The 72089-nt window shown below is 34.8% G+C and overlaps 1 protein-coding gene and 2 long non-coding RNA genes across 3 annotated transcripts in view; all 3 read right to left on the reverse strand.

Annotated features, from left to right (window-relative positions):
• Positions 1–7509: 7509 nt before the first annotated feature.
• Positions 7510–21384, reverse strand: LOC102800489 (uncharacterized). Its single transcript, XR_438070.3, has 3 exons — positions 21285–21384; positions 8036–8215; positions 7510–7658 (listed from the first exon to the last, which is right to left on the reverse strand). It is a non-coding gene; the product is annotated as an uncharacterized LOC102800489 (long non-coding RNA).
• Positions 21385–33122: 11738 nt separating this feature from the next.
• LOC144352373 (uncharacterized) lies at positions 33123–35351 on the reverse strand. The gene is made up of 3 exons (XR_013420594.2): positions 35302–35351; positions 33702–33879; positions 33123–33237 (listed from the first exon to the last, which is right to left on the reverse strand). It is a non-coding gene; the product is annotated as an uncharacterized LOC144352373 (long non-coding RNA).
• A 33747-nt stretch (positions 35352–69098) lies between these two features.
• LOC102801615 (uncharacterized) overlaps positions 69099–72089 on the reverse strand; it is a 4371-nt gene continuing 1380 nt past the window's right edge. The window contains exon 2 of the mRNA XM_006811684.3: positions 69099–70251. Within this exon, the coding sequence (XP_006811747.2) occupies positions 69521–70251 (731 nt within the window). The 3' untranslated portion in view covers positions 69099–69520. The remainder of the gene's footprint in view (positions 70252–72089) is intronic.

Raw genomic sequence — 72089 nt, forward strand, 5'->3', positions numbered from 1 at the left:
GTATCCAAATTAATCTTAGAAGATGTTCATAGGGCTGTTGGACATCTAGGTAGGGGTACAATGCTGACCATTTACTTTACAGGAAAGGCAAAGGTGGATTCAACCAAGAGGAAACCTTACTATTGTAGACATAGTACTCGTAATTGATAGTTCTGCAACAAAAGGATCTTGGCCCATGGGAAAGGTCATCGAGATTATGATAGACAGCAAAGGAGTCGTTCTTTTCGTTAAAGTAAAAACAAAAGTGAACATTTTAACACACCCAGTGGACAAGCTGTGCCTGATACTCGAGGCCGATTCGAATAGCAGAGCACAGTGACCTCTTATTATCATCTTTAGTTAATCAGATATTTGTAAATTTTTGTCCTTCACATGTATAAGTTATTTGTAATAGTTTGAAAGAAGTTTTCTCTCTATTGGAGGGCCGGAATGGTACGGCCAAAACCACATATTATAGCTATTTGTGGTTATAGTGCCACCTATTGACAAGTTTTGATTTGGTATTTTGGCCCTTAGACGAAACATGGTGGCTGCTGCAGAGTTTTAGGGACGCGAAGGTCAAATATGTGTTTGTTTTGGTAATTGTGTTAGTTACCACACATATAATAGTAGAGAGCGGTAGATAAATAGTGCCTGGTCTGCTTGAGTCGTCTATAATCACGGTAGGAACCTATTTACTTGCATATTACTAGTTTTATGCTATCTACTGACCGTCGGTGTAAATCAGACACATGCGTTTTGTGTTACTGACAACATCGATTTATTGGTACCTCGTGTGTTGCAGTCTATTCAATAGTAACACTGAAAATTGTCATTACATACGAATATTGTACACTATTTTTTTTAGAATAGTTTTTATAATGAATGTTATACTTTTGAAAATCAGACTATTCCTGCCTGTTACGGGCATCAAGTTATCATCGTATGGCACTCCATGTGCATTTTAATTTTCTGATATCGTACTATCTTACCGCGTATATTAATACATTTATTTCGTAATTTATCGATGTACTGTACGATTTATTTAGTTACTCTTAGTCAGCATATTAGAGGTTATATAGGGTTTTATTTTTTGTATATGTACTGTAAGTAGGGTTAGGGCTTTTCATAGCTCTATTAGACTATACCTATATTGTTTGTATTTTCTTTATTTTAGTTAATCATTCTCCATATATATTGATGTAACAGACTTAAGTTGAGTGGGCAAATAGTTACTTTTGGACTAATAAAAATCAGAAGTTAGAGGTTCATCTGTAGCCATTACAAATATAGCATTCAATTTCTTAATAAAATTCCTTGTTAGTACAAAATTATGTCAGATCTCTAGAAATTCTGTTTCCAAATGAAAATGCACAAGCCATTTAGTAAATGAACAATACATGTATTAGTCCAACCGATCCAGCAATTTTGATTTACCTTTTACGTTTCTCATGTTCAGCTTGTTTTTCAGGAAACTTCTGACCATCAAATACAACTAATGGTTTTATGTCAATGTTGACCAGATTCAACACCCATTTCATAAAATATCAGACCTAAAATCAATCATAAAAAAAACATTTGTTTTATTATGAAAATTATAGACAGATGTTGTAATAAAAATGTTTATATTCTGTATCAAAATAATTTCAAAATGAGATTGGTGGGATTTTTTTTGTCAGTAGTGTGTGGCAAACAAAACATCTACAATACAGTAATTCAACTCTCCAGTGTGCTAATTCGGTGAAAGGTTGTATAATAACAAGTACTGTAATTTATCTTATGTACCTCTCAGTTGGTATACCCTCTGCAAATTCCTGTGCACAACCACAGCAACCTTTGTGTAAAACCATTGATACATCAAGGGCCAACGTTTTGCCACTAAAATCTTGTAATCTAATGGGTCGTCTTGCATCACTCAGTTCATTGTATAAACTCATAAATCATAAAAAAACATTGTTAACAGTGTGAGGTTGAATCGGTTCAGAAAAAGTACACGTAAAAGACTTCGCGAAAGAGACTAAGATGGGCATGAGACCAAGACACGCGTTTGTTTAAACCGAAAGTTTACTCTGATTCGACCCAAGGCCAACTGATACAAGTTGCATATAATCAGCGTTTGAGGACGTTTACATTGCTAACATTGCTGTGTGGGATATTTTTGTGATTCACTCACTTCCCGCCCGTAGTTGCGGGAATGCTAGCAGACGCCATATATCGGCTTGCTCATAAAATAGCGTATTCACAGTAACGATCGGTTGTATTTCTCCCATATTTTAACTTGACTGTGATATTCAAGGTCATGGGTCGTTACTGTGAATCGGCTTCGTGCTGGTCACATGACAATACGCATAAAAGCCTCTAAAGATACCTCTGCATGAGAGATGTTACCTGGGTGAAATTCCCACTAAAATCTACAATGCGTGCGAGGTGAAAGAAGTTGCTCGGAGGCAAGAAAAGTTTGAAATCGTGGTACGTCTTCTGCAAAGTGATGGAAATGTAGTGGGGTTCCCCAAATATTTGTCGTGGAACAATTATGGACTTGTACTGAATTCGAAAAAAGTCAGGAGCAGTCGGGAAGCAAGCACAAGTCGATACAGCAGTCGCCAGCTGCACCCCGCCCGGTGCAAGCCCGGAGGCAGAGCCTGGCGAGCTTGGGAACAGCCGAACGCGATATCCGCCTTCGCTGGATCACGACGAGCACCTACAAAATGTACTACATGTGGTTTCCATATTGCCGACAGCGTTGGTAGAGAAGTCACCGTCAACTTACAAGCAAAGACAATTCACAACAATACTGTTGGCTGTAAGTTCATTTCATTATTTGTTTTTGCGCAAATGATAGCTGCTGCTTTTCAATATAGAATGCAGGCCTTATTACTAATATTGTAAATATGGGGATTTTTTGCCTCATCTTTGTATATGACTGTCATCGTGCATCAGTCATAACTCATGTCTCTTACTTAGTTTTAGACCTATTCATGTGCTCATGTTATTGTTAAGTTGCCATGCTAAAATTAACAATGATAATTAAGACACTATATTAACAGGATATTAGGAAATACATTGTTGTTCTAATAGTCATATATTATTAGAAATATTATCATCAGGTATCATTTGAATACAGGAGTCATATAAATGCGTCACCCTGGCCCATATTTTGAAAGGCATTTTTTTTAAATACACACGTGTACGTCCCCTTTATCTGTGATGCGAAAAAACAACATTTTTTTAATTTACGGCCTAGAACATTAACAGAATATTAAACTTATATTTTTGCATATTTTAGAATATTGGTTTTCCTTTTGAAATAATGCGAGACTTTTCTGTAACAGTGAAATATTTGATAATTGTTTAAATATTCATTTTTGTTAATTCGTGCATGCAGGTATGAATGCCGGAAGACATACCCAATCCACAGGACCACGACTACATCACTTCTCATCAAGCATCAACTTCTACAAAGTCAACTCCAAATCTGCTCATTGCTGCTGACATCTGTCGTCTAGAGGTGAGTCAACTAAGCCGTCAAAGACTCCCGTCGAAGATCTGGTTGACAAGGAACAGTATAAGACCTTCTCACAATATAAATCCCATAATACATACAAGTGTCTAGTTGGTAGGTCCATTTAGTTTTGTCAGTTCATTGTGGGGTGGAAATGTTTCATATAGGTACTTGACTGAGCATTGTAGATTGCTTGATAAACTCAATGAGGGAGACGCTGTTATGGCCGACAGGGGATTTCATATTGAGGACTCTCTGTTGGAGAAAGACAACTGTTGGATTAGAAAAGAGACTTAATGTTAATGAAATAAAAAAAAAACTGCGACATCGCTAGGTTTCGCATCCATATAGAAAATAAAGATGAAACATATTTTTATAACTTCCAATGAGTTGTTTTATGTTATATGAATAATTTAAAACCAAAAAAAGCCACTGGTGGTGATAGTATTACTGCTTGGTTGCAGCTACATGTGTTGGTCAATCAGATTATTTCAGCAGGAGGTCTGGCGTTATCGAATCTGAAAAAAACGGGGTTGGACGTTTCGATAATGTTCATATGTATGTGTTTTATTTCATTTATTTGGGAGATCAAATCCCTCCGCTGCGGGCCATGTTTTTTTAAGACGTCGAAAATGACGGTAGTATTTAAGCAAAGGCTAATCAAGAGAAAATAAGTTTCAGTCAGTGAATTGACTGATAGCGCTGGGGTTAACAGAATGTCCAGTCCTGTTATTAGTGACTGGTGTTAGAAATAGGCAAGTAGATCGACTTTCATTCATGGTGAATTTCAACTCTTTAGTAATTCACACGGCCACGAAAGGAACAGTATACAACCATAAACGTGTATTTGCTTCATTGCTCGATGTTTTTTATGTCCAAGCGAGATCTAATACAGACAGGTCGAAATTCACGTATATAGGTAACGCTTTCAACTTGAAATCCTATTCGATATCCCTGTTTGCGAGTATTCATGTTTTAGATAACATAAATATGCAAATGCACCAACATCTGTTGTTTATCATCTACGTGGGAGGTCTATTTCACGTTGGGAATACTTATGATGAGCGAGTTATAAATAACCCTATGTGCCTAAACTTCTTGTGATTTAGTTCAGTCTGGCATTCACGAGTGTGCTTTGGAGTAATACACATAGATCGTATCAAACATCCATGATTTTCGCGCGGTGGAGCGCATTGGGCCACTTTCTGTCTGGAATACCCTTACCACGAAGACTATTTGACTCGTACGATAGTCAGCCCACCGAATTGAAAAGATTTCTCATACGTGGTTCCTCAATCATGGAATATTTTGATTTCACGCAATGTGTGGCCAATACGTCCTGTATTACTGGTTGTGTAGATGTCGATGAGATGAAGCTTTCACGAAAGGTCAAACTTAGTCTACCGCAGTTGAATCTTCGGCAAGAAGGCGAATATGTATCTTCTTCGCCGGGGGAAAACAAAAATCTCTATGTAAACTCATTCCATGTGATTATTTATGTCAAAGTTATTCTGTGAAACGATCAGGTAACTATATATTTTATCTCATCGTACCCTAGTCCGCCATTTTTACTGGGTGACTCATACTTTTAAATTTCCAACACATAACTTATACCCTCTTTATATAACTATCGGTTTTTAATATTATTCTCTCTCATTACCTTCTTCTACGACAGATGACCGATTCTGATTAGTGTGATGGAATAAGGAAGTAAGAAATATAAAAAATGTATATATAGAATGAATTATTTTTTATTTATCACTGTTCATTATTATTTACTTTTCTCTTTTCTGTGTTTTTAATCGAATCGTTTATGTACTCGTATTTTTCGTGGCATTAAAAATAAATTTTACCACACCACACATTTACACTTTATGTACGTATTTTTCGAGGTGATAACAAAGAAATATTCACTCATGCTAAACATTTACACACTACCAACTATTTTCCTTACTCACATCGTATGTTTTTTCGTGGCGTTAAAACAAAAATACTCAACCACACCATAAATGTATACTCCATGTAAATATTTCATTCTTGTTTACTTCCTTTGTGCAATAAACTCCGTTAGTTTTCAAAATACCGTGTATTTATTAGTGCATGTGTGTGTGTGTGTGTGTGTGTGTGTGAGAGAGAGAGAGAGAGCGCCATCTACGATACATTCTGAAAAATCTTTCGTGAAATCCATGCTCGTCAATTAAAAAAAAAATTGATGGTAATTTATGCAAATGTTTTCACGGTGACCTCGTTAATACCCCGTATTCAAATCTATTTTATGTATGCAAATGTAATCACAGTATCCCATTGTGACGTCATTCTCATTCAAATGATCCCCTTCACGGCCACGTAGGATCATCTATGCTAATTTATGCACGGATTCCCATTTTGACGTCAAAAGTTATGCTAGTTTATGCGTGCCCCTATTGTGACGTCATTCACCCAGTATTACGTCATCCAACCCCATATTGGTTCTGTACTAAAACATAACATCAAGGGGTAGAGTTGAAATATTCATTTAGATGTCTTAATTCCCCCATCACCGTATTTATTAAGCCCTCGACCCCCGTATTCAAATGAAGTTTATTGACAGCTGTCTAATGTAGTATGTATAATGCACCAAAGATGCAGAGAGTGTTTGTACTATACACCGTTGACTGCATTGAATGACATTTTCTTTGTGTACCAGAACTGAGGGCAGTTTTGTTGTTTTTAGGTTGTATTTCAAAATACTATACATTGAGAGAATAATATGTTTTGTTTTACTATCTTGAATATGTCTACTGGCTTAGGGAATACTAGCTTACATTAATGCTATTTATTGAACCTGCTCTATCTTGAAAAAAATGATCATGGAATGGTAACCAACAAAGAGATCTAAGAAGATCTTTAGATGAGTGTCTGCCTGAAACATAGAGAAATTGTTTTGACATACCTGAAACCAAGCCCTAAAAATAGGGCAATATAAAAAAAAAGTTGCAATATGTAATACTGCTAGGAATTAACAAATATTTGTTATGCGCCATGATAAGCACTAACCTTTCTACAAACTTTCTTACTCTGGAATTAATATTTGTGACATAACGATCTTGATCAGAGGGAGGTAAATATCTTAACAATCATCAACATAAATTTAGTTTGATATGTGTTGATAACAGTTTCAAATTGTGTTGTTAAATTTTGTTGTAAGTTGACAATTTAGCTCAGATACAATTATGACTGATGTGCGAACTGTGGAGGGGTCAGCATACACAAGAATATCTGTGGGAAGAACTTCAAGTGGTAGGTCATTAAAAAATATAAGAAATAAAAAAGGACATAGAATAGACCCCTAAGGGACCTCAGTAGTCACTGGTCAATTTTCAGAATGAATATTCTTGACAATTGACATATGTCTGCTGTCTGGTGTAATAGTTTTGACATCACATTGATATAATGATAAATTATTGGGTAAAAAATTGTGGTCTAAGTAGGTATAATAAGATTGATCCTACTAAGTCGCTCTTCTGTGTAGTTGTTGTTCGAATCGAAACCAGCCTACTTAGGGCAGACTCACATGAATGTGAAAAATCAATTTTGTATGGTGTATTATGATTTTGCTTTTCTAAAATCTGGGAAATCACTGAAATTACAGATGTGGGGGATAATTATTTGTTATTTTCACGTCTCAAGTCTTGAATAAAGGGGTAACCTTTTCATGAATTAGGAAAATGTATAAACTACAAATCTTTGTCAGGGATTGACCAACACCTGTAGCTGCAACCAAGCACTAATACTATCACCACCAGTAGCTTTATTTGGTTTTAAATTATTCAAATAACGTAAGACAACTCATTGGAAATTATAAAAATATGATCACGGTTATTTGTGCTTGTTGCAGTAGTGATAAATCGATCAGCATTAGATGTCTATGAAAAATTAATAAAAGTTGAAATATGGTTGAAATATGACTAATCCAGTATATTGTTAATAAATCACTTATTTCGTGATTCATTTTTTGGTACGCATCGTAATAATGAAGCAAAACTCGGTTCACTAATATATAGATTTTTTTATTTCAGCCATCACGCAGGATATTCCAACATTGTAAGGTTTTGGTTGAATAACCAAATAGTGCAGGTGGATTATATACATCATCCAGTTTAATGCTAGCAGGTGAGGTTCCGGTATTAGATATATTCTGTATGAGCAAAAAGAGAAACATTGTTTATAGTATATAAATTAAAGTGAACGTCACAGATGTATCTGTTATTAATTGCTTATATGTGTATACGCTTAGAAACATATACTTCCTGGCAAATCTGTAAATTTAATGCAACCCACTAGCATAATAAATGAGCACACATTGACACAGTTTCCAGATCTTGCCATAATATGTTGTCAATATTGTTATTTAATGTTTCAAAGACAGGTCGTACGCGAAATGAAAAACTAGCTATAGTTCTGTCATTTATCCATTATTGAAACGATTGTGTACTTTATATTATGTGCCTTGGAAACAGAACATTTAATTTATGATAAGTATAGAATATGTGAATTAAAATATCAAACTGTTACCATCATGTTTTTGGTTACACAGATAACTGCTTTTTGCGAAGGATGGTTTGCCGATCATAAATAACCTTTTATCATCTATAATTTTCCCATAATGTGATAGGGTTGGGGAAAACATCATAGTTGACATTAGCATCATTATCATGATGAATGCTACCGATTTATTCATTTCAAGGCACAGATCTGTTGACGAAAAAGAACAATTGTTATTCATGAAATATGAAGACTATCAGTGGATTATTCCCAACTAGAAGTAAGAAGGACAAATAATTAATAAATATGTCCCTTCTTTGTTCTGTACAAGTACAATATACATGTCTTATTTAGCTGTACATTCAAACAATGCGCAATATGTATGCAGACAATTGTGAGCACGAGTATGCACAGATAAAATTATGTTAGGAAAATTTGAGGTTATTATTTTGCCTGCATGTTTTTTTTTTTCAAACAAGTTATAGATTATTCTCATAAATTTGCCGTACGGGCAAACCATTATATGTTGGTAAATAATATTGGAAAATATTTGTGTATGGTTATCATGTAAATAACATTTTCGGAAACATTCTTTTTTTTTAACCAAATACTTTACGGGCGGATTTTCATGGAATTTTGAGCAGCAGGTTTTCATGGAAGCCTAAATGTTTCAATTATTGATTTAGTTGCCATGCAGTAATTTAGAAAGGTAAAAAGTAGAAGTTTATTGGTGGATTTTCATTTAGGTTTACTCACTCAAGAAATCACACCTTTAAAAAGTACCTCTATAGCAACTCGATTCAGATCTTCCCTAAAATCTAATCGATTGGTTTAGATATGGAGGACTACCTCTGCTCAAAACACGAGGGTCAACCTTTATCTGGCAATAAATATTATTTTAGTTTCCGTGAAGATCCAGATTTCAACCATTTTTATGGGTAAAACCCAATCGATTTGTACTTATTTTCATGGAAAACCCCTGAGTGTCGAGTTTAAAAATAGAATGTCTGTCTGTCACGTTTTGAGCCAACATATAATAGTTTCGTGCTTGTAAAAAGTTTAAAAAATCCCGCTCACAGATAAATTGAACGTCTGTAGCCAGAAACCTGACATGCGGAGGTGATATGCTGAAATTCTCAGCTCAGTGAATTTAAATAAAACAAGTCATGAATGACACTGCCTTCGCTAGTTGTCATTCTAAACTTGCATGGACATAAATTGGCAAACGTGATTTCTATGGCATTTTCAAGTTTATAGCACTCTCCATCCAGGTCAGCATTATTCTCAGCAAGGAAACCAGATAGCACCATCCCAGTACAACAGGTAAAATGACAAGAAAGTATACAAATCAGATCTGCAAATATGTCAGTGTTGTGTCTGTTTGGATAAACTTGTTTGTGGCCCTGGATTAGTTTCAATATCTCTAAAAAGGACAAGATTACTTCTCATACGACAATGATACAAATAAAGTGCAAAAATCAAGAAAAATATTATCAAGTTTTTATTATCATACATTAATATTTACAAATCGTGTGAAATTTTATGTACAGAGAAACACATATTTATGCTTTGGTTGACAGAACTTCTCAAAGTAAAAAACAGAGGACCTGCGAAACTTTATACAATTGTCAGACACGCAGTGAATAGTACCAGTATGTTTTTGTAATACATACATACAGTTCCAGTGGCTTTGCTTTCTGAGAAAAAAAAATCTGGCTATGCACCTGAAAAAAAACAAAAAAAACAAACAAAACATTGAGCCTAAAGTAAGCAGAGGTTGTAGCAAATACAATACAAAAAATACATTTAATATAAAAGCAGATAGAAGTGCATAAAAAACTAATCAGCAGAGGTAGTGATCATGTAATCAAATTTCCTTTGAACTGGATTGCATTGTCTCAGATTGGCTGCTAATTTGCATATTAATTTGCATACTAATTACCATATTGTAGTATTAAAATATATAAAATAATATCCGAAGTTTTGAAAAAAAAATTATGACTATTAAGTCAGCATCATTAAAATTGAGGATTACGTGAATTTGACCCCTTCCCTAATATTGTTTCACATATCCCTTAAAAACATGGCGGCCGTTAAATCCATCTCAATCGAGGTCCGTAATTTATTTTCCTGCTCATAATGGAGATAAATTATGGTAGCTAAACATTGAAATTGCCACCCTGACTTCAGTACCGAAATAAATAGCTGATTGGGAAAATATGTCTCTGTTGACAGAGGTTCGATTTACCGATAAACTTCAACACCGCATGGAGCATAGAGGTCCCGGTCACGAGTGCAGTAACGCACGCGGTTATCATATTTACTTCAAAGGTAATTTAACAGCGATGATAGATTCATTGATATTAAATTACAGTACTTTTCAATTTCATCATTGCTTTCGGTTGGCCGAACTTGACTTGTGTTTTCTCGATAATTCTAGTCTAATATGTCGTCACGAAACCAAGTTTCAATCTGCTAGCAGTTGCCAATAAACGATCAGCGTGTTCTAAACCTTTACGTTTTTATTATTCCAGTATTTTATATGCCAAACGTTATTCCCAAGCCTCCTAAATGACGAGATAAACTTTCGATTAACACGTTTCATAACCAGTTCTTGAACTAATAGCAGGACTGTTTTTCTGGCAAAGTGTGACACTGTGCGATCGCTAGTTTCTCACTAAAGTCAGGACACAAAAGGATAAATCGAAGCTCATAATAAATACCATAAGCACAGTTTCTTACCTTTGAGATAGAATTTAATCTATGTAAGCCTTGTGCAAAGAAAGATACAGTCCCGGAATACAATATCCTCAGACGAAATCGACGGTGATTTCCTTAGCGGTTAGACTGGCGCATGCGCAATACGGTATGCCAGTTCTCTTGCGAGATGTCGTTAAAACTCGGATTTTTCCGGTAAATTTTGGCACTTGTACTAGTAAAATGTTGAAAATCACAGAAAAACACAATGAAAGTTTGGCGAATCAAAAAAATACTTGGCGTGCATATGTATGGCATTGAGAATTACATTTGCACCAACTTTGAAAAAAAATGGACAGAGCATATCAAAGTTATAAGAGGTAAAAGACGGACGAACGGACGGACGGACAGAACCCAATCTATAAGCCTTCAGACTTCGTCTGCGAAGGCTAATTAAAAGTATGGAATATGCACCCTTGCTAATTTACACAATGTGATTAAAACAAAGTATCTCAAACGTAAGCAATTGATACAGACAGGTTCATAAGCATTTGTACTAGCAACCCTAAACCGGTTTTTGCATTTGTACCAGCATCCCTAAAACGGGTTTTTACATTTTTTTTCTATTTAGTTCCTTTTTGCCCAAACCGTGGCTTCGGGTATAAAAACGGAATAAAAAAAGCAGGTACATTTGTAATCCACTACTGTAAATTTACCGTCGTTGTACAATATTACCCTGATTGTTACATTAATCGAGTTTATCGAAACTGTCCGTACTTGGACCTTCAGCATTTTGCAAAATTGAGCAACCGGCACGATGTTTAGCACGGTTTGACGATCTCACGACATTAGTGTGGATTGACGACATGATTTCCTTAAACTGAGGGGTATATGCTGGTATATTCCATGAGAAAATTATTTGTATTAGAACATGACAATAGTATTTGGTTCACTCAGATGTGCGATGTTGTACATTATTCTCACTGTCTGGTATTGTTGACGTAAGAATTATGCACTCTTTAGGAATCTGTAAGCAACATCATTCAGTATATTAATTGTTAATTCATAATGATTAATGTTGCAGAAAACAGGATGAAGTTTTTTTTTTCGATTCCGATATGTTGAAATACAGCGTTGTGTTATGTTTTCTATATTGTTCTAATAATTTGTATAAAGACTGATTGTTGATAATTCACCAAAATGTGTAAAACAAGGGGTTGGAAATGAAAGAATGTATAAAACAAAATATAACGCCCATATGTTCCTTGCTGTTTTTTTTATTTTAAATAGAATATGATGTGTAGATCACTGAAATGTTAACAGCGTATACCAACACTGTCTAAATAAAAGACCACACATGATGTCTTATCTAAGTCCAACATCAAGGAGTATATATATATAGTGTGTAGACGCCATGTCTTTTAAACAGAACGTACTGTTGGGTATATTTAGCATTTAGTGGTTGTTAACAAGGAAAGTATGCAGAAAGGTTCAGCGAGTTAGTCTACCATATAATACATCTAATATTGAATAAAATAAAAAAAAAATTACGACGTTTTGGCATTCGTAGCAAATTAGCTGTTTCCCTGCATCAATAAATACTATAAGTTATACATATTATGAATATCGACAATATGTTCGACATGACGAATCAAATTGAAATGGTGTCACTAAAACTGGACCATTACATTAATCGCTTTTATGAAAATATCATTAAAATGATACACATAAGTCAGGATAATGTGAAGCGATAATCCTAAATAATAGTTACATTTTAATCCTGGAATTAACTTGAGCTAGATGCGCCCGTATAACAGGCCACCGAAGTGTGAGTTATGTTGCAACATGCTGTATTACTCAATACACGTATTTTATATCCATTTTCGAGATAGTGGAAAAATTAGTTCGGTGGCCAACACATTTTGCGGTTTTTAATGGAAGTGATTTCCCTTAAGTCTCACAATAAGAAACTAGATTGCAAAATTCAGTGATTTACTACTACTATGTTTTTATTTAATATCAGTCAAAATCACGTTATTTTTCACACAAATTCAGGGAAATTGTATCATTGAACGTTTTGGCGACCGCGCACCGACCTTTGTTTGTAAACTAGAGTGCAAACAACAGTATCTAACTTCCAGTGATAACATTTAATATTGTCATACTCAAATAGTCATTGACGTAATACAATGGTTCGGAAAATGGCCACAGCGAGTATGTAATCATTTAATAATATGGTATAAGGCAGTCCAAGGACTGACATAGTGAGCATGGTGGACAATGTCAACGCTGTAAATCGTAGTCAGTTTATGTTCAGTCCTGGGAAATCACGCTACATGAACACTCCTAATTACTGGCTGAGGAATTGGATATACAAATAATAACATTGTTTTGTATGGAGTACAGGTTATTGGGACAGAAGATATGGTGTAGCAGCCATTTTCCAAGCCATCGAGTGTTAATGTATGCTAAAAATAGACGGCATCGTGTAAGTCAGGTGGTATATCCCTTGAGCACGCGTAAATGATTCAAATGACAGACGTTTTGTATGGGTATTTTTACGAGATGATGTTACATTTAAATAAGCTTTAATTACATAAACTCTTAAAAACACCTACATTATCTGACCAGTTTTGAATACAATTATTTATACATTGCTGTGGAAATAAATTAAGAAATGTGTTCTCATCACACATTTTCGGGGGGTAGTATATTCTCTGCAGTATGTTTTCTGTCAGCCTAAACCTTAACAAAAGCTCTGATGACGAAACAAAATAATTGTTATTTAGAAAATATAAAGACTAAGAGTTGATTATTCCCAACTAGAATGGAATGAATGACCAATAAGTAAGTCATAAATTAGTCAAATACAGTGTACATGTCCCATTTAACTATGCATTTAAGACAATTTGTAACATACAACATGAATCTGATTAGTAATTATAATAATGCACACAATTTATGTAATTATATTTATTAAATTTGTATGATAGTATAAACAATCAGTAATATAATTTATAGCCTATAATTAGAAGCGTTGACACTACACGAACAGTATCTGAAAGTTGGCTGGTTACATATTGGAGTTTACTTGATTTACTAGGAAGCACAACTGGTCTAGAAAATCTGGTGTTAGCCGTACTGTTTGACTAGCCACCCCTTGTTAGGTTGTGTAGCAACAAGCAGTAGCACCACCTGTTTCCACATTGAATACGTATGGATCCATAGAAAACCTGAAGGGGAGCACCCCGCGAGGCATGTATAAGTCGATAGGTTCGTCTCTGCCTCCCGCAGAACATATGCCCATCCTTCTTGTTGCAAGCGGAAGCATCAAACCTGCTTCCCCTGAGAGCTGGAGCGGCGACCCCCGAGGAAGAGGGGGCACTACCACTTGATTCCTTCTACACGGGGGGGGGGGTCGCCACTTTTTCCTCCCTCGGAAGAGCCTCCTGGCTACTTCTGGCCAGTGGGTGCCGACTTTGGTCGTTACGTTTAGAATTCTTACCGCTTGCCCTTGGTAGAAGCAAAACTGGCTTGCGGGTCTGCACCGAGACTGCTCCTTCCTCAAAAAGAAGAGGGCAGGGGAGGTCCAGCCTGCGTAACTGAGGCGGTGGTGCGCCCAGTGAAACATCCAAAACCGCATTCCGCTGTAAAGAGGCAGCCCCTGCCATGAGAGCCAGATGCCACTGTAGGATATCCCGCTTAGCCATGTGGTGTCCCATCAATGGTTGTCTGCTGGTCTAGAAGGCTTGTGCGTTCCGCCATTGAGAGTTCAGAGTGCTGGCGGCGCAAAATAATTCTTTCCTGTGGGCTGACCACAACTCAAAGGTTGAGGGTTGCCACTCTGCTCTCAGTGCGTAGATTGTTTACGACTAACCGGTCGAAATATTCCATGAATGCGTCCACCCCTTTTTCCCATCCCACCGAACCCAAAAAATGTGTGATACCGGGGTCGGGCAGGAACCGAAGGATCCGATTGGGGCACGAGATATGACGCAAGACTTTGCTGGCTCCGGTCTCAAACACCGCTCGATCTGGTATCGCTTGGTCCAGCGAAAAAGGTTGAGCATAAAATTGACCTACACTAAGGATTTAGGCTTCTATCCCACGAGGGACCAAGGTCAGCCCATCAACACCGTTTATGCGCCCCCCTACAGCCAGCATATGGCGGGATCCAAAGCAATATCGAATGCAGAACTCTGGATTCCGAAAGTAACAGTCCTACCGAGAGTGACTGTTTCGGGATCGAGGGTGGGGGAAGGGTGAACATTTGGTCACTAGAATCGATGTTCCCCCCTGACCCCACGGCGTGGCTCAAGGAGTCATTACGAGAAACAGATTCCGATGGGCCGCCCGAGGTTGTACATTTAAATACTATTTTGACGGCCATATTGAATTTATGCAAATGGTTGTTATTCAATCAAATGTTTCACAATCGCATATATTCACACTCACCAAACCATTTCGCAGCAACTTGAATATCTAAAAAAATACATCTAGAATTTAAGATATGTCCTAATAGTTATATTTTCTATGTTGTAAATATGCACCAAACGGCCATTTTGAATATATGCAAATTAGAAATATTTCGGAAGCCTAGATTTTCCTAGACTTTTAGTATGGCAATCTAGGCACTTCCCCGGAATGAATTGTGAAGAAATTATTTATGCTGCAATTTGTGATGGGTCAAACCATAAATTGACAGAACTATAATGCAAAAGAAGAAATTCGCTGGAATTAATCCCTATTTTTACCACTTGTTCTGACAAGGCTGCCCCATTTCTACTCAATTATATATCTTTATCATTATGAACAAAATGATAGTCAAATTCAGGGTATCGTATTCAACAAACTGAACTAATTTTAGGCAAGCATCAAATGCAAAAGTCTGAAGGATTTTGAATTGTCAAGGGGGTCGCACAGACTCACCCCTAAACATTGAATGCAACAACACTGGTCTTAGATTTATATGTGTATATTTGAGAAATGGGATAATTGGAACAAAAATTGGGTTGAATTGATTCAAAAAGTAGAAAACAAAATATTATATAGAGAGCGCACACTTGTTATCAACCACATTCTTGCATCTCAATTGCTGTACAAGCTCAATGTTGCAAATAATAACGTTTTCTCGTGCTTTTTTGTTGCATGTTGCATTCCTAATGAAAACATTTCCCACCTACTGACAATGTTATTGATACTGCAAGCACCAAATCCATGTGTGTGATAATGACACTAATGCTTCCCACCTTTTACATGAACCGTTATTCAATAACCCTCATACACGCACTTACTTAAAGCAAGATATGCCAGTTTGTAACCACTGGTATCACCAAAATAAAATATTTGAAAATGACAACTTATTATTTTTCTGCAAAATTCTGGTGTAATCTGTAATTATTAAATTATTCATGGGTACACAGTGGAATAATTGTCGTTATGAATTATTCTCAACATAAATTTTTGAATTAATCAGTTTTTTCAGGGTTTTTCTCTCCTAAAAACGAAGGAATTTCACAATGTCGAAAACGGAATGTCTTTATCTTTTACACGCACGCTATCAATGGCCGTAATATTGCACATGTCACCTGCTGCAATATGTGCACGCACGCTATGGTTCGGCCATGTTCGCTACGGGAAACGATTAAATTATTATTCATTGAACGGCGTACCGATTTTCATTCTTCGGTGGGAACAAATTGATGACATAACTAAATTTCTGTCTGGCGAAAAATGTTATTACTGATGCGTAGCAATAGTAAAGATAATACATTTAGGAAGATCCAACTTTTCGTGGAATTTCCGGAAGGTCAAGTTGAGTTCACCCGTTTCTATTATTGAATAATTACTTGTTGCGTTGGTGAGATCCCGAACCCAGTTCATAAATTACATTTATGTTTAGTTTTATTTATTTATTTTTATTTTCCCATGTATTGCTTTTTGCATATGGCACGACATCGACATTTTCGATAAGATAGTTGTTGGGTGCTCACTAACTATATGCGTGTTTCTTAGACTGGCCATATGAGACTATGTGCATGCACCGATACACAACATATATAAATATAAACCAGTACCAGTGTACAGCCGTTCGTCTCTAACACGTGAAAAAACTCTGTAATAGCAATATTTTCATATTCCCTTGTTTAAATTATGAGGATATTGTGTGACATCATTGTACGTGCCTCTCTCCCACACTTACTAACTCAAACACACACATACGACGTGATATCAGCGTGTCGGGCTACTATATGTTACTTTTAGGATGGAGCTAAAAATACATATTGCACTCTTTATATTACACGTACAAAGGGGTGAATTGCTACGCCACAGAACCCCTCTCCGAAATACTAAAACATTTTAAAGTCTTTTTAATATAATCTCGCTACCAATAGTGTCAAATGCTCCAAAAGTACTAAAACAGTTTGCTTAACCCTGGTCATTAATATATTATTTCTTACTTCGAGTGAGGCACTCTCTGTACTGTGGAACTGTTGTATATGCTGACTGGAATTTTGAACCCAGTGTTCTTTTTACTTTAATAAAACAGTATTTAAAATAAATGTTGGCTAATAGTCACTGTATATTTATATTTTTGATGATATTATTCCAAATATAGCAGTGAATAGAGTGAAATGATGATCAGTTTAGTCATTATTGGTGATATCTTGTTCGTGGTTTTTGACTCCCATGTGCGAAGCACAAAATGGGAGTCTTTGCAGTTAGTGTGTCTGTGTGTGTGTGTGTGTGTGTGTGTGTGTGTGTGTATGTGCGTATGTGTGTCCGACTGTTCCACTGCTATCTCAAGAACCATACATCGGTTTTTGATGAAACTTGGTGCATATATGCTTTGGGCCAATGCGCAGATTTGATTAGGTTTTGGTAAAAATCCATGCTCGTTAATTACCTAATTTGCATGATAATTAGCTAATTTTTAGCTGTTCTATGACTGTTCCACTGATATCTAAAGAACCACTCATTGGATTTTGATGAAACTTGGTACATAGATGCTCTGAACATATGCGCAGATTTGATTAGTTTTTGGTAATAATCCGTGGATACTAATTACCTAATTTGCATAATGATTAATCAATTTTCGGTTTTTCCACTGATATCTCAAGTACTAATCATCACATTTCAATGAAACTTGGTACATAGATGTCATATGGCACTGCACAGACCTGATAGTTTTTATGGTAATATCAGTACATATAATTACCTAATTTGCATAATTAATTAATTTTCAGCTTTTGATATAAGTAGTGAGCATTACATTTCAATGAAACTTGGTACTTACATACTTGCAGAGATTGATTGTTTCGGATAAATATTTGTGCATATTAATCACCTAATTTGCATAATTAGTTAATTTTCAGCTTTTCCACGGGTATCTCAAGTACTAATCATCGCATTTCAATGAAACTTGGTACATAGATCCTTTAGGACTATGCAGAGACCTGATTAGTTTCAGGGTAAATAATTGTGCATATTAATTACCTAATTTGCATAATTATTTTTCATCTTTTCTACTGATATCTAAAGTATTAATCATCACATTTCAATGAATCTAGAATTATGCAGAGACCCAATTAGTTTTTGGTAAATATTTGTGCATATTAATCACCTAATTTGCATAATTAACCTATTTCCAGCTTTCACACTGATATCTCAGGTACTAATCATCACATATCAATGAATGTTTATACATGGATGCTGTAGGACAATAGACAGACCTGGATAATTGTGGGTTAAAATCTGTACATATTAATTACCCAATTTGCATAATTAACCAATTTTAAGCTTTCACACTGATATCTAAAGTACTAATTTCCATTTTAATGAAACTTAGTACAAAGATGCTCTAGGACAATGTACAAACCTAATTAGTTTGGGGTAAAACTCTGTTCATATTATTTCCCTAATTAGCATAATAATTCATAATTTTTGGTTCTAATCACATTTCAATTAAACTTGGTACATAGAGTTTTTCTTACATTGCGCAGACCTCATTAGTTTTACAATCAAATCTATTCATGTTAATTTTCTGATTTGCATAATTAGTTTTCAGCTAAGTAATTTCAAATTATATTTAATGTGTCTCCAATACTCTCAGCACATGGGAGTTCTTTCTAAGTTTTCTTTGATTATTTTCTGCATTTTTATTGAGCAAGTTTGCAATAATTGCACCACGTTATGTATATTACTAGTATATTTGACAACATATCAGTGTGTACATTTATATATATTATAGGTTCATGTAAAAAATATGAGGAAAGATTGGCTGATATCAGCAGGAGACTATTTAAAAATTCCGAATGAATTTGGGGTATAATAACATAAGTGTAATTTCGCACCCCCTCTTTACGATTGTAAGTGATACAAGCTTAAATGAATATTATGCATTTTACAACAATAATTACTAATAGCATGTGCCTATGTACTGGTCTGTCACTGTGGAGTATTTTTAATTTTAAGTATGCATATATTGAGACTTGTATTTCTGATAAATACATTAACGCCATTTCTAAATGTAAAATTTGTAATTAGGTACCCACTGTGTGAGCAAAAAAAAGAACACTTGTTATTACCTAATTAATTACATATGGTCTAATGTATTATGCCAAATAATATTAATGTTACCATTGTATTTTTGGTAATATCGGGAATGACGTCCTGCAGTTGAATGTTTGCCGAACATGAATGATCCTGCCTTGCTCCTGACAAAGCCGCCATGTGACAATGTTGGTGAAACCAGCATGGTTGACACTAACATCATTATTAGAATGCAACTGATTTATTCATGTCACATTCACTCTGTTGTTGAGACAGAAATACTGTTATTCTCTGAGCAATTATAGTAATAAGTAGTCTCATTAAAAATGAGAGAAGGGCAAACAAGTTGTTAATGTGCCATCCCTCCTTCTTTTTATATATCGAGTAAAATATGAGTGTCACAATTAGCAGTCGTTACAGACAATTCGCACCACGTATGCGGAAATATTATGCATGGATATGTACAGACGAAATCATATCGTGTCATGTAAACACAATAATCAGAAATGATACGGCGACAATCGAACAAGTGACAGAAATACTAATGAAGTTTTCAAATATATTAAGATATACAATGTAAAACAAACGTGTCAATTGTCATGAATTTGTTTTCGCGTATCTGTTAATCGACTTAATTAGCTTGATTACGAGCGAATTGCTGTGTTATGTCTGTCATCGTTCAGGCCTATTTGAAGTTTTGGACGGAACTTGGCTCAGTGATTTGGAACTAATTACCAGATAACCGCCGCTATTCAGACTACTCATTCTGACAGTTGGTTTCCATAGTTATTAATGTAGTGAACGATTAATCAAAGATATGACGTATTCAGTACTTAGTGTGATTGGCTTTATGATTGAAGGTTACGCCCTAGAGTCTTTTTACTGTTTTGTAATTGGTTAGAGTTTTGAAATTGAATAAAGAGAGTTTTGAGTTGGTCTTGGGGAGTATAGCACGACAGACGCAGTCGAGTCCAGTCATGGAGAGACTTGGGGCGAGCCTTGACGCAGTCTAAGAGAGTCTTGGGTCAGCCTTGCGATAGTCTTGGGGATTTTTCCCCAGGGCGCCGTGTCTTATAGAGTGCTCGATTGACCGACTAAGACGAGAGCTGAAACGTATTTTGTTGTGTGTGTCTTACTTGACTGTAAAGTATAAGTGACTTTCACGATCCCGCACCTCAAGGGGACGAGATATAGAGACGAGACGAGTTTCCCCCTGACACGTGTGGAGAACCCGAGAGTAGGAGATTTTCCCCGTGATACAATGATGACTTGTTACCATGCATATTGTCTGTACATCGTTATCTGTAATTGATATTTCTCAATTTGTTGTATAATATTTATATACTAGTAATACTGAATCACTTGGACTACGTAATGTTATGTTAATGTGGCTGACAAGTGACAAAAATAATATATACAAAGTTACTTATGAGATTTGCACTTATATATTTGCACTCATATTTTGTGTAATAGAAAAAGCGTTCTATCTAGTATTTATCAAAATGACGGATGTCTCATATACATAAGTAGTCACTAAACATATGCAAAAATGCTTTCATGTGTAACGCAATTTAAAAAAATCAAATACGATATTTATGCAAATCTAGAAATCGAATGACCTTACTATTGTATTTTGCAATTCATACGAAGTTATCATAGGATTTTTTGTTTTAAAAATAGATATGGATGAAAAGACGTTATTTTAAGTTATTTTTAGCATTCAGTGGTTGTTAAAATAGGGAGAATGTTTCAGCGAGTATCCGTATGATACACTTTGGTATTTATATAATTATCTGACATTTAAAAATATAAAAATTGTCAAAGCGTTGTTATTCGAGACAAAACAACTGTTCCTAAATCAGTATTACTCCTAAATAAAAATGTCACAATAATGAGCAATATGTTGATATTGCATATATATATACAATTGCCTGTATTTTCCGCAGCTCATTAAGCATTCTATATGGTCGGTTATTCCATCATCAAAGACGACGACAAATTTGTGATATTCTTAAAATAAATTACCTACCGTGTCAATATTTTCACAGCAATGAAACAAAACTCGTCCTTTATTACACGCAAAGAGATATATGCGTTGTTTGACACGTCACATTTATGATAATTCCATAACGATATGATACGTCATGCAGTTTTGAATATTCATGAGATCTTTGGTAAACGGCTTGTTTATTAAAATAGAACCTGTATACTAGGAGAATACAAGTTGTTTAATAATATGCTATAAGGCGGTTGAAGTGACTGTGATGACTTTCTTCTCACAAGGTAAATATTATACAAATTAATCAAATGAATGGATATAAATTACAACCGACAATGTACAGACAATATACATGGTAACGAATAATCAATGACACATGTTATTTTATATCTAAATATATTTGAAAATTTCATTAATATTCCTGTTTCTTATTCCTTTGTCGCCGTATCATTCATAATATTGTTGACTACGTGCTACGAATTGTCTTGAATAACTGCTAATTGTGACACTCATATTTTACTCGATATGTAAAGAGAAGAAGGGAGTGGCATATATGGCATATTGACACAACAACTTGTTTGCCTTCGCTCAATTTTGATGAGACATACTTATTACTATAATTGTTCACGAAATGATATTTTGTCTCATCAACAGAGTGAAAGTGGAATTAATAAATCAGATGCCTTCTTCATATTCCATTTAATAGTAAACATGTTCACATGTTTTATGTGGGCTCTTTTTGACTAAATGTGTTTTTATTATTTTTGATTGCATACATTATAGTTTCTATCACAGTGTAGTCAGATCATGTCTCATATCAAGGAGACACGAGTACACATGTCGTCTCATTATGTCATTATGTAACATTTCAATAAGTGTACGCTTGTGTTTCAACAGAATATCCACCAAATACATAATCCACCAAATCCATGCCATAATGTATTGCATTTTCATGATATAAACGTTGCGAGAAGTCATTAGGCAATTCACTTCATTAAATACACATATATATATATTGTGACGTATTCAGCAAAATAACGCAGACAAATTGAAACAGATGTGATGCCTTTTTATTGCATTCAGACAGCTGATGAAGTTAGAACAGGATTCATGACAGAACGTACGGGATTATATTCCGGAATCCAATTATGTATATAATTATATTCTTCGAAACGCAATTGAATTCATTGGTCTGAAAATTGAAGGTTTGGGAGAATTTGCATGTATTACATGTACAATTGGTTACAATTTGTACTGTTCTAGGTTTTGTCACATTCCCAGGGAAATACCACGACATGGTCTAGAATTAACCGCATAAGTTTTGCAATCCATTTAAGCCGTTGTAATAAACGACAAAACATGTATATCACATATTAGCTATAAATATTTATAAAACTCGTGTACACTGCAAATTAAAAGTTGAATTTGTATTTTTAACTAATTGTCACGAACGTCAAACATTAAATCATGCTTATGTTGTATGTCGTGATGGTGGTGTTTTGTGTTTGTCGTACGGCGATAGATAAGCAATGTTGTTTTTGGCGATAGATAATTGTTAAATATATATAGAGTGGCAAGATGTAGCGGACTTTGATAGAAACCATCTGAACGTTCATGTGATCAAATGTGGATGTCCGATCTTGTAGGTACCACAGTAAGCCATTGAATAATATTGCATCATGGGAGTTTGTGATCTATTCTGGAGGACGTCGTTTCGCCGTTGCTGGCAGTATACCATTTTTTACGTGTCTACTAATCACGCGTTTGCAAGTAACGTTAGAACAATGCACTGTGTATTGTCATACAAATTAATGTATTGTGATCTACGGAATGTGCATCATAAAGATAATTCTATTGGCCAATTCCGGCCGGCCTCCGGCAGTTAACGAGTGGGGAAACTCGCCAGTGAATGACATTCCCCATTTTGGTTCTGAACTGGATGTGCCTTCTAATTTATGTTGCTGGCTACGGATGTGCAAGGGAATCCACCCGGACCACTCTCCTTCTACAAGTTACGTATTTTGGACAGATAAACTCTGTAATTGATTGGTATTGTGCTCGACTGAGTGTGCAGCGCGTATTCTACGACTACAGTGCTTCTGACTGCGTTCTGTAATTACCGTCGTCGCCACCATTAGCAGAGACTCGCTGGAAAATACACCGTTATCACGCAAAGACCCGTTTTCATCTACTTTAAAGAAACTGTATGTAGGTAGGGCTGTGTCCGATCGCCGGTATATTATTTGCGTCCGTTGTTTGTTATGTATGTTTGTCTCTTAGTTTTATGCATGCATGCAAGATTCTATGTTAGACAATTAGTTACATTATCGATTTAGGCATTTCCCTGTAATAGTATAACGTAATCCAATACCCCTTTATAGAGGGTTTGGCATTTCTTGCCTACCCTTTTCCCGTGTGGAAATATTACAATATTATTACTGAATTATATTTCTAGTATTATATTTTTGTGTAACAACACAACGTGTACCCCACTACCCCTTGTAACGGGTCAGGCATTTCCTGCCCATCTTTTAGGTGTGTGGAATAAAGTACGTTGTTTAAACCTTACTCGTGTAGCGTGTACTTGTTGTTTATGTCGCATATAAATTATACAACTGCCTTAAGTTTCGAAGTATTAAAGAACCCAGGTCACAGGGGTGTTATGGGTGTCATTTGTTTGGGACAATTTGAAATCTTAGCTCAACCCAACTAGCACCCTGTGACTCTAATCAATTACAGGTATTTGATCGCACTAAGCAATGCACAATATATTTGTGAAATAGACACTCAAACCTTTTCTGTTTCATTTGTAACACTGCAGGTTTGTATTTTCAACTAATCAATTACACATTTTTTGATAGATTTCGTCTGAAATGCATATCACATCATTTCCATTTGCCATCGTGATGGACAATAAAATAATGACATCACTTAATTACTGCCTGGTGACAAAAATGTTACTACTGATGCGTGGCAATAGTAATGATAATAAATTTGAAACGATCTATCGTTTCATGAAATTTCCGAAATGCCAAGTTGAGTTTATCCTCTTCTAAGTGAATTCAAGTCTGTAATTTGAAAACCACTTTTGCGTTGGTGAGATCTCGAGCCAGTTGGTAAAATACATGATGGGTTCATTTTCCCATGGATTCTTTTGCTACATATAGCCACGAGATTGATTTTATTGATGAAATATTTGTTGGGCGTTCACTAACTACATACTTCATGTTTCTGAGATGGACCATATGGGACTATGTGCATATACCTACACACACAACTAAAGACATTGCCATACACGTATAACGACGCGGACATGTGACCACAATAAATCTAAACCCAGTACCAGTGTGCAGGTGTTCCTCTCTATTATATATAGCGAACACCCCAAAATTAATCAGTTTTAATGGAAATATTTTCATTATTCCGGTGTTTTACAAACCCACGAGTAACGACTTTTGTAAATTTGGAAGATATTGTGTGACATCAATGTACGTGTCCATCTCCCACACTTACTGACTCAAACTCACCCATTCACATACGACTTGATTAGTTTCTTTAACTATAAATAAGCGGGTATGTTTTGTATGTTACTAATAGGATGGAGATAAAAAAAGCTCGATGCTGATAGTAACAGCATTGTTTATCTTTTACTAACACACGACAGAAAATTGTACTCGTGATATTGCACGTACAAAGAGGATGCGTGGATAAATTGTCGCGCTATAAAAGACTGTGTGCGGACGATGGAAAGTAAGAATATCTAGACGAGCGTTGAAATACTCTCATTACAGTCCTGTGTTTCCATAAACATGAACATACATACTAAATTAAAATTGTGAATACAATTTAAATTATCTTCGTTGAATTCGCTTTGTGATCATGATAAACACACTGTTTCAGTGGTTCAAGGGTCTGTGACTATGATTGACAGATATTTATTCAAGCTCAGCAGCACGTTTTTAACCGGTTGGTGTTTTCGACTTTTATATGCAAAAATGTCAACTAGCCCACTGTTGCAATATTCATAGTCGTATACATCCACTTTGCTACAACATAATCGATATGCAAGTTGAAAAATATACGAATTTACTTGAGCTTGGCTGGAGCTTTTTATTACAGCTATACTTGCAAGAAATAATCTCAATAGTTCAAATGCGTATTCCAAGTCTTCCATATATATATATATATCAATGACATCAACAAATGTTACATTGTATAACACTGACAATATAATTAGAATTGTATATAAATCTATCTTGTTTCTTGCTGTATAATATTACACAATTCTTTATACTGGCTGCTTCAATGATTTGTGCAGGATGTTATTAAGTCTAGGAAAAGGTATTAACAAAATATGTATAACACTTATACTTACTGTTTTTTCCTTAAGATTTTACTATAGACCACGAACCTGGTTTAGATATAGACGTGATTTAGACGTGTTCAGTTCTTCATCCTTTCGCTGCCTGTGGAGATAATCAAATTAATTAGCTGTTTATTAAAATAAACTGAAACCAGCCGCCAGACTTCACTAGGAGAGAAACATCTACATTACTCATTACAACTAGATTAGTAAAGGTGATTTGAATCCATTTCATTAATTTTTATGATTCACGAAATGCCTATTTTATAGCATAATTAGACATGTATATGTAGATCTTAAATACGTTAGAGATCAATTGCTCTTTAATATTGTTTTAACATTAATTGAACACACCTGACCATTGCTGGGAAGAATTATTACTACCGTCCAAACGTGATCATTATTAAACACACGTGTGTTGGCTATAAAGGAACCTCCGAGTAACCAAATATGTAAGAATTTAAGAGCAATTAATAAACAATAAGGCTTAACACATCCGAATCACCCAACCTAACATCTCATCAATAATCATTATTTCATGACGTATCATGTCGTTATCTAAAACAAACATAATATGATAACACTTTCCTATCCGATCTTTTCTACATTGCCTGTACATATTATCTACAACAAAGCTACTTACTGCTGGACTATGGGTTTGTGCGTACTCATTGACTTTAATGAATATGATAATTTGCAGTCACTTGATTTGAAATAATTAACACAATTGAAACTATTTCGGGATAATTGGATTCGCTTAAAATGTGCTACTGTAATGGTTTGTTTTCACAAAAATATTTTATTTGTTCGTTTTAGATTTTTTTCTGATAATTTCTTGTATTGATATCAGAAATGAAGAAATTAAGAACAATACTACCCTACACTAGCACATTTTAAGCGAATCCAATTATCAGTTACAATATATATGAAGTGTATTTATCTAGAAGGGTACGTCTTTGTGTTTTTATATTGATATTTGTTCCAGTGTTTGTATAGGCTTGATTATTTGGTTAGCATTGTGTTTTAATCATTTTGTTTAACAGAACAGAGTCAAGAAAATAGCTGTTTTTAATCTTGTCATGGCAGACATTAATAGAAAAATGTAGGAATTTCCAGGCCTGTATTTTGTTTTCGCCATTGATATATGTCAAGATCACACACTGGGTGACGATGTAGGGCTTGGCGTTTCTATATTTTATTTGCGGATGTCGTATATAACAATAGGTCACTAGAATCTTATCAGAAAACTGTAAGAAGTATTGCTTGAAAGTTATTAAAGATAAAACTAAATTAATCATAATCGGAAATGGGCAGGACTCCGCATGATTTCACGATTGAATGAGCTTTGGGGTATTTCAATGCTATACTCTAGCCCAGCAACAATTAGCTGACCGTGCTTGAAGAATGTCTTGGAATTGGCTGAGTGATTTTGGCTGATATTAAACATCAAACAAAATGACTACACTCAAGTAAACACTGAATCTAAAACGAGGTCGAAATGATTGATCTGGTAAATAACAGCGTGGGTGATTTGCTCTGTCACTATTTCTCATATCATTGAAACACGCTTGTTTTCAGTGGTGCGAGAAGTTACACAGTAGTGCACAAGCTGCATCGCTTCCTTGTTTTAACTGTATTACTAAAACAGTCCACAAACTGAATGCCTAATTAATTAAGCATTAATTTCACTGAAGTGATGTTCTGTCATTGTTTTAGTCGTTGAGATTACAAATTGTCTTGTCAGAGTTTAATAATTTCAACCTATGATATATGTTAATGTGTGTATGTGCGGGGCAACCACCAAACTTCATTTATGAATATTGATTTTGCCTACATTGCGTGCTCTTCTGAATTTACATAACGGTTTACCAATCACAAAACGATCCTTATTCGGAGGTGACAAACTACATGCTTCTATTTATATACATTCAACCATATGCAAGTAGTTTACAAAGGAGCATAATTCAAGTACGAGTCTAGTTTGCGTTCCTAATATGTTTTTATATAATAATGGTTGACAGATTTATAGCTACATAAAAGCCATAATTTTCCAAAATTACACATTTTTATGATTCAGCATAGTTAGTCGAGCATGAACGGATTCTGCTCTAACTTGATAATACGTTGAACATAATGGGCGTCTGGCTGTCATTTTGTTTCACTTTGAAGCGCGTGAAAACAATCACCATTGAATGGGAATAATTACACTTTAATATCATTCATTGATTGTGGGATTGGAGGCAGCATTGTATTTACTCATATTACTCATGACCACGAATTGAATATCTTTGCACTTCTTATTGCACATTAGTTGTATTGCATTAATTATTCACTGGGTTTTAATTTCGCAATGTTCGCTAAAAAGTAAAATGCATGAAAATAAATCTACGAGAACAAGTAAAATCAGTATAACTCGTTCGGCTGGAAAAGTCGTGAACTTAAACCCAGCGATAATGCTCAAAATGCCCACATTTGTCTTCTATTCAGATATTAGATGACAACACTTAAGATTTCAATCACTAAGTCAAATCATGCAAACGGACTTGATACCTGGCTTTGACAAAGACATACATTGTTGTAGGCGAATATAATATGGTGACAGAATACTTATTTGAATAGTTCACAATGAAAATTAGTAAACGGCATGAGACTGGTTTAGAGTAAATATGTAGCATATTATTACAAAATATTCATTCTTGATCGTCTTATTCGTGTATAAGGGTTTTAATTTAATGTTTAATAAATAAACATTACCAACAATTTTATCAATATTTAATATAATTATCATACATCCAACGTGTCAAAGAAAGCTCATCTCACTGCATGTAATCAAAGACGAGCTTTGGTGCTTTTCTTGAAAAAAAAACTTTTTTAAATTTTGTTTTAAGAATAAATGTGACACAAATGTGTCTTCTTTGTTGGTTCAATTATGTGTATATGCAATATCAACAAATCGCTCATTTTTGCAACATACGTAACTTTGTGGTGCATTTCATCAGTAATTTTGTATTGTTTTTTCCCATTTGTTGTCGTTTCAAGTCATGAAAGTTAACATTACATATCACAGGTGATTGAACATGACTAGTAAATAACAATGTAAATATTAGACAAATCATTCAAATGTACAGTCAATGGATTGGTGAATCGTAAACAATCACCAACCAATGACACTTGTTCGTTTAATATTTTTATATATTTAGTGTTTGAAGATTGTATCAATCGGATATTATCCACATCACGCTGAATAAAAAGAAGGTAGTGACATATTATCAAGGAATATTCCACTGGCTGTCTTGATTTTTCGCGGAATGACAATATTTCTGTCTCGTCAACAGAGTGACAAATTGAAAATAATACATCAGGTACACTATTCATAATAATGATGTTAGTCTCAACCATGCTGGCTTCACCAACCCTGTCACACGTCGGCTTTGTCAGGAGCAATAGAAGATTATACATGATCGGCGAACCATTCAGTGCAAGACGGCGTTTCCGATATTTATCAAAACACAATGGCAACAATATTAGTAATTGCCTTATATCATTATTATTATTGTCATCTATTTAATGTTCCGTTTCTAAGACGTAAAATATACAATCGTTACATCTCCATGCCTGAGAAATCATTTATCACAGGGATTCAACTGCACCGAAACTATAAGCACTATGGGTACAAATATTACGTCCTGTCCCAATATGTTTCAGGTGAGTGAACTGTATACCTTCATTAATTATAGCATCATTTGATGTTCACTGCTTGTAATATTGTAATTAATTAATTTAATATTTAATTTTAATTTCAACATTAGATCTGATTCACTGCCGGAGAAATCATATGTCGCAGGAATTCAACTGTGCCTAGACTACAATCACTAGGGGTACACGTTATAAGTCTTGTCACAATATGTTTTTAGGTAAGTGAACTGTATACCTTCATTAATTAAAGCATCACTTGATGTTCATTGCTTGTAATATTTTAATGAATAAATTTTAATATTTAATTTTAATTTTAACATTAGATATGATTCACTGGCTGAGAAATCATATATCTCAGGAATTCAACTGCGTCTAGAATACAAGCACTATGGGTACAAGTTGTAAATCCTGTCCCAATATGTTTTTAGGTAAGTGAACTGTATACCTTCATCAATTAAAGCAACATTTGATGTTCACTGCTTTTAATATATTGTAATTAATTAATTTTAATATTTAATTTTAATTTTAACACTGGATCTGATTCACTGTCTAAGAAATCATATATTGCAGGAATTCAACTGCGTCTAGAATACAGGCACTATGGGTACAATTTATAAGTCCTGACACAATATGTTTACAGGTAAGTGAACTGTATACCTTCATTAGTTAAAGCATCACTTGATGTTCACTGCTTTTAATATATTGTAATGAATTAATTTTAATATTTTATTTTAATATCAACACTAGATGTGATTCACTGCCTGAGAAGTCATATATTGCAGGAATTCAACTGCGCCTAGACTACAAGCACTATGGGTACAATTTATAAGTTCTGTTTCAATATGTCTTGAGGTATGTGCACTGTATTGCACCATTAATATGAGCCATCACTTGATGTTCACTGCTTGTAATATTGGAATAAATTAATTATTAATTTGGAATAAATAATGAATTAATTTTAATATTTTATTTTAATTTCAACACTAGATCTGATTCACTGCTGGAGAAATCATATATCGCAGGAGTTCACCTGCCCTTAGACTACACGCACTGTGGGTACAATTTGTAAGTCCTGTCCCAATATGTTTTCAGGTAAGTGAACTGTATTCTTACATATTTATAACATTATGTGTTTACATTTATTTAGACAGTACTGGCACACACTTAACATTGGGAGATTTTATTTTTTATAAATGGATTCGTCTCGATTTAAATACACAAAAACAGTAATGTACATATGGGTGATTATGAAGAAGCTACTATAAAAATATTTGATAGTGTGCGCTCATTTGATTTGATATCGTCGCACTAAATATAGTTTATTTGAAATTGAGCTCACATGTGTTTACATAGAAATGTTTGTTTTCATGGAAAATCACTATAAGTGTTAATATTTAACAGGCTTAATTACTTTGTTAACCCCTAACCTTTACATATCTTGGGAATTGTTTTCAGCATTGATCATTATGAATTAACATCTGTAATGGCGTGGTGTCTTTTCCAGGTAGAATAGATATACTAGTAGTTGCCATAGCGTGCATAATTGTTAAGAATACAATACAGTAAGAGTCATTTACAACATCGCGCATCTGTATTTTTACTCAATTTATAATACGCTTGATTCGAGAGAGAGTTGATTGGAGGAGAGCCAGTATTCAAACTATATCCTTTATGCAAATCACGCCAACATTCAAAACTAATGTCTGTAAACTGAATCGATTACTGTCACAATTAGAACAATATTTTCAATACAGATGCTGAAAACTACAACGACATTTCAATTCGCATCAACTCTCATCGCTGGTTACGAAACACAAATGAAGTGCACAATTTAATATGTAAATACGCAGATCATTTGAAATATATAAATACATTGAAAAAAGGGATTAATAGCTCATTGTACAGTACTGTTATTCCCGTACTGTTGGACCAGGTTGTTGGGCGCTCTACTTCAGTGCTTTTCACTGCTACCAAGGGCAGTCAAATTATCACACGATAACAACTGTAAGCTTTGAGGTTTGTAAAAAAATATTTCCGCGATGTGAGAATTATATCAAGACGAATAATTTATTATGCGAACAAGATTTTTGTGAATTACAAATATATCTGAAACATATAAAAACAACAAACAAAGCCCAAATGATTGATTAGCAAGTTATATTTCACACACCATACACATCAAAATTACAGACACATATACGAACATACACACAATAATAATGAAAGTGACACATCACTGTACTTACAATGACTGGATGAACAATGCTGCACGCAAATACAGACTGGCGGAAAAATAAGGTATAAGACCATTAACCAGGGTTGTCTCAAACCTAAACATTTGTTTTTTAATCAAGTATTAGCTTTTAAATACAGTGTCATCTTTACTGGAAATGATATAAATCAAAATTGGGTGCAAAATATCATTGGGAATATTTTTTTCAACTTCAGTTGCAGCTACTTCTGATTAGCGGAATTTAAGTTGCACATTAGGAACATGCAAGTCCATTGAGCATATTAAATGTTTTCATTGATTATAAATGTATAGAGGTGGATTACGAATGTACCCGCTGTATTTTTTACTGATGTAAAGCTGTGAAGATGACCTTCAAACACATATATCATTTTTAAGTAACTTACACATAAAATGAATTTGGTATGACATCTGACGAATTGATAAATACTAATTGTTACAAGAAAAATGAGTGGTAACATTATATTCTAATATAATCTCACACTGTCAAATGCTGCACCAAAATCTACAAGTACTAAAGCACAAATAATTTGGTTCCCCATTAATATTCATTAATATATCTCTTTGAATAAGGCATTCACTGTACTATGAAACTAGTTATATGTTGACAGTACATGAACGGAAATTGCCTTTTCAATAAAAAAATAGAATTGTGAGATATGATTGCAATCTGGTAATTTTCTGCCATAAGAAACCAATTGTAAACCCATAAAACTACATATTTTTGATAATTTTTAAGGATGTTTTGTGAAAAAAAAATCGTTCGGTGACAATATTTTAGATTTTAGAACACAACAGTACCCCTACGTGCTCTTGGTGGCAAATACCATGCCATTTTATTTGTCCAAAGAAACTTTTTCACTTTAAAAATTATTCTCAAGTTGTTGACTAATAGACATTTGTGCAGGCACATATCTGATGATGATGCACACATCGGATAATTGTTATAGAGAATATCATGTGCATGATTATTTTTTAATATCTGGATTGTCAATAAGGAAGATTGAAATAGTTACACTAAGTTATGTATATCAGTATAATATCCCGACAATGTCTACATTGGTATATGCATTATAGGCAAATGTACACAAATTGAGGGCAGTTTCGCTGATGTAAGGAGAGTATTTAAAATATAGGTTAAATAAATATTCATTTTTTCCCAAAGGTATAACACAATATGCCTTCAAGTGTAATTTCTTTTTGTTTGTGATATCAGGTTAAGAGACTAGTACGTTTTTTACCGGATGGGAAGACAACTGTTTGTTCAACAGCCTCGATATTGACAATTCCCTACAAATTCGCAATTCGCATTGCTCTCGACAATGCAGTTGACTACTGTTTTTGTTCACATGACATATCACACCAAAATAATAAAATTATGGTTTGTCGAATTATTAAGTTATATTAATGCGTATTCTGCAGAATTTGTTATATATTGACGTAAGTCGAACTATTTCAGCATACTAATAATCAATCTCTCATGTTGTGACTCTAACACATCAAATTCAATACATATTTAAGTACGTAACATAATAATGAGGCGTTAAGTCGGTACACATATGTCTACTTGTCTTTATTTTAGCCAACATGCATGATATCCCAACACTGTAAAGTATTAATTGAATACATCATCCAGAATATGCTAGCGGGTAGATTAGGATATTAGGTACTCCCTGTGTGAGCAAAAAAGAAATACTTGATTATTCAAAGTTTATTTAAAGAACATTCACTAACATGAACATCACAGTTCTGTTTTTCTTGCTAATTATATTAATATTAATATGCTATTTATGAATATAACACGTACATCGAGAAAAAGAAATCAATTCAAATTTAGTTTGTTTGCGTTCATTCTATAGCAAGGCTTCACCATACTTAATACTGCCTGCCTTGAAGCTTAATTCGTTGAACTTGAAAAAGTATATTCACAAACGCTTGTTTTCACAAGGATTTAACATAAATTTGTATTCGTAATGAACAACAACTGGCTTATAGATGTATGATTTCTGTTATAATTCCAATGTTACATTACGAAAGCGTTTGTCATATCATTGAAATCTAATGATTGTTTATTTATGCAATAGAACACAGAAGTGATGACAGCAATATTAGTCAAATATATTATTCAAATAGTTACCATCGTTTAACGGGAGATCAACATAACGACTTCTTGCAATGGATGGTTTGCCGATTAGAAAATGTTTTTTCTTCATCCTGAGTCCTCCGCCGCCATGTGACAGAATAGGTGAAACCAGCATGGTTGACAGTAACATAATTATTATGAAAATTGATACTGATTGATTCATTTCAATGTTCTGTTGACGAGACAGAATAATTATTATTCAGAAAAACATAAAGACATGAAAAATAAGTTTGATTATTAGTAATTGATGCCATCAGTCCTACATACGTCTTCAATGGTTTCTGGTATTTTACTGTTCATTATTTAAATGATTTTGTATTGGAAATGGGTAGTTTAGTGAAGTTTGATTGGGTAAAGCATTGTGAAATGTGGACATACAAAGTCCATTTTAATTAACAGCGAATGAGATAAAACTATAAAGTTCAACACATATTTATTTTGAAATGCTGAATTAATCTTGTTTGACAGACAAGAGACCGGGTGTAGTTACTTTTGAATAAACTATACGTCAATATTACTCAAACGAACGCAGAATGTCGGTCTAATTTTGAAAACAATCCAACATTACACAATCCATTCTCACCCAGGATGTCACAGTTCATAGTTCAGTGTGTAAAACATTTATAACAATAGATAAAACAAAAGATGACAAAATACAGCTATGGCAAACTCTTATTGGGTAGTTAAGGAAATCAATCAGCGAGGCTGTCACAAGTAAAAACAACATTTGCAGACATGCAATTCAGGATATTATAACACTACTGCCTCCCTCGACATTTTAACATAGCTGCCCAGTTTGGTGAAACGCCTTATTCAAATGTACAGTAAAAACAAGAAAAAAAAAACATTCATAAATATGTCACTTATTTGTTTTATTTTAAAATTTAAAACGATTACTTGGAGGGGCTGAAAAAACACTTCTGAAAATACCCACGTGAGCTTGCTAAAATGAACCATTGTTACCACAATCCGTTGTTATAATACCGTATATAAACCAGGAAGACTGTATTTCAATGTATTTTTAAATGTTCTTCGATCATTTTTCAATAAAAAACACCGTGTGTTGGCATCAAAGTCTAAATATAACAAACCAAAACAAACAAAGAAACACACATAATGTTATAACAATGAGTGAGCGAAAAAACCCAAGTTTACCAGTGTAGTAGCTTAGTGTATACAAAATCTATGATGTACGAGAAGGAAAGCAGAATTTTATCATTTCATTTGCTGTTTTATTTAAATCCAGAAATGTACAAAGTATATAAGGTATTTTTAGTAACAAGTGTTTTTTTTTAAATATGTGACCAGGCACAGGTTTTTTGAAAATATAAACATAACGAAATACTGATTTTCGAGACCAATCAGCTGTTTTCTCTGCAACAATAGTTTGTGTTAAATGTTTATATATGTTAAAGTGTGAAATAACACATGGTTTGTCATGAAGCTAAATTACATATACTGCGTGGTATATTTTAAAACCATATGAACAATTTGACGGAATTTCCTGCACCTCATTAAACGTTTTCTATTGTTTATAATTGTGTCAACGCATTGACAAATACGTATTGGATATTCTTAAAAATAAATAGCCTACCTTGTCAACTGTTCTCATAGAAATGCAACAACGATCGATCGAAATAGGTTTTGTATTACACTTTTATAATATGGTAATTATATGACGACATAAAACGTCATGAAATATTAAATATTGATGAGATTTTAAGGTTGGTGATTCAGATTTCAATTGTGTTAAACTATATTGTTTATTAACTGTCATCAAATACTTGCATATTTTGTTACATATGTGTTCACTTTAATCAGACAGTCGAGTGTTTAATCAAAGTATTCAATTATATAATGAGCACATATTGACCGTAGTGAAAATCGAATTCATTCCACCAATGGTCAGGTGTGTTCAACGAATATGATCGATTAGTGAGCAATTGATCATTAAAACATATATTAGATTCACATACACATGTTCAATTATGCTATAAAATAAGCTTTTTTTAATAATTAGAATTACTGTCAAGTAATGTCATGAGATGTGGTCAAATCACTATAATATTCTGTTTGTAATGAACAATGTTGATGTTTCAAGTACTCCATTATTGTTGATGAACATATTCTCGTGATTTTTCAGTGTCCATCCATACGTTATTTTTTTTCCATTGTGAAAATTTGAAAAGGAATATCATGTTTCCATTGATTCCAGATCAGAAATCAACACGCTAAATTTAAAAATGACGTCGTAGTTAAATAAAGGTTTAGTGTAGCATTGTGTGAAGCAGTATTTATACTGATTCGAGATTATTGTTTATCCCAGTATGCCAAACAAATATTACTTACTTCTGGTTTCACTGTATTAATTAAAAAAAACAGCGCGGCAATGATATGAATCTAAACCAATATTTAATCTTTATAGCAAGATAAAGCATAACTTTTGAATAAATGTATGATGTACGAGAAGGAAAGCAGAATTTTATCATTTCATTTGCTGTTTTATTTAAATCCAGAAATGTACAAAGTGACGGTATATAGGGTATTTTTAGTAACAAGTCAGGGATTGAAATAGAATTTTGTCTCTGCATGCACAGTGTGCATGTTGAATTTGAAATTTACCTGCACTAATTTGTTATGAAATGTACCACTTTTAAAGTTTTAATAAAATTTACGGGTTCTCGATAGATGTTATCACGAAGGAATTTGCTTTTTCTGAGTTATCTTACAATATTGGTTGAACTTAATTTAGGCTTAGTGAATATAATGAGAAAATGTTAATTTCTATATGCACAGCATGCACATTATATTTTGTGTTTACTTGCACTATCTATGTGCATAGTGCAGTGTGCACCAGAGTATTTCGACCCCTGCAAGTGTTTTGTTTTAATATGTGACCAGGCACAGGTTTTTTGAAAATATAAAAATGACAAAATATTGATTCTCGAGACCAATTAGCTGTTTTCTCTGCATCAATAAATAGCTGTGTGTTAAATTTTATATATGTTAAAGTGGGAAATAACACATGGTTTGTCATGAAGCTAAATTACATATACTACGTGGTATATTTTAAAACCATATGAACAATTTGACGGAATTTCCTGCACCTCATTAAACGTTTTCAATTATTTATAATTGTGTCAACAAAGGCATTGACAAATGCGTATTGGATATTCTTAAAAATAAATAACCCACCGTGTCAACCGTTCTGGTAAAAATGCAACAACGATCGCTCGAAATATATGTTTTGTATTACACTTTTATAATATGGTAATTATATGACGACATAAAACGTCATGAAATATTGAATATTGATGAGATGTTAAGGTTGGTGATTCAGACGATTTCATTTGTGTTAAACTATATTGTTTATTAATTGTCATCAAATACTTGCATATTTTGTCACACATGTGTCCACTTTCATCAGACTGTCGGGTGTTTAATCAAAGTATTCAATTATATAATGAGCACATGTTGACCGTAGTAAAGATCGAATTTATTCAACCAATGGTCAGGTGTGTTCAACGAATATGATCGATTAGTGAGCGATTGATCATTAAAACATATATTAGATTCACATACACATGTTCAATTATGCTATAGAATTAGCTTTTTTAATATTATTTAGAATTACTGTCAAGTAATGTCATGAAATGTGGTCAAATCACTATAATATTCTGATTGTAATGAACAATGTTGATGTTTCAAGTACTCCACTATTGTTGATGAAGAAATTCTCGTGATTTTTCAGTGTCCATTCATACGTTAATTTTTTCCATTGTGAAAATTTGAAAACGAATATCGTGTCCCCATTGATTCCAGGTCAGAAATCAACACGCTAAATTTAAAAATGACGTCGTAGTTAAATAAAGGTTTGGTGTATATGATAAAGTGTAGCATTGTGTGAAGCAGTATTTATACTGATTCGAGATTATTGTTTATCCCAGTATAACAAATATTACTTACATTTGGTTTCACTGTATTAATTAAAAAAACAGCGAGGCAATGATATAAATCTAAACCAATATTTAATCTTTCTAGCAAGATAAAGCATAACTCTTGAATAAATGTATGATGTACGAGAAGAAAAGCAGAATTTTATCATTTCATTTGCTGTTTTATTTAAATCTAGAAATGAACAAAGTGACGGTATAAAGGGTATTTTTAGTAACAAGTGTTTTTTTTTAAATATGTGACCAGGCACAGGTTTTTTGAAAATATAAAAATGACGAAATATTGATTTTCGAGACCAATTAGCTGTTTTCTCTGCATCAATAAATAGTTTGTGTTAAATGTTTATATATGTTAAAGTATGAAATAACACATAGTTTTTCATGAAGCTAAATTACATATACTACGTGGTATATTTTAAAACCATTGCTATTTTGATAAATGATAAACAAACTGCTTACAAAGTTGTGAAAAGTTATTGCAAAGTTGACAAATTCCCATTGAAATGTGACCTCGGTTGTTATATTATCGAGACCTATCGTTAAAAGGTCGAAAATACGAATAAATATGTCGTAAATGGCCGATTACTTTCGTATTGATTGCTAACGCACGTAGAGGTCATAGGTCAACTCACGAAATACACATGTGCAAGCGAATGTAATTTTGAAACATTTCCACGCAATAAATGGCCGCCGATTCGAATAAAATTCAAATGATCCTACTAGCCGAGTGGCCACGTGATCGACCTGTCACAAAGGTTAAGATCAATCGGGCGTGGCTAGGAATTGCAAAGGATACTACCTGAGCAAACAAGCTGGTGAAATGTTTTTTGCTTTCGTCACAAACATGAAAAATACATAAAGCATTTTTTTGTATTTTTATTATTGTGATGTCATATATTTATAGTAAAAAGTCGTACTGATTATTTTGATATTTTAAGTTTATAGAAAATTCTAAAATGTCTGTGTCTGCGGTCTGCACAAAAAGAATGTCAGCTATTAAAACAGCGTACAAAGTTGGGAAAAGTGAGTGCAAAGTTGGTAGATTTGTGTTTATATTTGAACTAAGTTATTGTCATATCTAACTCTATCAAAGCGTAAAATGATAAACAAACTGCTTACAAAGTTGTGAAAAGTGATTGCAAATTTGGAAAATGTACATTGACATGTGACCTGGGTTGTTATATTATCGTGACCCATCGATAAAAGCTCGAAAACGTGAATAAATATGTCATAAATGACCGATTACTATCTTATTGCTAAGACACGGGGAGGTCGTAGGTCAACTTACGAAATACACAAGCGAATGCAAGGTTTGTGGCTTTGCTAAAATAATTTACCTCAGTCATTGATATACACTGCATGAAAATTCGAATTTCCGTCGTAACCGCTTGCCGGATGTAACGTGTTTTGCAATAAATCCGTTGTTTACATTTGGGTATGTAAACGTTCGAGTTTCCCTCTCGTAACTTCTAAAACGACGTAAATTTTGAAGTTGTGCGTTTGATACGTTTAGTGTAAACAGCGAAAATGTCCAAATTTGCTGTCGTTTTATGCTGAACTTAAAGAACTGATATACTACGTTGCCCTTTGTATATTTTCAGCGTAAATTGACGGGCAACTTGCCGTTGTTTTACGTTTAACTTATTAAGCGGGAATCACGCACCTTGAACTGCTGCACTACTGGTTTGACATGGTAGAAATCATTCACTTTTCATATAAACCTGATTCCGTGGCCCAGTCTAAAAACTATAGAAATATATTTCTAACTAATCCGTTTATGATTTACTAATTTATCGTCAACTATATATTTTTTGTTGTGTGCATATATTTATTATGGTGTGTTTGAACTAGTACTCAATAATTTGATTGTGACGGAGTGCTTGTCTAGCGACTGTAAATATACATTACATAAATATGCCATTATAGCGACATATAATAATTTATTACATACGCATTCGTGGTGACTCAAAATAAAATCTCTTATGTTATTGCGCCCTCGCCGATCTCATCTCCAGTTAACCTTTACAATTCACGTGAAGCTAAATTAGCTCCTTACACGATTGAATGTTTGTGCGCCCTCTGTAAATTGTGTGTGTTCGTCTATTGAATTAACCCGCACCTTCGCTAATCCTACTAGCACGAAATATGTTTTGAGGTTAACCTGAACTTGAAATTTACTGGATTCCGGTACGCGGTAGAGCAAAATCCCGGCGGACATTATCTCAGAAAACATGTGTTTAGATAACGTACTAGAACTTTTTAAGTTACTGACAACACATTACAATAGAACAGGATCGACAAGGAACGTTTATGTAGATCTAAAAGGTCACCAATTTCAATCTTTATTTTAAAATACAAATAGTCCTATTGGGGCTTCATAAATCAAAAAATAATATATAACTAAAAACATAGGAAGTTTACATTCCCGGGGGTCACTCTACATGCTGTTACTACCCCATGTGTGTTCCAAATTTAGCGGGAAAGCGGGGTGTTTTTCACCTTCTAAAGCGGGCCCGCGCGGGAAGCAAATATGCCCACTTTAAAATGCTAATGTCTGCAATAAGCCCCGAGAAATAAACCCAAAGGGTTGCTGCTCCCGCTGTAGGCCCCTTTTTGCAACAACTACTCCCATACACCACTCTAGGCCCCGAATTGGCTGACCGATAGCCCCGACCAGGTCGCAAACGTCCGCCTGAACTTTCCCACCGAGACATTCCCGCCACTTACAAAACGAGCATACGGAGGTTTATTGTAATCGAAGAAATTAAACAAAACGGAACGAAAGAGTGATAAAACACATAATAAAAATTAAAATGTATTCAGTGAAAATGGGTTTTATACGCACAATATTTACAAAATTTTCCTAAAATAATATTTAAGCAATAAACCACCGCCGAAGACGAAACTTGACCAGTATTTTTATTTATTTATTTGTAATTAGGAGCTGCAATAAAATTATTGGAAAACTATATAAATGAAAAAAGAAACTTTTGCACTTAAAGTAAATACAGGAAATAAATCTAATCTACATAATCTCTTCTATAATTCATGACATCAATAAGAAATCTGTTCACAAATCTATCAATATATTTACCTTTCAGTCGTGTATTTAACACCCTAAAACATTTGCCGAAAACAACGGGATTTTAATTAGTAAACGGTTCGTTTCGCTAATTACAGACAATAATCACAAATATCGGACGAAACTTGTATAAAACTTCATAAAACAATTATTTATAATTAGCGAAACGAACTATTCACTAATTAAAATCCCGTTATTTTCGGCAAATGTTTTATCTAGTTATATAAAATACTGAAAGGTAAATATACTGGTCAAGTTTCGTCCGACAGTTGTGAATATTGTACGTGTCAGACCCTTGTTTCGCTGATTACAGATTTTCGATTATCTGTAATTAGCGAAACGAGCCATATGCGTATTAAATATTATTATTTTCGGCAAATATTTTTTAAATATTGTGCATATAAAACCTATTTTCACTGATTACAGTTTAATGTTCAGTATGTGTGTTTTCCCGTTTTGTTTCGTTTGAAATTCGTCGATTACAATAAACCGTATACAGAAAGTCGTCCCCCGAGTCATCCACACTTCCGAAACTCCTATCGCGCCTCGGCATCATTCGCATTCAGCTCCTGCTATTTTCTGGGTTTTCTGCCCTGTATTCATACCAAAGTCACTCGGAGCTGAACATAAAATTGCGTCACGTAATGGTATCTGATGGAATAAGAATCCTGGCAAAGTTGTGTGCATTGTGTTTTAAACTATCAAATAAATGATCATATTCATACTCATGTCAATAGTTCTGATCTTTCTTCATCAAACAACGAATGACACCAACAGGAGTTGCATACACAGTAACTTGTTTGAGTTGATCACACTCCACTTGAGTGCAAAAACGGCAGAGAATCCTCGCAATAGGGGGTAGGATGTTCTCAATATATGTCTGAAATAGGGGGTGTTTTTTCTTCAATATGTCTGCTTTAGGGGGTACTAAATTTACATTGCGTCCGCATTAGGGGGTATGGTTTGTCAATGTGCTGCCAGCCCTAGGGGCCTATTATTTTTTTTAGCAAGAACGCACATGGTGTAAGCTTTTAATATTGAGTGACCCCCTCCCCGGGGTTTACATAGATGGTTTAAGAATTAACGGATTGTGGCACTTTAAATTACATTGTCTTCATGCGATGTACTGTTTGGGAGATTGTTCTACCCGGATTGTGTCTACCGGGAATGTTTTCTATATCATCATTTATATTACAATATGAACAAAATGCTGTAATACTATGTAGTGTATTGCAATACTTGATGACCATGTAATTTTCAGGGAAAATTTCATGATCTTGTTTTATAAAGATGATGTCTACTCATGGCTTACTGTAGCACACGAAACTACAGGAGTGTTTTTGTGATCGCCAGGCCGGCCCTGGGATTCTGACCCTATATTCACGCAACTAATTGACGTAATTTTAAAACATAGTATTGTGTAAACAATAACTGTCCGGTTAGTGCGAACTTGTCTCTTATATTTAGGCTTTTGACTCGTATACTCTGAATTATGGTTCTGAATGAAACAACAGGCAGAGAACACTTTCAAAAACGTCGTCAAATACTTCTTGCTACCTTAACGTGACCAGGTAAGGTACTCCTTCCATGTTGTTACAATAGCATAACGCCAGACTAGTAATATTACTAGTCTGATGCATAACGGTCCAGTGGCCGACATCCTATGTGTATTGCAAACGAATAGCATTGCGCCGGTCGGCAAATTTTTTATTCTGGTCGGAAATTCTGGATAGCGGATTCTAGCAGCAGGCGTGGACAGATTTTTCGAAAAATAACGAACGAAGAAATCGATAGCTAAACAGGTGTTTGAGTAATATTCTAAAACATAAAACGCAAGTGCATGTGTTTTTACAAAACTAAATGAGTTTGCAATAGATCAATACACTCACGTGACACTACTTTTCCGAATTCGGTTAATGCAGGGAGCAGGTTCGTGTAAACTACAATTAAAAACAACTATTTATATATGTAGGTAATAATATTGAAAAAAAAATAGATGAAATAATAATACAAAAAAATAAGCAATATACAGTAAAACAATGAAACATGAGAAAGACTAATTGAGAAAAAAAAAACGTATTAAAGGAGAACAGTATTTATGTTAATTTGCCAGAAGATGTTGCTGTCTAAGGTTCGTGTTGTTTTTGATAAATTGGGCAACTGGTATTTGTACATTCAGGTTTGTATCACCCATTAACGTTAATCATAAAATGGTACTCATCATCTACTTTGTTATTTAAATACAGTTCGAAGATTTGTATCCTATTTCGGTTTTTGGTTAGGTGTACCTCCTGTTTCATTTTTTAGTTTATGGTTGCTCAGACGTAACCTACTTAGACATTCACGTAGTTCGGCATTTTTTTATTTTTAGTTTATTCCTTCTGTTATTGCTATTTTGGTTATCATCAGTGCATATGTTAATTTGCTTTTTCCAGTAGTTAAATTGCTATTCCATTACATAAACGAGCGGTAACAAACAAGTGACTATATACGTGCTCATCGGTAATTTTGTATTTTTTGTCACTGAAAAATGAAAAATAACAATTTATATCACAAGTAATTAAACATTACTAAGAAATAACAATGTAAAAATTATACTAACCCTTCAAATGGGGAAATATCAAATATATCAATATGTACAGTCAATAGACAGGGTAAACAATCACCAATGACACATGTTTGTTTCATAGCTTTATACATATTTTTTAAGATTGTATCAATATGATAATATCCGCGTCATGCTACTTTGTATCATTTTCGATGATATAAATTCGATTTAACATATTCATACTTTCAACATTATATTGCATAAGAGTTGTATATTGTATTTAACGACTATTCATCATATGTCGGATGTCTCTCTTCAAGTAGTCACTAAACACAATTGATGTGTGTAACGTCATTTGAAAATAATCCACCGCAAAGATGATAATTAAGCTAATGACCTTACTGAAGACCTTAATATTTGTTTATAAATTATTTTGCAATTCATACAAAAAATGTTATAACATTTTATGCTTGAAAACTAGATACGAAAAAAGGTATTTTAAGGATATTTTTAGCATTCAGTGGTTGTTAAAATAGGCAAAATGGTTTAGCGAATTGGTCATCGATTTAATACATTTTCTGACATCGACTATTTCAAATTTGACATTAACTATTTCCCTAGTTACACATGTCACAAATATAAGCGATATCTTGATATTGCATATAAATATAATTGTCTGTATTTTCTGCACTTTATTAAACATACCATAAAGTTTGTTAATGAATCAAAGACAATAACAAATTTGTGTTAGATATTCTTAAAAAATAAATTGCACCCCGTGTCAACTATTTGTCATAAACGTAACAACGCTTGTTTTCGAATACAAGCTATGACAAATGATTTGTTTTACACGTTAAATGTATGATAAATTAATACGTCACGAAGTATTAAATATTGATATCATGTTTGGCAAACAGTTTGTTCATCAAACTGTCAAAACCTTGTATACAATTATACAATGACTGGCGAACAAAAAATAAATAAAAATGTTCGTTTAGGCAGAGATCTCCTTTTCTACAGGTTATTATAGAACGGAATATTTATGTGAATGACTAATACATTCACTGTGAGTTGCAAAACAATATGTGCTTCACATAACGTCATATTACGAAGGTTTGATGACAGTTACTGTTCTTTTGTCACACATAATGGTTTGTTAATTACGTCGTTAGAGCTATATATAGTGTAATATTGATCGATTGATTGAATCTCGATTGATTGATATAAAAAGGAAACTATTATTATAGTAACAAAAAGTGTCTAACCTTTTATAAGATACATTTGATATACAAAACAAACGTTTAAGGTTCATTAAACAAAAAAAATGTCCTAGTCTTGTTATTACTACTAATACATGATTTTCAAAAGTTCATACAACGATCATACAACTCCAATCCCGCTATCGCGTTACTTCCATTAGTGCAGTACCAGGAATCTTTTTGCTATTATTAATAACTATCTGAAAAGCGTCAAATGGAATGTTGCATAATACTTCTCGGTTTGTTCAAAAGTATTTTACTATCCAACGCAACACAAATCCAACCTATAAACGAATTTAATGGTGTTTAAAGTTAAACTTGCTGAAATAGATATGTTTTGTCACAATTTCAACTAAAGTTCAGCCAGACTCATGAGAGGGCGCTATTATTATTTAATTTCAAACCCAAATTTATTTAAATCTGTTTATGTCATTTATGTCTTTCAATCTTTTTATAATATATTAAATTTCCATTGTTTTATAATACATAATATTCAGATTAAGCAACATAGTAACCATAGGAAGTGTACACGTCATGTATAAAAGACAAAAAAGCAAGACACATTTTTTTCAATTTTTACAAGAGCTGCCAAATCATTTTAAAACTAGATAAGGACGAAGTGATGGTATTTTGGGATATTTTTAGAAATCAGTTGTTGATATAAAACAGAAACTAGACAGAATGGTTTAGCATGGTTTGATCATTCATAAAAAAACATTGGATAGCATCGACTATTTAAAATATTTTGACAAATGCAATTCAAGGCAATTTTTTCTAGCTCCCCTGCATCAATAAAACTTGCAAATACCGACGATATGTTGGTATTGCATAAATATATAATTGTATGCATTGCATTTACCCAATTAAACATGATATGGTGTTTGTCATTGAAGCAACAGTGACAACTAAAAATATGTGTTAGATTTTCTAAATATCCTCAATATTTTAATTTCTTCTCCAGAAATGTTGCAGTTCATCCAATTTTTTATTTTTAGCTGATTAAAATTGTTAATTTACTGGCAACAAAGGTGTGATAATGTTTCATTAGATTTTGCAATTGTACACATTGAAAAAAAACTATTAAATCCGCGCTGAAAATAAGCACTGTTTAGACTATTGTTATTATTATTATTATTATTATTATTGTAGCTTTATTGTATGATTAAGGCAACATTTTGTTTTATCACACGCGGTCTATTAATGCAAGACATATTTATTTTACTTGGTTCAAAGGATTGCAGGGGTAATTTTACTCTATTTATTAGTCTATATGTTTTATTTAAGGTAGTTGTCTACCACAAAAAAGGTAAATTATTCAAAAATTACATGCACATCATTCTAGTTTCTATGGTGAAATGAGGATACGTTTTCAATTGACTGTCACAATCCATGGATTAGTCATGACCATCCACTGACTTTGAGAAATACTATAAAGTGAGAAAATATACATTTTACACAAGAGTGTCACTAGTACTGAACCCTGGGGAAGACCATAAACTTCTTCATAATTCTAATAAAATAGTCTCCCTAAACTTTAATGGCAAATACACCATTAAACAACACATGTGATATATATAGTGTACAATTTCACCAATATACAGTTTTTACACCCTTGTAAGACGGGTTTAGGTCATATGATTTCCAGGAATATGCCTTCAATTATCATTGAAATTCCAAGGAAAGACAAGAGTGATAGTAATCCAGACAATTTTGTTTGATTTCTGTCACGATTTCTAAAGAGAACCCAAAATACTCGCACTTACATTCTCACATGAAACAAGTATCATAATAAGCAAATATATTGTCATTTTGTCATTCTAACGAAACTTGTTACCATTAAAATTGATTCTCCAACTGTTTATTTATTGTCATTGCACACGTATATATTATTCCAAAAAAAGGGAATAATACGCATTTTACGTCAATAATTACTAATAGTGTGTGTTACATAATGCTGGTTTTTAACTGTGTAGTGTTGTTAACTTCAAAAATTATGCATGTATTGTGACTTGTATATCTTGTATGAATACAACCAACACCATTTCTAGATGTTAATTCCACAGATAATTTTGTACTTATTTTCTCGGTTTCGACAAAAAGTTGTAATAAAGTGTTGAGCAAGAATGAAATACAACGTTAATCCAATAAAAATATTTCTTCAAAAGCCTTAATATTGATAATTCCCCTTGTGTTTTCTTCATGTAATGCGCTCTTGGCAGTGAAGTGTTTAAATGACATATCACAAGCCTAATAATTATTCAACAAAGTATTTTTTGTCAAATCATGTCTAAATAATGCGTTATTTTGCCGATATTATTACGTAATAATGACGACAACATAATAATAATCGATCGTGACTCATCATATCCACTATACATTTAGTACTGTCGTAATAATAAAACAATAACTCGGTACAAATATGTCTACTTTCATTTATTTAACATGCATAATATCATAACACTGTAGGTATATAATGAATAACAAGTGAACAGTTGGATTAAATACATCTTCCAAAGTATGGCAGCAAGCAGATGAAATCAGGTATCAGGTAGTTTCTGTGTGAACAAAAAACTTATAATGAAATATATTTTGTTATGTATGAATATTATACATGCATCTATCAAAAGGATTGAACTGAAATTCACAAGCCATCAAACATCTTTCCAAGATATGTATGTCAATTTTGTTGTGTTTTAACACTCTCTGGGTTCAGGAAGAATTGGTTGTACTTAAACTGTATGACATTGTCCACAAACAATGCTTGTCACAATCTGATTTTGTCACAGTAATATTTATACGTCATGAACAACCGACTTTTAAATGCAGTATTTCTATCATCAGTTCAATTGTAAATTACAAGCGTTTGTCATAATCATTGAAACCTAACGATTGTATATTTTGCATCTTTGAAAACAAAACATTATATTGATGAAAAAAATAAAAATAAAATATCCTAATTAATTTAATTTTAACAGTTACCATCGTGTTTCGGGTGATTCAAATATCGATTTCTTGCAATGAATGGTTTGCCGATCATAAAAGGCCTTTTTTCATCACGGATCTTACCGGGGTCTTATGCCAGGGCAGATAAAATTAGCATCGTTGACACTAACATCATTATTATGAAAAATGCTACTGCTTTGTTCATTTCAATGTGCCACTATGTTGACGAGCCAGAATAATCGTATTTCTGCAAAACAGAAAATAAAATAACATTAGGAAAACAACTCAATGTCAATGAAATTTTTCGTTTTTATTATAGACGTATGCAAAGTTTAAAAAACCTGATTGTTCCAGATATGTATATATTGGCCCGTGAAGCTGCATTCGTTTGAACAAGATGACCGCCAGTCGGCCATTAATTATTTTATGGCGACAAAATGCATGTGCTTTTGATGTTTGTGTGTAGTTTGAACTTGGTCGGAACCATGCGTGACTAAAAATTATGTCTCGGAATGGTGAAAATGTGTAATATTGATACACCATAGCCTTAACATGGCTGTAAATCTGTCAACCATTTTTATTAAAAACAAGACATGACATGTCACAGTCCCCGTTATTTGATTATAAAGTTGTACAAGGAACATCTGCAAACAGGTGAATAAATATGTACTCTTTGTGGTTACAACTCATCATAAAGTGATTTCCGATGATCTAGTTTTGTACTGACAACTACAAACTGCCACTGACCCATGTTCAGAATCTCAGAGTCCACAAGTGCAACAAAACTATTTGTCATACATGTATACTTGCTCAAGAAACTGCATTCATAAATCTGAGTGAACCTTGATGTACATGACTTCTTTGTTAATCAGGTCTTAGTATATTACCAGGACCTGGGTTTGTTTCAACATCACCACTGGGCATCAGAATCATTCTCATGTTGTCAAATACAATTTGTTATTAACACAGTAAGGTTTATTATTTGAAATGTATTCATTGTACATAGAACAACATCTGTTAATTTAAACAATTGTAAAAGCTATGTTTTCAGAGCAAGTAAAGGTTGGTCTGCTCATAACCTTCAATAGAGAAGTAACAATAATTGTTTGAAATCTTTTTAGTGCAGTGATATTATTGCATTTCAATTATTATTAATGGGTATAAAATACTGTAAACCATTTAATTTTGACTTCTAGATATATTCAGGATTTTATGAAATTTGTGTACAACATTTCAATAAAGTCCCTGACACTCCATGTTGTAGGAACCCAGAAAAAATTCAGTTCACAGCATCGCTGTAAAAAAAAAGTTTAAAATGAGTATAGTCAAAGATATACACATGTGGGTTCATAAGACATATGTACCAACCTGAGTTGATGCTAGAGATTAGTATCACAAGATTTTACTTTCCGTGATTCAATATCAGTCCTATGTATTGATCAGGCGAACTAATTGACAATGGCCCTACAGGTATCGCTATAAAATCACAGTATTTTTGTATTCTTCTTGCATTTCGACCATGGAAAAATATTTGTTTTTGAAAGTGGCCGAAGTATTAGAAGAAAAACATAAACTATTTTTAGTATGAATTCTAGTAACTGAAATGCAAAATTGAAAAAGAACAAGACAATACGCAGGATTGATAAACCTTCAGCGAGCACTCCTGAAATTTCAGATCATTGGTACCATGTTTTTGGATACATTCAATGACCTAATACATAAAATCACATTTGTTATTGCTCAATCACTTGACCCTGAATGGCACAAGATTACAAGCTTCTATCATGAAATTGGGTTATTTATTTGATGCAACGAAACATGCATTCACAGCAGACGGAAATTCGTTTGAGATATTACTGGATTTTTGTATTCAGTTTTCCATTTCAACCACCATCATCACTTAGTAAGCTGTGATCGCGCATTGGGATACAGTGTATTGCCATCAGAAGACCGATTGTTTGAGAATATTTTACACCATTACGCCATTTCAAATATTATATTAATTCACAGACAACAAAATAAAGATTTTCAATAACATACAAGTTTTCCCACAGTTGATGATTGTATGGCAGTTGCAAGGCTTCGCCAGTTTTACTTTGGAAGAAGTTGAAAACAGGTAACAGGAAGGGGCTACATGGCTACATCTTTTTTTTTTGAAATTTAATCAAGCATGATTTTTTTAATTTGTTGTTTACAAATGTCTAATTCAGGGCAACAGAAACAAAAACAATAAATGTGTAGGTAGGCATTTTAACAATTGCACAATTAATATTGGATGAAAACGTCATTACCGATATAAATCATAATCATAATTAAAAATAAGATCACATTTAATTTATTTAGTTTTCATAATGAAATGCATAATAACATGTACTTATAAATTTGAATAAGGTTCAACAGCCTTTTCATTTAGTGCCAGTTTAAACACCATAAAACCTCTGGTTTAGGTGTCACACTCAGAGAAGAGTGAAAGGCCTTTGGTTCATAGGCATCGCGAAATGTTGGAATTGAATCCCCCCAAAAAATTCACATACTGTAACAAGCATTATTTTTTTTATAATCTTGTTGATAACGAAAAGTAAAGTATGTTCTAAAAGAAGTTTCGAATAAATACAAACACGAATACATTGCTTAGTGGTTAGTACTGGTAGCGAATGATCACGGTAGCACAATCTGGTCATTCTGTGTTTCGCAAGTGAATAACTTACTTGATTATAATAACGCACACAAATTTAATTCGTTGAATTTTTATAAATTGGAAGTAATATTCAACTTAGTTTCATCGTAAACGAATGATTTCGGTCGAATGTAAATGCTCGAAGCGATACGATATCCGCCCTGTTCTCATTTACACGTGGCTCATTTAAATATGTTAATGACGGTTCAGTGACCTCGTGGTGAACGCAACTCGGTAGTAGATTTACCGATGTTCTGGCAAGATGCTTTGCTTTTGACGGGGACAACGGCATGATTTTTTTAATCAAAAAATTAGTTGTTTTCAAAATATAAACTGAGCATTCAAAGAATAATTTAACATTGTTCGCAGAAATAACAGCTCATTGTCGAAACGAAGCTTACCCATTCGGGCTATTCACAATAGGTGTCAATGACTACGGTAAAATATAAATTAGACTCTTTTAGGTACATGGAGTGAATGAAATATCTAAAATATTTAAAAAAAAACTAAAAAAAAATGCCGAAAAAACGCCGGGCGATTTCATGGTCTGTTGCAGACTACTCGACCGACCGTCCATACACGTGTTGTCACTGCACATCGGCCATGTTTAATCGCACGAGATCGGCAAAATCTTCATTACAACTAACAGTTAAATGCTCTCAACATAAAGATACGAATATAATCATAGGCAACCTACTATTATATAATGAATAAGTTGATCGACACAGGGACATTCTCCCCCCCCCCCGAGTTGTGGATATTTCAGAAATCGCGACACAAGCAAAAGACCTGATAACGATTTACTTGAAACTATGTCCCCATGAATTAATCGTCCGTGTACAATAATTTGACAGGGTATACAATTTACAAACTAGTTTCGTAGATTAGAGACAATTGTTTGCTTTTTTGGCTTTTCACAAGCTAGCAATCATCATAATATTCACATCCGTAAGTACATAACGGAATGTACACCAATCGTACCCCAAAATACATTCAATTTTGTAGAAACTGGAGAACTTACCTTTGCAAACACGTCTCTTATGCCGCCTTCTTGAAGTTCTTGAAATCAAATAAGGTTACTAGTTCTTCTAGTAACGAGTGAATGAGACCACTGAGCCAAACAGAATACATGTATAAACAGTACTGTAATAAATTGCAGGCAATGGAGAAATCACGTGCTGTAGCGCTACTCACAGATCTAATCTACTGTAAAATATTTTATTTCAGCTTGAATTATCATTCGCTGAAAAGACTTTTTCTGGCTGTTTTTTGTATTGAATTTATTTTCATTGATTTTTGAAATGTTTGACTGTAAAATATAGGAAATAGGGAATATTCGCTGGATTTTATTTTAACTGAAACATTCCTTCAGCGAAAATAGCAAAAAAATGTTGCAAGCAAAAATAAAGTATTTTACAGTAATTAATTTATTCTGAGCATGCGCAGACGTTCTGTCATTGTTGCCGGGAGACGTAATTTTTGATAAAAATCGTGAAAAAGACCCACTTGGGATTTTCAGATCTGGAAAGAAAATTACATGCATACTCGGAAGACACTTGTTCATCAACCTGCCAAGTTTCACTGATACCTGCTGTAGAATTTCTGAGAAAATGTTGGAGACGGAAAACCAACAAAACGTGAATTATAAAGTCCCCTTTTCAGGCTGCGCCTGAACGGGGACTAAACACATGTTAAGAACATAGACCATACTTGTCCTCGGATTATGAATCTTTGTAAACTACTTGGTTTGAATGAATATAAAGAGAAGCATGTAGGTTGTCGTTTTGGAGAAAGTATCGTTTTGTGGATTGGTAAACTGTCATCCAGATTCAGAAGAGCACGCAATAAAAATCAAATCACAAAATCATTTTCATGAATGCAGTTTGCTGGTTGCATCGCACATACACATAATTACATACATCATAGCTTTGAATTAAATACAGTGAATCTCAAATTCCGAAATACTGACAAAAAATTGGTATTGGCCGGAGGTATGCCATTCTAGTATTAGGGATATTTGCAGTAAGTATAATAATTGGATGGATGGATGGATGGATGCATGGATACTCTACGGGCATTGTATTCATCATAATAGTATTTTTCGTAGCTTCTGAACGTATCAATGCAGTATTCTTTTCAAGGACATGGTGATTTGGGGGGTTGGACTCTGGTTTACCCGACTATTGAGTTAACCACTATGATTTTTCGAATCGAATGGGGTACAAACAGTCGGAGTCCACTTATTGAAATGATGTACTCGCCATAAAAAGCTGTAGGTTACTTCAATAACCCCAGATTTTGAATCTATTGAACTTTTATCGCCCGTTTCTCTGTTGATGTTGATGTAAAATCGTTAATAAATGTTGGTTAACAATACGATGCGCACGCAACCGATTACAAAGGGTGTGATGAACAAAAATAAGCAATGCAACTCATGCAATACTGTGTAATACATTTTAGCACCCATTGAATCAGGCAAAAAGCGTGTTTCACCGAGAAATAGTGACAACTTTTTTTTAATTACATTTTATTTTTTTCACATGCGTATATATTTGATTTGAGCTCAGAGAAACACATTTGGTACAAATTGACTGTATTGAAATTTTCACTATTCTTGTGAAGCAGCCATAACTGATAAATTGCGAACATTGCATTTACAGTCAACAGATTTTCACACTGACCATTCATCCATGTAACCATTCATTCCATATAATATAAGTGTCGGCATAGCTTTTTCGCTGTACAATTGTGTATTTGAGATAAATAAATTTCAATTTGCTTCCAGAAACCGTTTACTCTTTTACAATTGATGAAGAGATTGTCACTATCATTGTATACATTGCATAACGAACATAATTTTTCATTAGCTATTTTCCACTTGTATAAATATACTTCATGAAGTAGGATATCATGGAGAAATTTATACATAAAGCTACACAATTTTCTTTCTGAGGTAAGTTTAATAGTTCGACTTTTTTTGTATTTTGACTAATTACTTTCTGTAATACCAAAAATCCTGTTCCATTTTTTTGTTATCTAAGGTGTGACAAATTTCACGCTCACAAGGGACCAATAATAGTCCCGTGAAGTTACGAGATAAACATCTCTCAGATTGTTGTGGTTGTTTAACATTACAGAAACCAATGTATGTCTCGAAGTATCTGACATTCAGTTTCCCAGTGATGTATTAAGCCACTGTTTCGGTAACGCATTGAAACATGGATATTTCATTCACCCAGTTTGCTTTACATTTGGAATTTCGCAGTAGATTATATTACTTACATTACCATGGTCATCAATGACATCGCTTATATGATGTTTGAATTGACCCATGATTTGTAGTAAAGTGATTCACCGTGGAACTGTACCCATTTATTACACCATAATATTTGGTTTCCTATATTTTCATTTTTATTTATTGAGGTACCACCTCCAGCTTCGTGCCAGGCTATAATAGCATTTTTGTAGAAGACAGGTAGGTTTAAAATTTTAGGATAGTAAAATTATGTTATCTATGTTGTTTTTTGAAGGTAGAATAACGGGATACATTTCGAAGGTGGAACACTATCTGTCTGATTAATACTCAAAAGGCGGGTGATCCAAGATGCCAAGAATGCTTTATGCTGTACAAAAACATCACGCATTATGATACCATCTTGACTGTAGTCACCAATTATAGTAATGCATTTAATTTTATCGACTCTCGAGTCCAAAAGGAAGTTAAAAAATAACTTTTCTAGACGTTTTAGTGTAAAATCTGGCACGATACAAACATTAAGAAGGTAGGCTATTTTCGCAGACGCCAGTGACCCAATTACTGAAATTTTACCATACAAAGTGATATTTATGTGTGACCATAGAGATTTGATATGTTCTATTGCATTTATTTTTTGTTTAGAATGAGAGAATTACCATCACGAGTGTCATAGGAGAAAAAGGTATCTAGAGATTTTATTGGCATCTTTGGCCATTGTATACTAGCAAAATCATCGGGTCGTTTGTAACGTGGCCCAATCTAAAGGTATAGGACCAATGTTTTGGGATAGACCCGACACTGAGCTTAATGTATTCACAACATTGATTACTCTAGTTATAGAATCTGTATCTGATAAGAAAATCGTAGTATCGTCAGCTATTTGTTGTATTTCTTTAGTAAATTTATGAGTTGAAATTGTAATACCTTTAAATTCATTGTCAGCTCTAATTTGAATTGCAAGGATCGTTACTACAAGTAGAAAGAGTAAAGCTGAAATAGAGCAACCTTGCCATATTCTTCTCTGTAGCAAGATAGGCTGTGAAAACCACCCGTGACTTATTTTACTGGAGCGGCAGTCAGCATAAAGTGTTTTAATATAACTAATGTAACTAGAACCAAAGTTATTTTTTCGAGAACTTTAAACAAAAAGTTCCATTCAACACTATCGAACGCTTTTCTGAAATCGATGAACAGTATTGCGCCAGGTATTTTCTGAAATGTTGTGTGATCAATTACATCGTATATAAGCCTAACATTTTGTCCGATAAATCGTTTCTTGATATATGCTGTTTGGTCTTCATTTATAATTCTATTTGTCTATATCATTGTCGATTACATTATTTGACGAGAAGAGCGTATTATAGAATTGACTAGTTGAAATTTTCATTGGTGTGTTTACGATTCTCTCGGCGACTTTTAATTCGTGTATGTCGTTTTTCGTGCTTCGTTTTTTTCCAGAAAAAAATTGTAGGTCTATCACCATCAGTAGCCCACGAAGTTCGAGCTCTAATTTGTACTCCCCGCGCTTGATCGGAATATAATTGTTCGATTTGCCTTTTAACGTTTTCATACTCATTTAGTATATCTGTATCGAGTGTATCATATATTTTAAGTTCTAAAGACTCTAATTTTTGCTCCAGTTTGGATAAAAGCTCACGTTTTTGACGCATACGATTTTTGGAAAAATTTATTGAGAATTAATGGAAGCGGGATTTACATAATTCCCATCTCACGTCAGCAGTGGCATCAGAACATTCCTTTCTTGTATTTCTAATTATAGATATGATACCGTCTTTATAATTGTAGGTCTATCACCATCAGTAGCCCACGAAGTTCGAGCTCTAATTTGTACTCCCCGCGCTTGAACACCAAGCAGATTGTTGACAGACTTCCGGGTAATTTGAAATAAAACTATCATCAGAACAAGGGGCGTCGTCGACGATATACTCTCATCACTCACTCGGACTGATCTGAATCTTCACAGTATACCGTACTTCCCTGATCATAAGCCCGGAGGCATGAACACGTAAAGGAAAAGTAAGGGATGAGCTTGTACTCGAGGACCAACTCAGAAAAAAATATTTTGTTTTGGGGTTAAACACTGTTACCATCTTGCAAACAACGAAAAATTATCCAAAAAAAAATATTCGTTCACCACGCCGGGCTCGGGGAAATAATACTTATTTTTGGAAGAAAATGCGTCATTGATTTGAACAATACTTACAATGAAGAAACAAACATGTTCATAAAAACACACACATTTTATTACAATACGATTTACATACCGTCTGAATTTACGGTGAAATAATGGGTAGGGTCTGTGAGGAAACAGTGGACGAAGGCATTTATCATTATCTTCGTTTTGGTATGTTTTCGATCGTACGCAAACTCTCGACGCAAAACAATTTTCCACCATAAGGTTTTTCCAGCACGATTTGACCTGGAACAATAACGTGCCAAATCGTCTTTGGAAAAGCGAGGTTCATGTAGCCGTGGCCTCCACTTCATTGAATGTAGTAATGTTTGTTATATATTTACTATCATTCAAAATCAAAATCACCCAAGTCATATATCTTTGAAGTCCATGATTTTACCGACCGACATTTGTATGTACACTATGCAGCACACAACACAATCTGATGAGTGATGATTCTTCATATTGTCATACTCAAATAGTCATTCTAAACGTAAAGTGCATGGTAGTCCCAGGACTAACATAGTGAATATAGTGGACGGTGTCTACACTAGAAGTCACAGTCTGTAGATGTTCATTCGTTTAAAATCATGCTGTGTTGGTAATCATAATTACTGGCGGGCGATTTGGTTGTACAAATGATGGCTTCGCGTTAACATTGTTTTCCAACATGCAGTGAGCACTGTGTAACAACCATTTTCCCCTTCTTGCTTTTTATGGTAAGCTAAAAATAAACAATATCGAAAAAGACACGCGACGTACCTTCTGGGCATGCGTGGTCAATTCAAATGACTAGAGTGTTCTATGGGTGTTCAGATGTTTCTCGGGGATTTTCTTCAAAATATATAATACTATACATGTATTTGCGATGTATCTTCATATATGATCACCACGCAGACAATAATTATTCGAGTTTACATAAACTCAAACATTTCCACATCCCTGTAGTTGTTCTGTAAGCGAACAACCCGACATTGCACGTTGTATCCGGGTTGAATGCCTAAATCCGAGCAAATCTAGAATAACGTTCTCATAACATATATATATCATCATCATCCAGTTTATGATCATGGCATAGATCAGTGTGCAATGCATTAATGAAGAAAACAAACATGATAACAAAAGGCAGCTTTGGCAAACTTCTACATCTTGCCATGGATATCTGCCAAGTTTAAAAACATAGCTACTTTGTTGATCAGTTTGTTATGTTATGTCAATGAGTGCACACTAACCCTGTATTTAAGTAAATAGTTTGGATATAGAATATATGTACACGCAAAGTATATGTATATAGGAAAAACTATATAGAAACGACGCAACAGTATTTATAGTAACTAATGGTTGTAAAAATGCCTGACTTGGAATGGATTATTTGGAAATATAAAAATTACGAAGTGATATTTTTTGAGGCAACAACGTTTTTTTTACTGCACCAATAAATGTGTTATATGTGTGTACATGTTAACGTGTGTAATAACACATGGTTTGTCACGACGCTAAATTACATATACTACGTGGCATATTTAAAAATATGTAAACGATTTGTTGGTATTTTTCGCACCTTATTAAATGTGAAAACTGTGACAAAAACTTTGCCAAATACGTGTTAGATATTTTTAAAAATAAACAGCCTACCTTATCTGGCAGAAATGCAACAATACTTGCTTCCGTTTACACGCAATAAAATATGTTTTGTTTTACACGCTCATATTATGGTAATTGGATGACGACATAATACGTAATGAAATAATGAATATTGATGAGATATTAAAGCTCGGTTATTCAGGTGATTCCAGATGTGTTAAGCGATATTGGTCATTAATTGAATCAAATACTTACATAATTGGTTACACATTGGTTCACTTATATCAGACAATCGTGTGTTTAATCAAAGTGAATAATAATCAAATATGGGCCGTAGTAAAAATCGAATTCTTTCTAGCAAAGGTCGGTAATTTTTAATGAATGATAATAGGATAATAATGAGCAATTGATCATTAACTTATTTTAGATTCACATATACATGATTGTCTAGTTATGCTATATAATAAGAATATGCAAATGTCTGTCAATATGGCAGCCATTTTGGATTGTAAACATCTGCACGAGAAAAATCAAACATTGAACATACATGTATCTTCATAATGAAATGAAATGAAATAAGATTTAATGAACTTTACAAACTATGATATAACTAATTATGACCCAAACGGTGATATGTGTATGCAGTATATGATTGGTGATGATGCCCAAATTCAAGTTATGTTTACTAGACTTAGGTCTACCTATATGCTTCTCAGAAATAAATTTCTGAATTGCTGAGTAAATTACAAAATAGAATAAACCCTCAGACAGTACTATTCATCAATTATATTGATAACCGACACAAAATAGGCAACCCATCAGTATAAAATGGTGGCCATCTTGAATTATTAAAGCAATCCATCAGTAAAAATGGCGGCCATCTTGGATTTTCAAAATCTATATGCATCAATATAAACAACTAAATACATGCTGATAATGAAATTCAATGAAATATGTTATTAAATAACTAATACACACCACGACAGAACTCATAATAACTATAAAGACTACATAAAAAATTGCCATTTTTTGCAGCTCAATTTTCTAGTTTTAGGGTTGGTTACCTATATCCTCATTAGAAATTTGTTTTTGAGTTCCTGAGGAAATTTCGGTCTAGAATCATTCCTCAAACCATTTGGCGCTTCCAACATAAATAAAACTTATCTGGCTCTTGGACTACAAGACACCATTCCTACATTGGTCTTCACTCGGTGGTAGTCTATTACTGGAGAGCATTATCCCGGACTGGGACACCCTTTTCACCACTTTCTGTTTACTCGGAAACCCGCGACCTATCGGCGTCTGACTCATTTTGACTGACCGGAGTCTATGGTGGGTAATTGAACGTAGTGAATTCAGGCAGAGGGTTATCGGAACCCGCCTATTCAAATAGTTCATGCCCACCATAGACTCCGGGTCCCCAAAACCACCCCACGTTTTCGTAGCGTTGGCTTAGTCCACGGTGCGGAGAAGGAAGGAACCAGAGTGACTAAGAAGGCAATATGGCTACGCCTCATTACCTCGGTCACGTGGTTCGTGCCGTGTGGAAAATCTTGAGATCATGAGGCTTCCTCTGACCTAGATTAATTTCTTAGTCATTGGCTGAATCGCAGATTATTGTCCACAGTCATTTTGACTGACTGGAGTCTATGGTGGGTAATTGAACGTAGTGAATTATTCTCGTCTAAGTTCATCATTGTACAAAACCAGAATTTCAATTTGTGACAAGCGCACACACTTGTAGCACACAAAAATATTGAAATTCCTCAAATTAAAACATAAATTGAAAATCAAATAACAATGATTATGGCCAGACACTTCTGTATCGGTGGTGTTTCTAGTAAAATATAATAAAAAACAGTTCAGAACTTACATGGCACAAATCAAAAGCAACACTCATCAATATAATTTGGTAGACCATATATGTCGCCACTGCAGATTCTACTATTGTTCTGAACAGTAAACTTCCTGTTCTGTTTTTTGTGCATAATGAAGTCAATAACTGGACTATATGTGTCTGCTTTATAACCAGTGTATCTAACAGAGAGTTTTGTTCTGAAAAAACTAATTTAACTTTATAGTTTTTGTAATATGAATTAACGTTGATCATTAGAAAATTGCCCATTTCAGAGCCTCATTTTGCCGCTTGGCAATCAATGATTTCTGACCGATGATATGAAAATGCATTTTACATATAATTATGAATACATATTTTTATACGTTTCGTAATAATAAAGCAATAACTCGGTACAAAGATTTCAACTTTCATTTATTTAGCCAACATGCAGAATATCATAACAGTGTAGGTTTGGAAAAATAAGTAAACAGTATGGTATAAGCAAAAAAACAAAAAACAAAAAGCTAAATTAAATACTGAATGATATGAAACATTTTTGCTACGTATAAATACTATACACGGATCTAGCAAAAGGAATCAAATGACATACAGTTGTGGCCTTTAAACATCTTTCCCTGACGTGTATATCAATTTAGTTGTGATGACGTATACTGTAGTGTGTTTTTACCCTTCTTAACACTGTATGAGTTCAAGTTGAATTTTTGGTACTTAAACAGTATTTTTACAAATACTGCTGGTCACAATCTTATTTTGTCACAACAATTTTTATAGGTCATGAACAACCTGCATCTAAATGCAGTACAACATGACATTCCCCGTTTGTAGTATTGACGTTTGCAAATGCTGGTCTGAATGGGGCAAGCATTTCAGAGCTGAACTAGATGGGACAGGAACTTCCGTGCTGAACTAAATGAGCCAGAAACTTCAGTGCTGAACATGGCGAGACAAGATTGGACTACTCACCAACTTCTCGAAAATTCATTCAGGAGTACTTCAGCTTCATTGTAGTACTTCAGGTTTTCCTACCTCCCTATGTGAATTCACTTGGCCAAACCATATCTCTATATGTGGTGTTGGCTTTGACATCCAATTATTCAAATTTTGTTGGAAGTGATTAATCTACATGACTTAGAACAGTCTACTTACATAGATAGTCATAACATTAAAATTAGTTCAACAAATAAAATTAATGGGGATTATCAGTTTACAAGATATTGCTGTATTTATGCAAATTTTGGTAAGCTCTTAATTGTAATGCAACAGCACCATCTGATTTTCCATGGCAAAAACAAAAGTTACAAATACTTTATAATGGTGGCGCTGTCACCATGACCACTATTCCTTAGGCAGTCAACAAATCGTGAAATTGCCCTAACAAACATGTTATTATTTAACTGTCAATGTTTGCTCAGAAAGAAGTAAATCTGTAAAGCAATATTGGTTTTAAAAAATATTACAATTAATAAAATTAATTAATATTAAATAAATATATGGGTAATCAAAAGTATGCCCCAACTTCAGCTAGGCACCCAGAATCTGGAATGCATGTTTTAAATACAATATGCCCATATCTAGTATGTTATATATAATCCCACTGTTCCATTTAGCAGCACCCATAATCATGTTTGTCATGCATAGCTACAGAAGGGGTACTTAAATATTTAAGCGACTTTTGATGAGAATTACCAGCAATCACTAAATTTCCCTGACCTCATATTTCACAGTTTGAAGTATGACAGGTATTGCTTTCTATATCACCACTTTGCAACCTAATCATTCCTGTATTGTACAAATGAAATTGCATAAATCCACGGGAAAAATGCGGTTTTATTAAAAACCTCAGTTTGTGGACAATGAAAGACTATATAAATATGCACAATTTGTTGGCATGCTGTCCTCTGTTTTATCAGTGTCAATGTTTTGTACTTTTGTTTTCATCATGCAAATCAGCTATTCAAACAGTATTATTTCTGATAATATCGAAGTGAATCAGAGGGCATTGGTTTGCTGTATAATGGCTGAATATAATGTCAGGGTTGACTGAATTACAATATCAAGCTAGAAAAGGCTGCTTTTTATTACCTTGGTTCTTGGAAGATTGGCACATTTTGACAGAAAAAGCGTCATCAAAACATGTAGAGATGTCAGTATCAATCAAATCTGTCATGTATTTTGTTTTTTCCTGAGTTCAGCTGGTAGTAACTTGACTGTTCAAATTTGATAATAGTAACTCGACTGTGCATATCCGGTAGTGATTCGGCTGTTCAAATCCCGTAGTGACTCAACTGTTCAAATCCAGTAGTTACTTGGCTGTTCAAATCCAGTAGTGACTCGACTGTTCAAATTCAGTAGTGATTCAGCTTTAGAAAACCAGTAGTGACTCGGCTTTTCAAATCCAGTAGTGACTCTGCAGTTCAAATCCGGTAGTGAATCTGCTGTTCAAATCTGGTTGTGACTGAACTGTTCAAATCCAGTAGTGACTCGGCAGTTCAAATCCTGTAGTAACTTAATTTTTCAAATCCAGTAGTGACTCTGCTGTTCAAATCTGATAGTGACTCAACTGTTCAAATCCAGTAGTGACTCTGCTGTTCAAATCTGATAGTGACTCAACTGTTCAAATCCCGTAGTGACTCGACTGTTCAAATCCAGTAGTGACTCTGCTGTTCAAATCTGATAGTGACTCAACTGTTCAAATCCAGTAGTGACTCGACTGTTCAAATCCCGTAGTGACTCTACTGTTCAAATCCAGTAGTGACTCGACTGTTTAAATCCAGTAGTGATTCGGCTGTTTAAATCCAGTAGTTACTCGGCTGTTCAAATCAAGGTAGTGACTTGGCTATTGAAATCCAGTAGTGACTCAACTGTTCAAATCCAGTAGTGACTCGACTGTTCAATTCCAGTAGTGACTCGACTGTTGAAATCCAGTAGTGACTCGACTGTTCAAATCTGGTAGTGACTCGGCTGTTCAAATCCAGTAGTGACTCGACTGTTCAAATCAAGGTAGTGACTCGGCTGTTGAAATCCAGTAGTGACTCAACTGTTCAAATCCAGTAGTGATTCGGCTGTTTAAATCCAGTAGTTACTCGGCTGTTCAAATCAAGGTAGTGACTTGGCTATTCAAATCCAGTAGTGACTCAACTGTTCAAATCCAGTAGTGACTCGATTGTTCAAATCCAGTAATGACTCGATTGTTCAAATCCAGTAATGACTCGGCTGTTCAAATCCAGTAGTGACTCGACTGTTCAAATCCAGTAGTGATTCGACTGTTCAAATCCAGTAGTGACTCGATTGTTCAAATCCAGTAATGACTCGGCTGTTCAAATCCAGTAGTGACTCGACTGTTCAAATCCAGTAGTGATTCGGCTGTTTAAATCCAGTAGTGACTCGACTGTTCAAATCTGGTAGTGACTCTGCTGTTCAAATCCAGTAGTGACTCGACTGTTCAAATCCGGTAGTGACTCTGCTGTTTAAATCCGGTAGTGACTCGGCTGTTTAAATCCAGTAGTTACTCGACTGTTCAAATCCAGCAGTGACTCGACTGTTCAAATCCTGTAGTGACTCGACTGTTCAAATCCAGTAGTGACTCGACTGTTCAAATCCAGTAGTGACTCGACTGTTTAAATCCAGTAGTGACTTGACTGTTCAAATCCAGTAGTGACTCGACTGTTCAAATCCAGTAGTGACTCGACTGTTTAAATCCAGTAGTGACTCGACTGTTCAAATCTGGTAGTGACTCGGCTGTTCAAATCAAGGTAGTGACTCGGCTGTTGAAATCCAGTAGTGACTCAACTGTTCAAATCCAGTAGTGACTCGACTGTTCAAATCTGGTAGTGACTCGGCTGTTCAAATACAGTAGTGGCTCGGCTGTTCAAATCCAGTAGTGACTCTGCTGTTCAAATTCAGTAGTGACTCTGCTGTTCAAATCCAGTAGTGACTCGACTGTTTAAATCCGGTAGTGACTCTGCTGTTTAAATCCGGTAGTGACTCGGCTGTTTAAATCCAGTAGTAACTCGACTGTTCAAATCCAGCAGTGACTCAACTGTTCAAATCCAGTAGTGACTCGACTGTTCAAATCCAGTAGTGACTCGACTGTTCAAATCCTGTAGTGACTCGACTGTTCAAATCCAGTAGTGACTCGACTGTTCAAATCCAGTAGTGACTCGGCTGTTTAAATCCAGTAGTGACTCTGCTGTTCAAATCCTTTAGTGACTCGACTGTTCAAATCCCGTAGTGACTCGGCTGTTCAAATCCAGTAGTGACTCTGCTGTTCAAATCCAGTAGTGACTCTGCTGTTCAAATCCAGTAGTGACTCGACTGTTCAAATCCAGTAGTGACTCTGCTGTTCAAATTCAGTAGTGACTCTGCTGTTCAAATCTGATAGTGACTCAACTGTTCAAATCCCGTAGTGACTCGACTGTTCAAATCCAGTAGTGACTCGACTGTTCAAATGCCGTAGTGACTCGACTGTTCAAATCCAGTAGTGACTCGACTGTTCAAATCCAGTAGTGACTCGACTGTTCAAATCCCGTAGTGACTCGACTGTTCAAATCCAGTAGTGACTCGACTGTTCAAATCCAGTAGTAACTCGGCTGTTTAAATCCAGTAGTGACTCTGCTGTTCAAATCCTTTAGTGACTCGACTGTTCAAATCCCGTAGTGACTCGGCTGTTCAAATCCAGTAGTGACTCTGCTGTTCAAATCCAGTAGTGACTCTGCTGTTCAAATCCAGTAGTGACTCAACTGTTCAAATCCGGTAGTGACTCGGCTGTTTAAATCCAGTAGTGACTCGACTGTTCAAATCCAGTAGTGACTCGACTGTTCAAATGCCGTAGTGACTCGACTGTTCAAATCCAGTAGTGACTCGACTGTTCAAATCCAGTAGTGACTCGACTGTTCAAATCCCGTAGTGACTCGACTGTTCAAATCCAGTAGTGACTCTGCTGTTCAAATCCAGTAGTGACTCGACTGTTTAAATCCAGTAGTGACTCGGCTGTTTAAATCCAGTAGTGACTCTGCTGTTCAAATCCTTTAGTGACTCGACTGTTCAAATCCCGTAGTGACTCGGCTGTTCAAATCCAGTAGTGACTCTGCTGTTCAAATCCAGTAGTGACTCGACTGTTCAAATCAAGGTAGTGACTCGGCTGTTGAAATCCAGTAGTGACTCAACTGTTCAAATCCAGTAGTGATTCGGCTGTTTAAATCCAGTAGTTACTCGGCTGTTCAAATCAAGGTAGTGACTTGGCTATTCAAATCCAGTAGTGACTCAACTGTTCAAATCCAGTAGTGACTCGATTGTTCAAATCCAGTAATGACTCGATTGTTCAAATCCAGTAATGACTCGGCTGTTCAAATCCAGTAGTGACTCGACTGTTCAAATCCAGTAGTGATTCGACTGTTCAAATCCAGTAGTGACTCGATTGTTCAAATCCAGTAATGACTCGGCTGTTCAAATCCAGTAGTGACTCGACTGTTCAAATCCAGTAGTGATTCGGCTGTTTAAATCCAGTAGTGACTCGACTGTTCAAATCTGGTAGTGACTCTGCTGTTCAAATCCAGTAGTGACTCGACTGTTCAAATCCGGTAGTGACTCTGCTGTTTAAATCCGGTAGTGACTCGGCTGTTTAAATCCAGTAGTTACTCGACTGTTCAAATCCAGCAGTGACTCGACTGTTCAAATCCTGTAGTGACTCGACTGTTCAAATCCAGTAGTGACTCGACTGTTCAAATCCAGTAGTGACTCGACTGTTTAAATCCAGTAGTGACTTGACTGTTCAAATCCAGTAGTGACTCGACTGTTCAAATCCAGTAGTGACTCGACTGTTTAAATCCAGTAGTGACTCGACTGTTCAAATCTGGTAGTGACTCGGCTGTTCAAATCAAGGTAGTGACTCGGCTGTTGAAATCCAGTAGTGACTCAACTGTTCAAATCCAGTAGTGACTCGACTGTTCAAATCTGGTAGTGACTCGGCTGTTCAAATACAGTAGTGGCTCGGCTGTTCAAATCCAGTAGTGACTCTGCTGTTCAAATTCAGTAGTGACTCTGCTGTTCAAATCCAGTAGTGACTCGACTGTTTAAATCCGGTAGTGACTCTGCTGTTTAAATCCGGTAGTGACTCGGCTGTTTAAATCCAGTAGTAACTCGACTGTTCAAATCCAGCAGTGACTCGACTGTTCAAATCCAGTAGTGACTCGACTGTTCAAATCCAGTAGTGACTCGACTGTTCAAATCCTGTAGTGACTCGACTGTTCAAATCCAGTAGTGACTCGACTGTTCAAATCCAGTAGTGACTCGGCTGTTTAAATCCAGTAGTGACTCTGCTGTTCAAATCATTTAGTGACTCGACTGTTCAAATCCCGTAGTGACTCGGCTGTTCAAATCCAGTAGTGACTCTGCTGTTCAAATCCAGTAGTGACTCTGCTGTTCAAATCCAGTAGTGACTCGACTGTTCAAATCCAGTAGTGACTCTGCTGTTCAAATTCAGTAGTGACTCTGCTGTTCAAATCTGATAGTGACTCAACTGTTCAAATCCCGTAGTGACTCGACTGTTCAAATCCAGTAGTGACTCGACTGTTCAAATGCCGTAGTGACTCGACTGTTCAAATCCAGTAGTGACTCGACTGTTCAAATCCAGTAGTGACTCGACTGTTCAAATCCCGTAGTGACTCGACTGTTCAAATCCAGTAGTGACTCGACTGTTCAAATCCAGTAGTAACTCGGCTGTTTAAATCCAGTAGTGACTCTGCTGTTCAAATCCTTTAGTGACTCGACTGTTCAAATCCCGTAGTGACTCGGCTGTTCAAATCCAGTAGTGACTCTGCTGTTCAAATCCAGTAGTGACTCGACTGTTCAAATCAAGGTAGTGACTCGGCTGTTGAAATCCAGTAGTGACTCAACTGTTCAAATCCAGTAGTGATTCGGCTGTTTAAATCCAGTAGTTACTCGGCTGTTCAAATCAAGGTAGTGACTTGGCTATTCAAATCCAGTAGTGACTCAACTGTTCAAATCCAGTAGTGACTCGATTGTTCAAATCCAGTAATGACTCGATTGTTCAAATCCAGTAATGACTCGGCTGTTCAAATCCAGTAGTGACTCGACTGTTCAAATCCAGTAGTGATTCGACTGTTCAAATCCAGTAGTGACTCGATTGTTCAAATCCAGTAATGACTCGGCTGTTCAAATCCAGTAGTGACTCGACTGTTCAAATCCAGTAGTGATTCGGCTGTTTAAATCCAGTAGTGACTCGACTGTTCAAATCTGGTAGTGACTCTGCTGTTCAAATCCAGTAGTGACTCGACTGTTCAAATCCGGTAGTGACTCTGCTGTTTAAATCCGGTAGTGACTCGGCTGTTTAAATCCAGTAGTTACTCGACTGTTCAAATCCAGCAGTGACTCGACTGTTCAAATCCTGTAGTGACTCGACTGTTCAAATCCAGTAGTGACTCGACTGTTCAAATCCAGTAGTGACTCGACTGTTTAAATCCAGTAGTGACTTGACTGTTCAAATCCAGTAGTGACTCGACTGTTCAAATCCAGTAGTGACTCGACTGTTTAAATCCAGTAGTGACTCGACTGTTCAAATCTGGTAGTGACTCGGCTGTTCAAATCAAGGTAGTGACTCGGCTGTTGAAATCCAGTAGTGACTCAACTGTTCAAATCCAGTAGTGACTCGACTGTTCAAATCTGGTAGTGACTCGGCTGTTCAAATACAGTAGTGGCTCGGCTGTTCAAATCCAGTAGTGACTCTGCTGTTCAAATTCAGTAGTGACTCTGCTGTTCAAATCCAGTAGTGACTCGACTGTTTAAATCCGGTAGTGACTCTGCTGTTTAAATCCGGTAGTGACTCGGCTGTTTAAATCCAGTAGTAACTCGACTGTTCAAATCCAGCAGTGACTCGACTGTTCAAATCCAGTAGTGACTCGACTGTTCAAATCCAGTAGTGACTCGACTGTTCAAATCCTGTAGTGACTCGACTGTTCAAATCCAGTAGTGACTCGACTGTTCAAATCCAGTAGTGACTCGGCTGTTTAAATCCAGTAGTGACTCTGCTGTTCAAATCATTTAGTGACTCGACTGTTCAAATCCCGTAGTGACTCGGCTGTTCAAATCCAGTAGTGACTCTGCTGTTCAAATCCAGTAGTGACTCTGCTGTTCAAATCCAGTAGTGACTCGACTGTTCAAATCCAGTAGTGACTCTGCTGTTCAAATTCAGTAGTGACTCTGCTGTTCAAATCTGATAGTGACTCAACTGTTCAAATCCCGTAGTGACTCGACTGTTCAAATCCAGTAGTGACTCGACTGTTCAAATGCCGTAGTGACTCGACTGTTCAAATCCAGTAGTGACTCGACTGTTCAAATCCAGTAGTGACTCGACTGTTCAAATCCCGTAGTGACTCGACTGTTCAAATCCAGTAGTGACTCGACTGTTCAAATCCAGTAGTAACTCGGCTGTTTAAATCCAGTAGTGACTCTGCTGTTCAAATCCTTTAGTGACTCGACTGTTCAAATCCCGTAGTGACTCGGCTGTTCAAATCCAGTAGTGACTCTGCTGTTCAAATCCAGTAGTGACTCTGCTGTTCAAATCCAGTAGTGACTCAACTGTTCAAATCCGGTAGTGACTCGGCTGTTTAAATCCAGTAGTGACTCGACTGTTCAAATCCAGTAGTGACTCGACTGTTCAAATGCCGTAGTGACTCGACTGTTCAAATCCAGTAGTGACTCGACTGTTCAAATCCAGTAGTGACTCGACTGTTCAAATCCCGTAGTGACTCGACTGTTCAAATCCAGTAGTGATTCTGCTGTTCAAATCCAGTAGTGACTCAACTGTTCAAATCCGGTAGTGACTCGGCTGTTTAAATCCAGTAGTGACTCGACTGTTTAAATCCAGTAGTGACTCGGCTGTTTAAATCCAGTAGTGACTCTGCTGTTCAAATCCTTTAGTGACTCGACTGTTCAAATCCCGTAGTGACTCGGCTGTTCAAATCCAGTAGTGACTCTGCTGTTCAAATCCAGTAGTGACTCTGCTGTTCAAATCCAGTAGTGACTCAACTGTTCAAATCCGGTAGTGACTCGGCTGTTTAAATCCAGTAGTGACTCGACTGTTCAAATCCAGTAGTGACTCGACTGTTCAAATCCAGTAGTGACTCGACTGTTCAAATCCAGTAGTGGCTCGACTGTTCAAATCCAGTAGTGACTCGGCTGTTCAAATCCAGTAGTGACTCAACTGTTCAAATCCAGTAGTGACTCTGCTGTTCAAATCCCCTAGTGACTCGACTGTTCAAATCAAGGTAGTGACTCTGCTGTTCAAATCCCGTAGTGACTCGACTGTTCAAATCCAGTAGTGACTCGGCTGTTTAAATCCAGTAGTTACTCGGCTGTTTAAATCCAGTAGTGACTCTGCTGTTCAAATCCTTTAGTGACTCGACTGTTCAAATCCAGTAGTGACTCGACTGTTCAAATCCAGTAGTGACTCGACTGTTCAAATCCAGTAGTGACTCTGCTGTTCAAATCCAGTAGTGACTCTGCTGTTCAAATCCAGTAGTGACTCTGCTGTTCAAATCCAGTAGTAACTCGACTGTTCAAATCCAGTAGTGACTCTGCTGTTCAAATCCAGTAGTGACTCTGCTGTTCAAATCCAGTAGTGACTCTGCTGTTCAAATATACTATGGTCAATTATTTATAAAGTGATGACATTGCCTTAGATTTCAGTAACATTGAAGTGCATCATGGGATTTGATGATCTCATTGTATGACGGGACTAGTATTGCTTAAATCAGTTCTGTATTTTTTTTGAGTTCATTGTAATATAAATATGTTTTTTTTTTGATTGTATACAATGACTGCTTATTTCTGTTTTCATTTCTCACCGTAAATCTCAAATAATTGTGCTGTTCTTGATTGGTACAGTTTAATTTGGTGATGACAAGGTATCCAGATAGTACATTGAATGTTTAGCTGTTATATGATATAACAACATTTGTTTAGGTGATAAGAGACAGCAAACAATGGGGAATGATGGCCTACATATGTGATACATGATATAGGTTAACTATTGACCTTTTTTTCTTTAAAGCAAGTGATTATATATCAGTTCAAAAAATCAATCACACAAAAGAATTATTATTTTCACACAAAATTAACTTGTTAAAAGCCAGAAGCGCGAGTACCAGTGATCAAGTTCAATTATACTCTATGTAGACAGCCTGAGTGGAATCCACCAGTTCAATAATCGCCGGCTAAATACATTATTAAACTCAAATTATTTTTGTAGATCGACAATGACACAAGCCCTGAGCATGCATATATTGATGGCGAATCTATTTTACCCCCACTCTTGAATTCATATTCTAACATTACAATATGTTCGTATACGAGCCTTGTCACAAATTCACATGTTTCCTAATTGACTAGAAATTTACTGCTTAATTAATACTGGCAGGATTTTGTTTAATAATTAAACAAATTACAGTGACTCACAATGCAGCTTGCCATGAAAGATATCCTTTCCTTGCTTATGCATTATAAAATTCAGTATCCCAGAACAATCTTCTTCCCAGGATTCAATGGTCAACAAATCACCAAGCTTTGCCTCATGAATAAAAAGGTTACCCATCTTGGTAATTATATAGTTGTGAATGTTGCCTTTGATTGATGAATAGAAACCACTGTTGATGGCAAGGCAAGCGCATTCCTCCATATACTTTCCATATATGGAATTGTTTGTATGTCCATAATGATCAATGTCTTCTTTTTGTATCTCAATCTCGAACACAAACCTTTGCTCTGGCTTCAGCGTGATATGTTGCATCAATTCGGGAGCTTTGCCCTGCAACTTTGGGCGGTATTTTTCAATAAACCATTCAGGTAATCTGGTTGGAAGACGTGTTTCCCTGGAAACATTCACAAACTGTACATGTCTACGTGCAAGCACAATACTCTTATGCCGATCCATAACGTCGATAACATGAGTATGTGAGGAATTGCCAACTCCAAAAATGCCCCACTGAACAATAGGTTTCAACGAAGGTTTCATCAAACTATGTAGATTCGGGGAAATATGGCACATTCCAGATCTCGAAAATGCATAGTTTTCAACCAAGATGGTGCCCAAGTCACAGTAGTTCTGGGCACGAGATGTTATCAAATGCCACGGATCGAACATCATAGATACTAACCTCCATGTTAAAAAATGACCTACAGAAGAAAAATATACAAGCTTTCATAGTGAGTTCCAGTTGGTTAATATTAATTTGTCAATATACTGATTATGTGTTGAGATGTTATGACATATTAATAATGCAATACATGTATTACAACATATTTGTATGTATTATGAATTAATTTAAGCTAACTGAAAAGAATGAATAAATATCCCCCCCAAAAAAAATCATTGCTGAGGGTTAGCACACTACACTAACAATATATATATATATTAAAAAATGGGATACAACATGTACTGAAAAATTTCACCTCAAATTTTGTAGACATGTTTTGAATCTTAGCAAAAACACAAGCAACATAGCAGTTAGAATGGATTCTAGTAGATTGCCACTTGTCTATTATTTACACTATAATACATATTTCAAACACTTGATTTTATTAAAGGAAGACAATATTGCATACAATGCATTGATTGAAATGCAAAATCACACTTGGGTGATCATTGGCTGTCAAGACTAACAAAAATTAATAAAGAATACAGTATTAACCAAGATGTCACAAAGCTGAACTTTCAAAAAATCTCAGCAAGTCACTGTCTTGATATCTGGAAGAAGGACATGCAAAGGGCTGATTCAAAACTCAGAACATATCAGCTTTTCAAAAAAGATATAAAACAAGAAGTCTACATAGATCAGCTTAATGATAGACAGGCAATCAGAATTCTAAGCAAATTCAGACTGAGCAGCCACAAATTACATATAGAAACAGGTAGGCATACACGACCAAAAACAAATATTGAGGACAGAAAATGCATCAAGTGCCAAGTCATTGAAGATAAATCGCACTTTATCACAGAATGTGTGCTTTATGAATCTGAAAGACAGGAATTATATTCCTTATTTGATAATATCAACGGTATCAAAAACAATGACAAATTTCTATCTGTTTCTATCTGAATGCCTATACTAGACAACAATTATCGGGGTTAATTAGATATATCAAAACAGCGTATACAATAAGAGAGCAAATAATATTAACACAGTAGTTTACTTTTTCTTGTTTGTTTGTCACACTTTTTGTTTTGTTTTTAGCTTTATTACCTTCTACATGTGTAGAAACCAAAAGAGAATTGTCAAATTTTCTTTAACGTTGTAATAAAGCAGTATTCTATTCTATTCTATTCTATTCTATTCTATTCTATTCTATATGTACTGATTGTATAGTTCACCCATATCTATCACATGTTATGTCAGATTAAGGTCATTTGGTAACAAAAACATGTAGTATATGCAATTATGTATCAAACCCATGAGCCAATCATTGATGGCCTTACAAATGATCGATAGTGTGGTTTCAAATACCCCATAAATGTGTTTTAGGTTTTTTTGTCTATGTGTATGTGCAATAGATTTTCCATAAGGCATAATTCCAGAAGACATACCTACACTTTATGTATTTCATGATGTGGTGGTTTTTGTGCTCATGAATATTCATTAAATTAATTCACAAGACTATGATAGATCCACTACAAGTCTAACAAATATTTGAGACTTATTTTGGTGTAAACAACTCTTTTAATTAATTTTTACCATTGCAAGTTGCTAAATTGAGAAAATAAATACCCTGACAAATATTAGCGATTTATTTTCATGTAAACAATTCTCATTTAACTAATTCCCAATATTAGAAATTACTAAATTGAGAGAATAAATGTCTCAACAAATATTTTAGACTTATTTTGGTGTAAACAACCCATTTTAAATTAATTTTTACCATTCCAAGTTGATAAATTGAGAAAATAAATACCCTGACAAATATTAGAGATGTATTTTCATGTAAACAATTCTCTTAACTAATTCTCAAAATTATAA

This window comes from Saccoglossus kowalevskii, chromosome 19, assembly GCF_978046115.1.
Source record: "Saccoglossus kowalevskii chromosome 19, keSacKowa6.1, whole genome shotgun sequence".
Classification (NCBI taxonomy): domain Eukaryota; kingdom Metazoa; phylum Hemichordata; class Enteropneusta; family Harrimaniidae; genus Saccoglossus; species Saccoglossus kowalevskii.